Below are 71,611 nucleotides of genomic sequence, written 5' to 3'. Positions count from 1 at the left end.
TACCAACTTAAAATAAATATTAATAGTATTTTAACATATATAATATTTACATAGGAGAATTCAATTAAATAGGCTGAATTTAGGATCAACGTATCAAAATTAATAGGCCATAATACATCAGTTGTAACCAAATAGACATATAATTGAAGGAAAAAAGTTATAATTCACAAAAGTAAAATGATACCCATTGTTAAATGTAATAAACATTTTGCCTTAACTGAAATCTGCTTCTCCAATTGCAGATCATTATCTCCCCCTGTGCCCCAGAACCTCTCAAGAAGAGGATGATCTCTTTATCACACCCACATACCTTAGTAGAGAGAGGTGGTCAAGCCTTCCCTGCTTCTCCCCGTCATAGCCAGGTCACAATTCCTCCACTACATGCCAATTCCTCCATCCTTTGAGGATATATCTGACTATTTTACACCCTAACTGCCACATCACAGTCATCTATCAACCATCCTCCTGATCACCTCTCATCAAAGACAGGATCAGATATTTTCTTCAGCCAAATTCCTGCACTCAGCATGGCATGAGTACCTATGTGTGTGTCAATTAGAATGCTTGGCTTCAAGCAAAAAGAATGCCTCAGCTGTGACACAGCAGTCAAGAGCTACCACCGGCACTGTTCGCTGCAGAGCCGTGTCTGACCTGCTAGATACACTTTAGTAAAAAATCTGTATCCAACAATCTGTCCCCCAATACCTGTGGATATGATGCTGCAGAAAATCTGGTGACTCCATGACTGGCCTTAACACAGAAACCACAGAAACAGCAAAGGGGTGGCTTCTGTCTCACTTCTACCTTTCAAGCCCACCTCTGAAAATCACCCTGACGTCACATCCAGAATCCTAGCTGCAAGAGAACATGGGAAATGTGGGTTAGCTCTCCTGACTCTGCAGTACAGGAATCCCACTGAGCGCCTGCATACCAAATCCACCACCATTTCTTCACCACCCTGCTAAAATTCCATGGGTGGACTCATAAACACTCTGGTCAGTCTCCTAAATGTACTTTTCCCCTTGCCACTCAGTTGCACTTACTCGGTATATGATAAACCTTGGATCAATCTAACTGTCCTCCACCTCTGCTCAACACTCATGCTCCCCACAAAATCACTAACATCCCAGACAACACCATCATAAACTCACAATATCTAGCCTCAAACAATCTTTAACTGCACTCAGTAATCAGTCATGTGCATGACAGCTATTTAAATATAAATAATATAAATTTATAATAGCTAAAATATTTACTTTTATATAAATAATATAAATTTGTAATATCTAGCACTTGTGTTCTTGCTATGTGACATACAATTATAATCATTCTGAGTGCTTTAATTCACTTAATCCTCATAAATGCTCAGTGAAATAGGTATCACTATGCCAACTTTCATGATTAGAAAACTGAGACGTGGAAAGACTAAGCTATTTGTTCAAGTCCACATAGCTGGGAAGTATCAGAACCAGGATTCAAATACAAGTTGTTTGGCTCCAGTGTTCCTCTTCTTTCATCATTCTGCTGGCTGTCTCTTACATTCAAAAGCATCCACAAGCTGTGGACTAAATAATGTTCCCCCAAAATTCATATACTGAGCTCTAATTGCCAATGTGATGGTATGTGGAGATGGGGCCTTTGTGAGGATGTTAGGTTTAGAGGAGGTCCCTGAGGGTTGAGCCTTCACGGTGAGATTACTGCCATGAGACAGACACTCTCTCTTTCTCTCTCTCTCTCTCTCTCTCTCAATCTCTCTCTGCCATGTGAAGTCACCGTTTCTAAGCCAGGAAGTGATTGCAAATGAGGACATGATCTCTCACCAGAACCCAACAATGCTGGCACTCTGATCAGAGATTTCCAGGCTTCGGAACTGTGGGCAAATTAATTTCTGTTAGTTAAGCCACCGTCCAAATTATTTGGCTTATTTTGTCATGGCAGATGAGTAGACTAAGACACCATGCTACGTTATCACTCCTGTCAAATGACAGGGCCTCCTATTTCTCAGGGAAAAATAGACGGCAGAAAAGGATGCTTTCAACTTCCTACCACCAAACTCTTAACTGACCAGCACTATTTGTGTCTGTCCTATCTTCCTCTCCTGTCCCCATGGAAGACAGGGTTCAAGGAACTTCCAGGTTGGTGTACAGGTGATACTGGGGAGAGTGAAGCACTCAGAGAGAGCAAGGAAGCTCTGTGCCCTTTCCCCATACCTTGCCCTATGCATCTCTTCCATCTGCCTGTTCCTGAGTTATATCCTTCTATAATAAGTGGTAATCTAGTAAAGTGTTTCTGTGAGTTCTGTGAGCTGCTCTAGAAAATTCATCAAACTCAAGGAAGGGGTCATGGGAATCACTGATATACAGCCAGTCAGCAGTACAGGTAACAACCTGGGCTTGTGATGGCATCTGAAATGGAGCAGAGAGAGCCTGGTAGGACTGAACTCTTAAACAGTGGTATCTGATTCTGTCTCCTTGTGGATAGTGTCAGAATTGAATTGAACTGTAGAACACACAGCTAATGTCCAAGAATTGTTTGCTGTATGGAGAAACACTACATACCTTGAAGTCAGTACCAGAACCTGATTACATATCCATCACCATTTCTGGTAATTTTTGTGCTCTGAAGCTGACTTTCTCTGATATTAATTACCCATTCCAGCTTTCTTTGAATTAGTCATTGCATGGCATATGTGTTTCTCTCCTCTTACTCTTAACCTATGTATACCAGTAATGTTAAGGCCATGTCAGATGGAGAATGGTGGTTACTGAGTGAACAGGGCCCTATAGTCCTGTGTCCTGTTGCCTGCTTCCCTGGCTGAGGTGTCCCTTTGCCCATCCTCTGCCTCTTCCTGTTCCTCTCTACTAGGATTCTTGTTAAAAGCCCCACACAAATTGCACCACCCCCTTATCCATGCAGGCCCCCTGGTTTTCCTGACTGTTGATTTTTCTGAGATCCTCTTTCTCAAACCTCTTTTCTTCCTGGCTTCTCTCCATTCTCACTTACTGTCACACGGAGTATCACTTTTTTTTGCTATCACAGGGACCATGAGCCTAAGATGGTTCCCAGGGCCCCACCCACTCCTATCTCCATGCCCCAGTGGGGCTGCATTTAGTTTACAACAATGATAAAGGTTTCTTTTGGGTTAAAGTTCCAGAACTGGACCCAAGGGGGAAGAAAGATGTCAGGAAGGCACCAGGAGAAGAGAACTGGAAGATTCTTCTCACCACGTCAGCTCCTGCCGAGGTTGTAAGGACAAGAATAATGACAACGATTTATACTAGTGTCTCTTGTCAGAGCCCATTTCTCTTTCATGAATTAAAAAAACAAAATGCTATAAAAAATTAGTCAAGGGGACAAAGGTGAGAGGAGAGAAAGAATGTCAAATAGGGACAAGCATCCACCAACAGGCATGGTCCACATAGCAGGATAGTCACTGACAGTCCAGGCCAAGAGCAGGCGAGGGAGGCCTCAGGACGCTAGAGGCACAAACTCCCTGGAGAGACAGTTCTCAGTGTAAATACTCACTCTCTTTCCTGCTTCTAGGTAGAAAAGGTTGAACATGTTAAGTCCCACAAAACCTGCTCTGCTCCAGCCTCTCGTGCCCTCAGACACATTGTTTCATCCATTATTCCCTCCCGAGTCTTGTGTCAACTTCTCCCTCTCTGCTGAATCTGTTCTCTCATCCTAAAAAGATGACTGAACCTCTTCCACTAAAAAAGTCAAAAACTTACTAAATCTTATGACCTCCCTCCTGATCCACCTCTCTCTTGCTCATCACAGGCAACCTTCCTGGAAGAAAAGTCTACATTTTTCGTTCCACTTCTTCAGTTCTTTCCCACGTCTCTCCCTGGCTCTCACTGTGCTCACTGGTGTAAGGAGACAGGAAAGTCTCACTCACCGGAATTCCCCAGGGGGGTGCTGGTGAGGGCTGGAAGCTGACAAGGTCGCTCTCTCAGAGAACGAATTAGAGTGAGGGGCAGTGGATTCTACACCCCACAGGACACTACAGGGCAGAGAGTGGTCGTGTGTGAGGACCTCAGGCTGTAGAGGGAGGCCATGATGGAGGTGATGGCAAAGATGGGAAAGCCTGTGTGCTGCCAATGAGACTGATAACACCTCGCTGTGATAGACCAGAATCTACAGTAATGTCCACAAACAAACACGTTCTTGGCTCCACTGGGGGTTTTTTTGCGGAAACTAGGGTAGAAGAGAACCAAGAGAGCGGGTGTGAAGGCAGGCAAGATGCGGTTAATGTGGGAGGGAAAGGAAGCGGGGGGCACTATGAGCTGGTAAAGTGGTGTATTTCAGAAGGCACAGGGGGCCTTGTATTGTGTCAAACCCTATAAGTGGTCAAACCAAGTTCAATCAGCACTTTGAGGACAAGATTGGCAGATCCCATGGCCTGGCTCATCCAACATCCATTAAGTCCCTGCTCGAGGATCCTCCCTGTACTGCAGGGGGATGCAAAGCTAAGAACTACGTTTTCCGGATTCATTATGAGTAAGGTCCCAGCAATCATTTTTACACACACAAGACTTTTATTTGAGATTGAGTTACACTGGCTCCAGGCAGGACACAGGGCACCTGTTTTGCTGGCATGGAACGCTGGCAGAGAGAGAATGGGCACAGGCTAGCAGCTCCTGATCCTGCAGTTTCCTGTTCATGCAGACACAGTAGCTCTCTTAGCAGACAAATTCTGCAGTGTGGTTCTGGAAGTCATTTCTGGGATCTGACCTGAGTTTGTTTCTTCAGCCCTATTAAAACACTGTTGACTTGATACATACCCTTTACTGAACATTTTTTTATTGGAGTAGCTGAAGAGAATACTGAGTCTACAACTAAAAACTTGACACAAACAATACATAATATCAAAATAGCTGCATGATTCTGTGTGAGACACTTTTGAATTATCTCTATTTTGTGAGGCTGAGCAACCTAAGAAACACTATTCTGGAGGTGAGGGGCCTCCAATGTTGGGCAGTGGGGGCTCCTGTGCTCAGGTCACTGAAACAGGTCCCTGTGCCCATGGCAATGAGATGGGAGCTCTGCCCTGAGCTAAGTTCTAAAGGGTTACGGATGGGAGAAGTCTGACTGATGGATAAATGGGGACACTGCTTAATCTGTTCTTGCCGAATCTATGCAACAGGCATTCCCATGGTCTCAAGTCTATCAGGGGCATCCAGAGGTAAATCATCAACACTGCCCACTTGTCTAGCACATTCCAGTTTACAAGCACTTCCACCCGTGAGACACAGGCATCATTAGGATTACCTTCCCATTTCACAGATAAGGAAACTGAGGATCAAAGGAGTTTCCTGCATAAGCCCAAGGTCTAGGAGCCAGCAGGTGGCAGAGCCAGGCCTAGCACCAGGTGGTCAGCCTTTCAGACCCATGGTCTTTCCAGATCCAGGTCCCTCTCAAGGAAATGAATCTCCCACACTAAGATGGCTTCAGAGCTTGAGAAGCCACACGGAGGGGGAGGGAGGCCTGTCCCACAGCGGCCTCTCACCTCCCTCACACCACCCCCAGGGAGGGAAACCAAGGCCTGTGGCTGCATCTACAGCCTCTGAGAACGAAGGCGGCCCCTGGCCAACCACAGCCGCCTCCCCCTGCATTCAGTGCATCACAGATGGGCCTGCGCCTCCAGCCCAGCCCACGTCTGCAAAGCCTGCTGGCCTGAGGAGCTTCAGCTGGTCTCCAGCAGGGCCTGGAACCCTCAGGTCTGTGAGCTGGAGGCTGGTGAACCCTCCCACCTCCCTGGGGCAGGGAGCACTGTCCTCCTAGGGAGTGTCTCAGTCTGCCTTTTACAACTTCTTTTCATTAGTCTTAACCGTATCATCAGTCTCACCAACTATATTACCATTAAACCTGGAGAGGCCCCAGTGGTGGGGACTGTTCCCGTCCCCTGTCTGGGCCCAGCTCCTCTGAAGGGCTCCCGTCTAACCTCAGTTTGTCGGTGACATTCATGCCACCCAAATCAGTCAGCCCCTTTCTGCAGGACTTCCTTTATCACAAGGTTTCCCTCACGGGTCTCAGCTAGACGGGTTCCCAGCATCTCTCATCTATCCAGAAAGGGAGGACAGGCCGCAACACCCAGCACAACCTTCTGCCCACCCAGGGACTCAGGCCACACAACTCCTCCCCACAGGGCAGCGGGTGGGCTCTGCAGACCCCATGCACAGCTGCTGAGAGCATGCCCTCGGATCTTGGAGACTCCCTCCTGAGGAGGCACAGAGGAGAGGGAGAGCCCTGTCCCCCAAGCAGGACAGTGAACTGGGAAAAGACCTCCCATTTATAGGGGCCGATCCCCATCCCCTCTGGACCTAAGAAAGGACGCCCTGTCAGCCTCCAGACTGTGCACCTGCTCCTGCTCCCTGGAGTAGCACCCTTCCCTCCCATCTCCTGACACATGTCTGCTGACCCTTCCAGAAGCAGCTCAAATGGCCTCCCTGGGGGCCTGCCCTGTTCTGTCTCAGAAGCCATTAGGTGCTCTCTGTGCTGGGTTCTCACAGAAGTTTAGCAAGTCATCACTCATTTGTGATACCAACAGGCATCACTGGCTCTTGCCCTCCCTCTTATGATGCAGGAACCAGGTCCTGTGAACAGGTGAGGCGAGGAGGCCACTCGGGCTGGTGCAAGTGCAGGTCGGTCCTGAGAGTGGGTGTCTTGTTGTCTCACTCTAGTGCCAACCCTGCCTGTGAGGACCCTGGGGTGTCACATATGCTCTCGAACAAGACAAGCTGCTTTCAGGTAAACTACACATGGCAGCCATAACTGGTTTCCATTCAGCAGATATTTACTGAGCAGGCCTGTGTCTCAGCGCTGCCAGGGACTTCCCTTCCCGTCCTGGTCACCATCTGCTCCTTCACTGAGTCCCGAGGTGGCTTCACAGGCAGCATGACCTCACCGAGCACCTCCTCTTCTGACAGATTCTGAGCCCCCAAGGGCCCAGACCACACCACCACTCTGCGGGAAAACAAAGGTGAGCTCCTCTCTGCTAGTTGTCCCCACAGACCCTGAGCAGTCACATGTGTGCTGTCCTTCCCTAGCTAACACCACAGCCAACCCTGTCACCGGTGGGTGCCCCATCACCCTAGGACCCAGGCATGACTTCATCATGGGTTGGGCCCAAAGACATCTTCCAGCGTCAGCCATCTTGCTTTCCAGTGGAGACACAGCATACTCGTGTTTTACTACTCAAATCGAGTCATCTGCCCTCAACAACAAAAAAGAAGAGGGAGAAAAGAGAGGCAACTTAAGTTGGGCAGCAATTCTACTCCAGTCGTATTTACTCTTCAAAACCTGAGGAGTTGGAGGGAACTTGAGACGGAAGCTGTAAATCCATGGGTTAGCTTTGGGGTCCCTTGGTCCATCTCTCTGCTCCCACCGGCCTTCCCTGGTGGGCAGTGGTGTGCTGGTAACCGCCTAACAGCTGGCTCCTCAGGAGGAACAAGCCCTGGTCTCTAGCCTTCGAAAATTTCTGTGGTGTAAATACTCCCTCTAGGGTTCATTTCAAATTACCAACCTGATGACACAGAACATATGGTTGGGAAAAGATGCATGAAAGCAGCTCTCACAGCCAGTTCCAGCTGACTCCAGCACACCACTGTCTGTGGGGGAATCCGATGTTTCGATATGCAGGACACAGGTTTCATACAGCCTGGCCCCTCATACCAGCCCACTCTTTCATCAGGAAGAAAAGGCATGTCTTCCAGAGCAGGAGGAAACACTTGCTGAGGGTGGGAGGTCGGCCTGCAATCCCGCAGCATCCTAAGCAATTCGCAAGAGTAGTATTAACTGTGTTTGATTTCCACCTTAAAACCTAATTCTCCCCTTCAACAACCAGAGCTGAGACTTGGGGACTCCTCATGGACCCTCCTCCTTCACTAGACAGTCCTGGCCCAAACTCAAGTGGGGTCCCCCAGAACCCATCTACCTCCCCAGGAGACTGTGTATCCTGAGGGCACAGAATGACTTTTCCTTTGGGAGCCCAGCGTGCTTGGAGGTGGGACTTTGGAGACAAACAGACCTTGATTCCATTTCTGCCTCTACCACCAGGCTGTGTAATCGTGGGCAGATCCTCATTGGCCTCATCTGTAAACTGGGATAACACCTACTTTGCAGGGTTGTTGGGAGCACTAAATAAATGTAGTACCAAAAGCACCCGTCACAGGGCAGGGCCAACAGGCACGCCACCACTACTTCCCTCCTTCACGTCCCCAGGGGAGCGGGGCCTGAGCCACAGTCAGACAATGTCGCCACTTAGTGGCTGAGCTCAGAATCGCCCAAAGGCCTGTAGGTGTTCCTGGATTTGAGACAAACTGCTCAGAGAGGAGTTGGGATGGTGGATTTCTGGTGAGAATGAAGACCGTGTTTTCTGAGAGGCTGTCTGGTATTATGGAAAGTCATTGGGCACTGGTATCAGGTTCACGTCCCAGCTTTGCCACATAGTAGCTGTTTGACCTTGGGCTAGTTGTTCAATCTTTTCCAAACTCACTTTCCTCATCTGTGTAATGGACAAAATCATTTCTATGTCATCAGATAAACACTCAATAGGTGTCTCATGCCCTTCTCCCTGCTCTTGACCCCTCTTCCAGCCCCCTTTCCACATCTGACTGCCTCCTATACCTCCTTCGTGGTTCCCTCCAACCGCATTTTCTCAACCCTGCTTTCAGGGATGCTGCCTAGTTTGCCTCAGCACTCTGAACCTCTTGGGAGAGAATCTCAAAGGCCACAGCCATCCACAGTACTTCAGGTCCCAAAGCTCTAAATGTTTACAATATTCAGTAACATTCAGACTCTTGGTGATGCACTTAGGCTGACAGTTATGTCAAGGATGACATATGAAGTAGATGCCAAGTTATTCATTGCAGTAAAAGGCTCCACAGTCAACCAGTGACCCAAGACACCCCCTTCCCATTAACAAGTTCTCTCTGCAACCACAAGGGGACCTCCCTGGGCACAGTCCCTGCAATGGTCAGGGTGGGGTTATTTCTCCCACATTCGGGAACATTCTGAAACTTCCTGACTCAACTGAAACACCTCTGTCGTGGGCAGACTGCTCATGACCCCGATCCTGAGGACATGCACTGACCAGCATGCCTTCGGTGCTGACTAGCGCCCTTCAGGTTAGACCCTCCCAAGATGTGCCAGCGCCACAGTTGGCTGTCATGGAAATGTGGGGCTTTAGGACTAGACAGAATTACGTCTGAATCTCATCTTTTTTACTTATTACCTGAGTGGCCCTGGACAAGTTGCTGAACTATCCAAGCCTATGAGCTACCACAACAGTGGGGGACATGTTCCTACCTCAGGAGTCTCTGGGTTTAGTAAATGGGGCCCTGTCTGTGCCCAGTGTCATCACAAATGCTCAACTCATACTCCTATGTTATTGAGAATCCAGTGTATAGGAGACACTTCTTCCATTATGAATGTGTTGTCTTCACTACTAGACCGCAATTCCAGGGGCGCCCCCTCCTGGCAGTACATTTTCCTAATTTCCTTCAAAAAATAAAACTGTCCTTGGGGATAGGAACCACCTGAAAATATATACCCACTATTCCCTTCAGTCAGCTTATTTCTATATTTCAAGATATGAGCCACTGAAACTCTTTACAATGAAAGAAAAATGTAAATGTGTGTCATAACATACTTCCCAACACACACAGTGGATTCTCCGCTCACCAGAAAGAAATGCTATGAAACCTAAGCAAATGGAAACACGGAAGAAACTAGATATTCGTGGCCGTAGGGCAGGAATAAACGGGTCACAAAACAAGAAATGCAATTACTTCACACGTTCAGAAGGAAAAAACATGGGGAGACTGAATTAATGTTTGCCCCTAGATTTGCAGTCTCTGGGCCCAGTTTTCAGCAGATGCATGCTCCCCACTGGCCTCGCCATCTGAAACAGCAATCAGTATAAAACCAAACTAATAGTGCGGCAGAAATCCCTTTGTGGGCATTCGTTTAGAACGTGCAGCCCTATTCCTACCACCGTCATCATGTGGAACACCAACTCTATCAAGGAGAATGCTGTCTTCCCCCCTGGCTTTCAGAGCTCATGGGACCCGGCAAATGATGGTGGCATCTATTACTGCTTAAACTACCCCACGCAGGTGATGGAAGAACTTCTCCCTCCCAGAGCGGGCTCTCCTGGGGCTGAACCCATCCATCACTTAGATCTGGCTCTGATTCTTATCAAGTCCTGCAGCGAGAGCTGGCCTCTGCCCATTGCATTACTGTAACCATTCCACTGCTGTGTTCACCCTTTCTTTCCTCTGGGCCTTCAGCCTAGAGAATGTGTGGAGGAAGGGAGGCAAGTCACTGTCCCCATTCTCTGTAGGGTTCACAGATCTAGGGGGACCCATTTATCAGAATGTGAGCAATAGAGCAGCCCCCAGACCCCCACCTGGGGAAAATATCTACCACTAATTTCTCTGCCTGCCTCTCACTATATTTTAGTCCTTAAAATAATTTTGACACATTTCCTATACCTGTCCACACCAAAGGCCAAAATCTGCTTTTCTACCACATTTATTTGCAGGTGTCTGGACAGGCCTTGTGGGCCTCAGGAATGTCACGTGGTCCATGTGTTTTCCCCTGAGCAGGTGCTCTGGACATATTCCAGGCAGTTGACATTCATTGAGTGCTTACTATGTGCAAGGCACAGAGACTAACACTTGATATGAATGATCTCGTTAATCCTCCAACAGCTCTCTGGGCAGGTAGGATCATTACATCCACTTCACAAATGAGCAAGTGCCTCAGAGGAGTAGAATGACTTGTCCAAGATCCAAGGCTGACAAATTACAGTAAGGAGTGAAACCCAGGTCAGTCTGGCCCCAAAGCACTTGGTCTTGTCCTGTACTTCCAATACAATCGTATTTGTAAAAACAGCTTTGCTGAGATACACAATACATTTCACCCACTTCAAGGGTCCAAATCAATGGCTTTAGTGTATTCACAGAGATGCGCAGCCATCAAAAGAGTCAATGTTAGGACACTTTCTCCACCTCAGAAAGGAACTTCGTGTCCTTCAGCTGTCACTGCCTTCTCCCTTCTTCCCCACCCTCTTGCAGCCCTGAACATCTGCTAATCTATTCTGGACTTCCATATGAGTGGAATCGCGTACTATATGGTCTTTGGTGTCTGATTTCTTTCTCTTAGCATAATGTATCAAGGTTTATCCATGTTGTAGTGTGCATCAGTACGTCATTCCTTTCAATGAGTGAATAATATTCCATTGGATGCATGGACAACATTTTGGGTGCATTTTGTTTTGTTGGAGTAAAACTTAAACTTGTATTATCTGTAAGCCACTACCATTGGAGGTATTTCTGTTATATATAAGCAAACTGATTTTTTTTTTTTTTGGCGAGGAAGATTGGCCCTGAGCAGATATTATACACTTGAAAGTTAAGAGAGTAGATCAGAAATGTTATCATCATACGTGCAAAAAACTGGTAATTATGTGAGGAGATGGAGGCGTTACTATCCTCATTGTGGTAATCATTTTGCAGGGCATACATTTATCAAATCACCATGTTGTATATCTTAACATACATATGTTCAATGGTAGTAATGTCTCCATAAAGCTGGGGGAAAAGAACGTGTATGGTAGTTAGCTTTGTGAGGTGTGATAACAAGTGATTTTTATTCTTCTGGACAATTTTCTCTGTTTTCTAAATTTTATATAATCAACATGGATTGTTCTCAGGAAAAAAAAAATCCTTCTTTTTACGCATTTTTATGTCCCTTGGTTCATCAGGCAACAAGAATGTGAGCTGAGAGGATTCAAGAGGAGAGTGAGGATGGGAGGGGGACCGGAGGCGGGCAGAGGAGGAGCCAATGGTCTAACCTCGTCAAGAGGCAGTCATGGACTCCTTGTGCCGCAGCTGGTTCTCCTGCCAGAACCTCATGCTGCAAATCAGCATCCTTCTCGGTGAGCAGCAGAGCAGGTGGGGGGCTCCGGGCAGGCATGGAGGAGTCTGAGGAGTCAGGTGGGAGGGGGAGCTGAGGCTTGCACGGTATTAAAACTCTGACTCCTCCAGCTTCTTCGAGGGGTTGAGGGGGAGGGAAAGGGGGCTGGGGCTTTTCTGGGATGCCTGCAACTTCCTCAGGACAGGAAAACCTCCATCAAACCTCTACCTCAAAGGGCAGTTATTTGTCCTGCTCCATTGGGCTGCTGCCGCTGAGATCCTCCGACCAGCGTCTCATTTTCTACCTTCCTGTTTGGTGGGAGCAAATCCACAGTCTCAGGTCCTTGTCTCCATCCGCTCCCCAGCGCCCAGCCTGCTTCCTTCTTCTCCTCCCAGGCTGAGGAGGGCATGTGTGGTGAGTGAGGGGTCAGAACAGCTCCCACTGCCCATCATTAGGGACAGCTGAGCTGTGGCACCATCTGCAGAGGTGTGGATGTATGGGCCTCTGGTGTCGGGGGGAAGTGGGGTCTTCCCCTCTTACTCTGCTGGTGACCTTTCTGTGTGGTTACTGGTTGTTTCTGAGCTCTCCGTGGGGGTGGGGGTTATGCTGCAGGAGCTGCCTCGTGGGAACCAGGCTCTGGCTTGGTGACCTGGTCCCCTGCCCTTGTCCCCAGAACTTCCTTGTGGTGGAACGAGGGGCTGAATACAGCAATCAGACCCACTGGGTACAAATTCTGGTTCTGCCACATATTGGTCATAAAATTTTGGACACATTGTAAATACCCTGGCAGAGTGGCTTTATCTTTCTGGGCTTCAATTCCTCACCTGGAAAATGGATAGAATAGTGCCTCACTCAAGGTGTTCTTGGGAAAGTAAGTGAAATCGTGCACTTTCTGACTGGTGTCTGAACAGGGACACAGATTCCTCATGTATACAGCATCATACATTTCTTGCTGGTTAAAAACTTGCCGATGTACACTGTAAAAAAAGGTGATGTCTCCTTGTTTCACACTTGACAGTGTTATCGTGATCCAACAGTTAAAAACAGGAAAGTTTTCCCTCTGGGACGTGAGGTAGTTGTGGTAACACAGAGGTTGCACACGTCCCTACGCTCCCCACTGCCCTCCACCTCCTGCACTGTGGTGAACACTGCAGGAACCTTTGAAAAAGTCCATTCCCCCTTACCAATCAATAAGAGAAATATTACCACGATTGTTGATGATGAGCAGGGGATATGAGAGACGAAACAAGGAAAAAGTAGGTAAGATAAATAATCATGAAAGACAGTCATGGTCACAGGTAATCAAACAAATGCAGATGAAGAAAACTAGGTATTGTATTTTGCCTGTCACATCAGCACAGGTTTTTTTTTTAATGTGAATACTCCATTTGACAATGGGACACTACGACAGGCACTGTCACATGTTGTAGGCAGCTTTTTAAATGAGTAAAAGCTTCTTGGTAGTACATTTGCTGTGTCAGAAACATTTAAGCATTTATAATATTTACACCTGGGAGCCAGCCCGGTGGCATAGTGGCTCAGTTCGCACACTCCACTGCTGACCTGGTGGCCCAGTGGATCCTGGGTGCAGACCTACCACCACTCATCAAGCCACGCTGTGGTGGCATCCCACATAAATAGAGGAAGAATGGTACAGATGTTAGCTCTGGACCAATCTTCCTCACAAAAAATTAATTTAATTAATTAATTAATTAAATATTTCTACCTTTTCCTTGGTAACTCCACTTCTGGGACTTACCCCAAGGGAAAAACATTCATGCAGAAGAAACTTATGCACAAAGACATTCATTTTGGTCTATTTATAATAGTGAAAATATTGGAACCCAGTGAGAGGGTAAATGACAGATGGGCAAGTTACAACAGTGAGATGGTGACAATGGCAGCCCCACGTAAGCTGAGTTGGGCGGGTGACTGAGAAGATGGAAAGGATTTGATCAGAAGGAACAGGAATAAACACGTGCTGAGCATCTACCATAGACAAGATCTGCACCTGGAGTGTTCCATACACTCTCTCATTGCAGCCTCACAGCACCATGTGTTTCCTGTGGGGCTGGGAGGGATACTGAGGCAGGGAGGACAAGACAACGGAAGACCTGTTGCTCATGACCAGGCACTGTGACACATGGCAGGAATCTGGCTTTCTATGTAGCCCCAGTGAGTAGATGACACCACCCTCGTCTTAAGTTTGAGGAAAGCAAGGCTCAGAGAGGCCAATGAACTTGCCTGAGAGCTCAGCACTACTACATCTTAGCCCAGGTATCTAAGAGCTCCAGGACCACGTTCTGCCTCAGACTGCAGAGAGCTGGGGACTCGGGCTGTGCTGCCCTCCTCTCCTAACCCTCCCCACCCCCACTCCCACACCAAGACCTCCGAATTCTTAACGAAGCAGGTAGGGGAACCTATGCTATTTGACAGAAATTTCTCTTACAACTTCTGTTCCCGCCACCCCAGCCTCTAGGAAAATTATGCCTTTTATGTTTCTCAGTAGGGAAACAGCTGCTCCCTTAGTGCTTTCCCCCATCTGAATTCTCTTTCCTTTTTCTTCTCAACAAATGCTATCATTTCTGGATTAGGGTCATGGAGTCCGTGGGGTCAGTGAGCACTTTAAGGAGTCCTCTTGGGTCTTTCCTTTCTTGAGCTGTAGTTACGTCTATGCTGGCTCCTCTGGGAGAGCTTCCACTGCTCTGCCATTGTAGCATTTGTCACCACTCTCAGAGAGCTGCATACATGGCAGGGTGAGATGCACAGGAAGCTGCGTCTGCCCCCAGCTGCCCTCTCTTTGTGTGCTATTGGTTGCCACACAACCACTGAGGGCGGTAAGTCCCTCAGAGCAGAAAATTCAGCTGTTCCTGCCCCACCCAAGCTGGCATCAGCCTTACCAAATTCTAAGCAGATTGAGAGCAGCCCCTACCAGGCTGCATGGGGTCTCATAGGACAGGGGAGGGCAGGGAGGTGGGGGTGGGGGGGGCCCAGTGGCTCTAGCCACAATGTCCTTTCTATCCCTTAAACATTGAGAAAACAAAATCTCTTTCCTATAAACATAGCTTGGATTAAAGCAGATTCAGGCAGCACTGGGTTCATGAATAACTCATTTTTATTAAGAGTTGAAGTTGACTGAGCTAGTGAACTTTTGTCCTTTATTTAAAAGAAGAATTTTTAAAACCATTCAAAGGATATAGCATCATGTCATCATATTTAATTTTAGTTCCTTAAAATTTTGCAAGGGAAAAATTTTATGGAAGTATATTTACATGCATCCTCAAGGAGGGCACGGGATGTGTTGGTATTTGAGAGATGGATCGGCTGTCATCGCACTGCCCTTGCCCACTTTCTCAGTCGTTATTGGAATTGGTCCTTCCTGTATGTTTTATCTGTCCCAGCAGTGCACTAGGAAGAGAACTGGAAATCAGGAACCTGGATCTCATAAGGACTGTGGCACCAACTACTCTCTAGTGATTTCTCTCAGTGTTCTTGTAAATTGCAACTCCATCCCCCTGTTCATAGTAAAGAATCTTTTCTGTAGCCCGTGAGAAATCACTTAATAAATTTTGAAATATAAGAGGGAAAGAGAGAGAAAGACAGAGAGAGAAAACAGGAGTCAGGCAGTTGGAGACCACTCAGATACACAGATCTAGCTTTGCTGCTGTGTGAGCTCTGGCAGCACTCTTCATTAAATCGTTGGTCTTTGGAAATTCCCTCATTCCTGCCTTTTCCTAAACCCTGGACCCTTGCCTTCTATTTAGTGATTTAGGTCTATTGATGCAAATAATCCCTAATCAATCTTAAGTCAAAATTAGGGTGAGTTTATTATGAGCCACGTTTGAGGACTATAACTCAGGATCTACCTTCTCCAAGGAAGGAAGGGCACCAAAGAAGTGTACAGAGTGGATATATATCATCTTGGGACAAAGAGCATACATCACATATGACAGGAATAGCCCTTCTCCTACTGTCACGAGATGCTTAGCTGGCACAGCAGGTTGGTGGTCAGCAGGTCAGTGGTCACAAGGCGAACACAGCAGGACAAAAATGAATCCTTATTTTCCAGGAAAAGATGCTTATTTTTAAAGAAATGCTGATATGAGGGGAAATTACATACCTTTATTTGAGGGTATCGTGCCTGTCTTGGAACATAGTAAATGCTTAAAGCAGATGTACAATGCCTGCTCAACAGGACACATCAGGCCCTTTGGAAAAACAAGGTCAGGCTGAATTAGTTTTAAAGTAAATGGCTTCCTCATATACTATCGCTTTTCATTTATTCATCACTTTCCCCCTTTTATCTATAATCTTTCAATAGAAAGCATTTATGATCAAAATATGGTCCATCAGTGCCAAGGTGGTTGCTGCCTGCCCTGGGTTCATCACATCCCTCGGTGCTGGGCTTTGAACACATTTCTTTGCCCAGTTATCCACATTAGGGGGAAATAGTTGGACAAGCATAGCGGTATTTATTAACAGAGGAAGCATTTCTTGGTTGCATAATTTTTCAGTTAATTTAGATTGTCACACAAATATTGTGCATATACTTCACGTGACTCTTCATGTTCACGTTGTTTACGATTATAGAATGGGTACAAGAACAATGTTGATAATTCAATATCTGAAAAGATTAGTTTTAAAATGAGTTATTTGGCATAGTCTTTATCAAAAAAGGAAGTTTGTCCAGGCTTGTAAGATCGATTGACCATCGCAAGTCACTGAGCAATCATTACTCTAGGCAGCATGCCACTCTACAACACTGAGTAAAGAAAACAGTAACTAGTTTGAATATTATGACTACTACAAGAATTCCAAGGAGGAATACAAATAGGAATTGTAATCTGGGTCAAAAAAGGGAACCAATACCTGAAGGGGGCCAACCAAACAAATCAAGACTAGGTAGAATTACATCAGGCATTCACCTATTTTTTTTCCTGTGCTTTAGCAGAGATGACACATTGGAAGGTTTATCAGGTGTAAAAACACAGCATTCAGTGTAAATGATGGTAACGTATCACCTTGGGATGCAGTTAGGACATCTAAGGCCATTCTATTTTGAAGGACGGTTTTTCTCATTAAAGACATTGTAGTGTTTAGTAAGGCTATTTCTACTTGACTATCATTAAGGTCTTGTCGAGTTAATTTAGTCAGGCCTTCTATATGTGATACAACATCTTCTTTCCCCAAGGAAAGAATACATATAGCTACTAGGTGGCCATATCAGTGGGACACTGAATGACCCTATCTGGCCTTAAACAGAAGATTGGCAACAGATGTTAGCTCAGGGTGAATCCTTCCCTGTATCCAAGGGAAGCTCAGGGTGCAGTGTTTTAGCCATACAGATAGTAGCCAAGGCCAGAGGTTTGTTTCATATAACCACTGGGTTCCATTAGGAGCCACCCAATAAATGCCTGGCCTTCAAGACCAGTCTGTTCCAAATCAATCACTTTCTTTAAATATGATAGTATTCTGAAACCTGAAATAGAACAATCATGAAATAGGTGTATGGTTTAAGCATTACAGAGGTTTAAATGAGGAGATATAATGTTGGCAATACAGGTCTGCAGTCTTGGGAAAGCTGTCTACAACAGATGCCATCTTCTTCTCATCCTGGTTTGGAGATGTTTGCATTGGTCAGTTAAAGCTGGGAATCAGAAATAGGAACTGATACCCACTCAGGTAAAACAGACTTTTTTTTAACGAAAAGTATGAATCCATGAGTCTATGCCTTTTGATTCCTCAGCACATGAATTGATTACAAGTACCTGGTATAGTCCTTTCCAACAGGGTTGCCAAGAGTCTATTCTCTGGTGTCTTTTCCAATGAACAAAATCTCCAGGTTGAAGTCCATGGTCCTTAAGGCCTTAATCTCCCAGGAGCTCACTGGGAAAAGAATCAGCTACCAACCTCTCACTTCCATTAACTGTCTCAATGAGGCCTTGAGAGTAATGTAAGATATCTCCTTTAAGAAAACTTGGTTCATACTTTCCTTCATCTAATTGCATATGCTGTCCAGTTATTATCTCCAAAGGGGACAACCGAAGTTTACCAAAGGGTGTAGATCTAAGGTTAAGGAGCACTTAGACGAAGATCTTTTGGCCATGAGAGATTAAATGCTTCTGAAAGCTTTTCCAATTGAGTTTTGATTGTGCCATTACTTCTAGGGTTGTATTATTGGCCAAATGTCACCAATAGATTTAATTTCTTGCCCGGTGAAATGAGTTCCCTGGTCACTGTGGAACTCAGAAGGAGCTCCTCTAACAGGAATTATCCTTTCCAATAATAATTTACCTACAGCCATCACTCTTCTGCAAGAAAAGGCCTCAACCCAGTGTGAGAACATCCAGATCATTACAAGATATAGTTATCATTGAGATCAGGGAATTTGAACAAAGCCCAATTGCCATACCTCAAAGGGTCCCTGAGGAAGGGAAAGTGGCCTTGTGACCCATGAAATAGTTTCCCTGGATAATATTTTGGGCGTATAGCACAACGAGTATAGGCTTTATGAACCACTGTGGGGGAAAGTTTCCAAGAATTGTTTTCCCCATGGAATCATCTTTTCAGGTGCCCAGTGAGTTAATTGGTTGTATGCTGGAGCAGTGGCAATTGTGCTCCAGTAGGCACTATGGTTTCTGGCTGTTTTTTTATTGAACCCAAACCACATCTGTGCAGTGGTGTCAAAAATTCCCTGTTTTTATTGCCACATTTGCTTCTGTTCTTCTGTGGCAATTTGTTGAACCTGGGGAAGGAAATCTTTTACTGGCTTAGTACAGTGAATAGGAAGTAGTGGGCATTCTCAAGGCTGGACAGCATGTCCAGCTGGATAATGTCCTTGCTTATCATTTATTTAACACCTAGCTGTAAACCCAATTAGATAATCGAATGCTGCCATGGTCATTTTCCTCCTGTGGTGCTAGAAGCAATGTAGCGGGGTTAAGAGAGTAAATTGAATAATATTTACCTGCACAATGTGACCTAAGAAGGCTTATCAGCATTTACTTGACAATGCTTCCCATGCAACTTAGCATACTGAACAAGTCTAATTAGCTTAGTATCTTCCTTTTTAAAGGAAGAGAGAACACATTTCTTTGAGATGGCCCAGGGGCCCTCTGAAAATCAGCGGAGAAATTTTTAAGTCAAAAGAAAGACTTTATTAGGATATGATTTGGGGGGGCGCTTGTGCAAAATATCAAAAAGTTACAACACTTGGTCAAACAACATCAATTGTTTGCTGAACTGTGTTGCTGTGAAACAATGGTCGCTGTGAAACAATGCCTTAGTTATCCATTTAACCAAAGTAAGACGAACTCAAAAGTAAAGAAAACCTTTCATAATCTCTGAACCAAGAGCAGACTAAAATTTCAGCAAAAGTATCCTTTTAAGAAAGAGAAAACCGAATTCTAATTGTTGTACTAGCTTACTTTTGACATTAAACCTTACTCATTCAATTAAATTCATATTAATCTTGGCCAACTTGACAATGCACAAAATTCTTCCCTCAGAGTTCCTCATCCACAAATCCTCCATAACTTTCTTTTCACATTCAGAATTTATCCCATGCCTTCTTTCCTTCCTAGTACTTTAGGACAAATTTATCTTTCTTGACAAAACAAATGAAAATACTTCCATGCTTTATACCTCTTTACTGAAAACATACATCTTACTTTCCTGGAACACAAAGATGTTTCCCTTATTAAATTTTAGTAGCCTTAATCACATATATTAATTAGAATTTTTAACCCTCAAAGACCATAATTTTTAGTGAAAGCTAAGTAAGCAATTATAAAGTGTATTTTACATGAGCATTCTGTGGCTTGGAAAACTTACAAATACTTTTATGATTTCTAGAAACATGCTACTTCATAGCATAATTTTTAAATAAAATTAAAACATGTTTACTAATAGACCCAAGCATCTTTTGCTTTCTCTCTACTAAGACAAAATTACTTAAACTATATTTAATAATTAATGTCTAATATTTTATCTCATTTGGGAATGATCTAGATACTCAATAAATTTTATCATTTAACTCAATTAGGAAAGCACTAAGCTTTCAAGTTTCCAAAAAGTTTTGAAATTGTTTTAAGTACATACACCATAATAAAGTATTATTGTTAAAAAGTCCACCCAAGATTTTTATCTTTTTCACATCTATTTAGTTTACTTGTTTCCGTATTGAGAACTCTGAAAATGTGTTTATTTTAATCAAACCAGCAAACTTAAATTAGCTTTCATTTACCGAAGGTGATTTTACATCACGTTAGCTTGAAAGACATTTGTGTTAATTTCCATTACATTTATTAAAAAACACTTACATTAAGCCAATTAAATAGAGCTCTTTGGAGATTATACCATCCAGAGGTAAAACATCACACATACATAACACACATATGGATACACACACACAACAGCTCCACAGCTACTCTTTTAAGATTACTGCCATGAATCAGGTACAGTAATGTAAGGCTCACTAGTTATGAAAGAATAATTGAGTCCAAATTTAGTTTTAAGCTTTTTCCACTAATATTTGTGGAGAAGACACTCAAGATTCTAGATTTGGGGAGAAAGTGCTCTTATGGTCGTTTTTCTTGCCTTTTTTACTTTTCTTTCTTCACTCTTACGAATTGGTGATGGACTAGCTAACAGTTGCTGGAGAGATGATATGCCTTTTGACATAAGGGAAATGAGTAGAACCTGGACTGCCTCTAGAGCTGCATTCCTAGTCTTGCAAGGACTTGTTTTTTAAGGACAGTTGCTCTTAATTCCTCAGAAATTGGGTTGTAACCTAGATGACACTATAGGTGGACCTAGCTGTCCAACTACATCAGCCCTAATTTGCTTTCTTCCGTGTGGGTGTTTAGTTTGATTTTAACTTAGGGAAGAAGAGCTAGAAAGAATATTCCTATCACGCTTTGAATATCAGCTTCCAGTTTGGCTGAATTTCTGATCATAAGTTGCTAAATCTTTTCAAGTGTCTTGTCAGGTTTCAGCCAGGACAACCAGTAACTACCTGGTGGTATTGAACCATTCCAGTGATCTTTAACATAGCAGTTTCCCAGAAAGTGTCTCAGAGTCTCATTAACTCAGGGAGTAGCTACAGGGGTGTCTGTAAAGCCATGGCCTGATATATTTTCCTTTAGCTACCTTTTGTAACTTAATTTTTATTAGCTTTTTGCAACAAAACTTTCAATGAGGTTATTTTGGAGTTTAAAGTCTTTGCTTTTAAGTGTACTTCTTAAGTGATCTTGGATAATCAGAACATTCCTTCTGATGGCCACTGTAATTCCCCGGAGGCTGGCAGCTGTTTGGGGGGACCCTCAGCATCCAATGGAATGCAACCCGCATTTCTGTCCGACCATCTCTGACCAAAAAATGGAGTGAAACCGCATTTTTGTCTGACTGTATTTTGGGACCCCAACCAGACGATTATTAAGCCAAGCCCTCAGGATACAAAACAAATTTCGTAAGATTTTGCTCTTCTTCATAAATATTTACAGCTTCTGGAGGTTTAATCTTCAGCAATTGTGCTGGATGGTGGCAAGCTCGGCTGTTTAAAAATTTCTCTATTACCTGCCTCTTAAAAAGGAGCCCCACAGTAGCCACTGTAACTTTAAATTATCCCAGGATATCTTGCCAGCCATTTCCTGCAATCCCCATTTTGTTAAGCACTTGCAAGTTTCAGCATGAAGCCAGTTGCAGTTCCAAGAGGAGGCGGCCCATTCAGGAATTGGTTGGCTTTTAGAAACTCAATTTAACATTTTTCCTTTAGTTTAATTTTACTATAACTAAGGACAGTGTAGTGGGTCAGAAATGTGAGTGTAACTTCCTAAAGAAGGGTCATAAACACTCTCTACGTGACTCAAGATCTCCCACTATTGGCCTGCAGTGGGGGCTTTGATCACTGGAAGACCACTGGAGGAGGCTTTAATTACTTAATGTGAATGATAGTGGGTCATGCATCATGAGGATTGATCCTCTGACAATTCCGAGAGGTTCTGAGTCACCTGAAAATGCCTTTCAGCTGGAAGGAGCTGGTGTCCTGTTCTTTGGAACTGAACATGTTCAGACTCTCATTTCTCTATCAAGCAGTTTGTTCAGATTTTATAAACACAATTCTGTCCAACTTAAAGCCAAATTAAAAAGGTCAGTCTGCCCCATTCACTCCACATTACCCCCTAGCCTCGCCTGATCTAGGAAATTCCCATTAGGTTTCTCCTTCCTAGCAATAGCCCCTAGCTGCCTCTTACCTAGGGTGTGTACCAGTACCCCCTAAGACACCTAGTCTTAAGGCTTGTATAAACTCTGGACCATTGACTTAAAATCAGAAGGTCACAGTTCAGAAGATCTCACCAGGGTCACCTGAAGAATGCAGTGATCCAGGGGGCTCCGCGGGCCCCTATTGGTACTGAATGCCAGTTCAGTGGAGGTTCCAGGTGGTCTCCAGTGCATTTCTCTGAAATCCTGCTGTGACTACAAGAAGAAATGTCGATGCAAGAATCCATAATCAATCTATAAATCAAAATTGAGGTCAGTTTATTATGAGCCAGTTTTGAGGACTATAGCCAGGACTTCCTTCTCCAAGGAAGGAAGAACACCAAAGAAATGGAGTGTACAGAGTGGTTATGTACCATCTTGGAACAAAGAGCATACATCACATATGGCAGGAATATCTCTCTTCCTACAGTCACAAGATGCTTAGCAGGGACAACAAGTTGGTGGTCACCAGGTGAATGCAGCAGGTCAGAAATGAATCCTTAGTTCCCTGGAAGTGATGCTTATCCTTAAAGAAATGCCATATGGGGGGAAATTACATCCCTATCTTTAAGGGCATCATTCTTGCCTGTGGGACATTGTAAATGTTTAAAGCAGATGTACAATGAATGCTCAACAGGCCATGTCAAGCTCTTTTGGAAACAGAAGTTCAGGCCAAATTAGTTGTAAACCAAATGGCTTCCTCTTATACTCCAATACAGACTATTGCTTTTCACTTATTCATCAGGTCCTTGTTTAAAACACCAAACATTGCTTTGGGGAAACAAACCGTCTCCTACTTTGAAATGTTTTTTCTGAAACAGATGAAACCCCTGATTTATTGCCACGAGCACACAAGCATGATTGAGTGGCTCCAATCTTTCAAAAACCCTCCCACAAAAGCCTAAATGCACAAAAGAAGAAATGAGACAGCGGGAAAAAAGAACACATATACAAAGGAAGTTAAGGAAAAACCATTTTGCTTAACTCTATACAAATATATGGAAAACTGAGATGAAATGGATAATTTTCTAGGAAAATATAATTTATCAATAGTGACTCCAGAAGAGAAAGACAATCTAAACAGATAAATTACCTGCTATGGAAAAACACACTCCTCTGTTTCTCCTTTACTCTCACACGACTACCACGCTACTTCTGACGCTAGATGTGTGTGTTCCTCTCCCCTCACAGAGCAATTTTGTGATTTCTCAGACACAAGCTGGGTGTCCTACAATTTTACTCAGTTCTAACACTGTCTTCCTGCAGTTTGTGTCAGATCCCACAGGTTTAGGGCTCAGCCCCACAAGACTATCATCCCCCGACTTCAGATGCCAGTCACGAGTCCAGGTTGTTAGCGTCTGGCTTCTGACTGATGGGCTAAACATCAGAGGCTCCCATGACCTTCCAGTCAGGTTTGAGGAATTTGCTAGAGCAGCTCACAGAACAATGGGAAAACAGTTTACTTACTAGATTCTTGGTTTATTATAAAAAGGTATAACTCATGAAAAACCAGATGGAAGAGATGCACAGGGCAAGGTATGTGGAAGGGATGTGGAGCTGCCATGCCCTCTCCAGGTGGGCCACACTCCAGCACCTCCTTGTGCTCACCAACCCAGGAGCTCTCCTACCACCACCCTTTTTGGTTTTTATGGAGACTTCGTTACATAGGCATGATTGGTAGACGTTACCAGGGAATGGGGAGGAGGAAGGGAGAGTAACTATTTGGTGGATACGGGGTGTTCTTCTGGGGTGATATAAATGTTTTGAAACTGGAGAGAGGTGGCAGTGGCACAATATTGTGAATACATGAAATGCCACTAAAAAATATACACTTTATAGTGTTAATTGTATGTATGAGGATTTCACTTCAGTGAAAAAAAAAAGACACGCACCTAAGAGTAGCTGGTATAATTCTTACAATACCACAAAAAAGAACAAAAACTTAGCAAGCTTCCAAAGGAAAAATACTTTGAAAGGAAAAATAATCAAACTTCTTGTCTACAATAATGGAAGCTTGATGACAGTGAAAGGACATCTATGTGCTGCTTAAAGGAAAGGACAGAATTGACAAATCCTTGCAAATCAGCTAGATGTCACTTACTAGACAACTAGATGTCACCAGATGTCAGGGTAAAAGAAAATATTAGCACTGAGGTAAGGATTCAGAGAATATATCACCAAAGAGTCCATTTAAGGGAAATCCTCAAAAAGGTTCTCTATCAAGTATCAAATTCATCATAACAGAGATCTCCAGAGTGGGAAAAGATATGGTCAAAAATGATAGCAAAGAATCACACAACAATTTTAATTAAATACAATGGATGATGGTAATGTGACTGGGAATTTGTGATTTAAGTGAAAAGTAACGATTCCTGGAACAAAGAAGCCACATTTTTGGAGAAAATCTAATAATGTCTGGAAATAGAACACTTGACTGTTTCGGTAAAGCCTCTAGGTGGGACGGCTGCTGCAGGGAGAGGGGTGAGAATGTTACAAGACTGTGAGGTGGCAGAGAACACCGGGGCTACTGAGTGTTCCGCATTCTCATCCTACTTGGGGTGGTGAGCAGTGGGACATGGAGGGAGGAAGGGCATAATTCGAATATTTAATATAAGAGCAGAGAAATGTGTGTATTACGGGGGTAAACACCAGTGGAATGGAGAAGCACCAAAGAATTTTGGAAGTACTCAGGAGGAAAAGAAAAGAACAGAGGGCAGCCTGGCCTCACCTCTCAGCAGGGCTGTCACAGTGCCCTCCCCTCACTTCCTGGAACTCCTTCTTTGGCTTTTGCGACACTGTGTTCACTGGCTTTTCCCACTGGATGCTCCTTGTCCCTCTCTCTTAGTGGTGGTTGGTGCTACACCATCTTTGCTTCCCTAGCTATAATGCCCCCTAGATGATTTTAGCTAATCCCATGGCTTTAGTAGTGTGGCTGGGTTGAGGGCCACGTCTCCAGCCCTGACCTTCCCCTGAGCTTCAGACCCAGACTCTACAGCCTATTTAACATCTTGGAAGCCAAGATTAACATGTATAAAACCAAATTCTTGTTTTATGCCTCCCCTCACCCTAAACCTGTTCCTCCCTATGCTTTAATAATAATTACAGGTGGCCGGGCCCGTGACCTAGTGGTTAAGTTTGTTCACTCTGCTTTGGCAGCCAGGGTTCAGTTTCCATGCCTGGACCTACACCACTCATTGCCGGACATGCTGTGGTGGTGACTCTCATACAAAATAGAAGGCTGGCATAGATGTTAGCTCAGGGTGAATCTTCCTAAAGGAAAAAGAGGAAGATTGGCAATAGTTCTTATCTCAGAGCCAATCTTCCTCAGCAAAAAGAAAAGAAAGAGCGGAAGAAAGGGATAGAAAGGAAGAAGGAAAGACAAGAAGGAAAGGGAAGGAAGGAAGCAAGGAAAGAAGGAAGGAGGGAAGAAAGAGAAAGAAAGAAACAAACAAACAAAGAGAAAGAAAGAAAAATATTTACCATTCAATAAATGTCACACCTTCTACCCATTTACTTAAGCCGTAAACCAGGAAGTCATCCTTGATTCTTCTTTTCCTTCCCTCTGACATCCAGTCCATCAGCAGTCCATGTCAGCTCTACCTCCCAATCTTTCCTGAGTCTCTCCTCTTCTCCCCATCCTGTGCCACCATCCTTCTCTTACTTAACCTATTACAAGAACCCCCTCGCTGGAATCCCTTTTCCTACTCTTTCCCTCCTATCAACCATTCTCCAGACCGTATCTACTCTAAAGTGGTCATTAAGAATGTAAATCACATGATATCACTTTGCTAAGAACCATCTAGCAGCTTCCTGTTGCACTCAGACTGTGTCCAATCTCCCTACCGTCCCTGCGAAGCCTTCCCTGCTCCCAGTCTCCTGTCTTCAGATCTCTGCTTCGCTCCTTCCGCCCCAGCCATGGCGCTCCTTCTGTCCGACATGCGGGCCAAGATCATTTCTGCGCTGGAAACTTGGCACACACTCTTTCCTCTGCCTGGAATAATTCGTTCTGTCCTGTCATCATTCAGGACTCACCTTAACTGGCATCCAGTCATAGCGGACTTTCTTGATGAACGACCCACACCCCCAGATCGCCACCAAACCGCCACTATTCTGTCACATTATCCTAAGTGTCAGTCAGGGTTCTTGGTCACAAGCAAGAGAAAGCAGCTGACTAACCGAATATGTATATGTCAGAGCTTAGCAGGTGACCCACAGAGCTTTGAGGGGTCCAGATGGCCAGGCTTTGAGACCACTCATCCAGGAGCCACACCCTGAGTCACACCACCAGAGCTGGTCCAGCAGAAGCTGGTCTGTTAATCCTGGCCAAGACATCACAGCTCAAACCCCTATTCCACTGACTCTGGACACTTTCTCTGCCCCAGAACTGCTGCCACCATTGCCTCAGGCAATTGTATGTGGCTGCTGCCATGACTGCCATTGTCAACAGCACAGATCCTGTGGGCCTCCTCCCTTCATGTCACTAGCTTGTGTTTGAAAGTCTGTGGTAGGTGCATCTGATTGGAAGAGCCCAGGTCATGTGCTATCTCAGCTGCAAAGGAGGCTGGGAAAGTATCTGGCATTCATAGCGGGAGGTGGGCTCTGCCTCATAAGGCAGAAATTCCACAGATATGTGAAGGAAGTTCAGATGCCAGGCAACAGATATGAAATCTATGCCACATCCTTTTTATTTTCTTCACAGCACTTATAACTGTCTGAAGTTATTTGTTTTCCCTGCTTTTTCCAGCAGTGTCCCTCACTAGAATGGACGCTCCATGAGAGCAGGGACCTGGTCTGCTTGTCCACCACTGTGTCCCTAGCAACCTCACCTGTGCCAAGCTCATTAAGCATTTACTGAATGAAGGCTGGCTGAGGGCCCAGAGGGAGAAAAATTTGTATCAAATAAGTAGAATTTCAAGGAAGGGAGAACAATGACATGTCAAATGCCATAAGATGGTCCTGAAAGACTAGGACTGACCAGTGACAGTTGACTTTGCTAATTTTAGGGAGTTGTTAGTGACCCAATCAAGAGCAATTTCAGAGGAGTGATGGGCCAGCAGCCACAGTGCAGCGGGTTGAGGGGAAAATGGTGGCAACAGACAAAGCTGGAATGATTTTCTTCTGGTGTGTACAAACTAATGGGGAAACTGGATTATTGTTTAGCAGCGTTAATATTTTCAGTTTCTTGTTTCTACAATGAGACCAAAGACCATGTTAGGTGCAAGCTGCAGGAAAAGGAAAGAACGTGAGTGTGGGAGGGTGACAGACACGTGCTTGAATCCAAACTGCCATGTTCTAGGCAGGACCAAGGCCTGGGCAAGTTGTCTCAGCTTTGTTCCCCTGTCTGTAGAAAGAGAGAGTTCTCTTTGTATGAATATAAAGTTAATGAGATGTGAAAGCAGAGAGGAGATGCAGCATGGTGTTTGCCCTGCTTCTTCCTTTCCTCAGTCTCAGCTGTTCTCTCACCAGGTTCCCAGGCTGTCAAAGACCCCAGCTCGTCCTGCACGTTGCAAAGGACCCTGGGGGTGTTACCGAACATGAAGTCAGTTCGCTCACCCGTTGCACAGCAAGCCAATCTCTGACACCAGGAGTGGTGGAAGAAAGTAGGAATTTTATTTTTGCACAGCGCTGAGCAAGGAGAGAGGGCAGCTAACACTGAAATCCCAAACTCCCTGGAAAGCTAAAAGGAAGGGGTTTTATTTGGGGCTTTAGGAAGGGGAGGGGGAGCATATGGCCTTGCTGGTCGGAGCTTTCCCACCAGCCTGTCTTTGGCCTTGAGACACTTGGAGAGAGGAGGGAGCTCATGACCTTGCTGGTCAGCAGCTTTCCCACCAGCCCATATCTCTTTGCAGGAGGAGATACTCCAGGTGCTTGTCCTTGACGGTGTCTGTCTCCATGGAGGATAGTGGATTCTGGAGCCAGGAAGCCAAAGAGTAAGCAGGGAATGAGTGTTTTGATTTTAACCCCATATATGCTGGGTTTAATGTGGGGAAACTGATATCAGGGTCGATATCGGGGGGTCTGTGCAGCTGCAACTGAACTCCTCCTCGTCCCCTGACGTCCGAGAGATCGAGTGGATTCGGGATTCTGGTGATGAGAGAGATTTGATTCTGGTGTCCTGGAAACCTAATCCTGAATGGTATGGCCTTGAAGAAAAATACAAGCACATATTCAGCCTAACAGAGCTGGGTTTCTTGATCATCAGAAATCTCAGTATGGAAATGAGTGGACTGTACACAGCGAAAATCAGGTTCCGGTCAGGAAAATCCCAGGAGGAAGCCTTCAGACTCTGTTTATATGGTAAGGTTTGTAGGGACCACGCCACAAACAGGCGTTCTGACAACCATTTTATCTAAAAGTTAGCCTAGAACTGGGTAAAAAAAAAAGAAACCATTGTTTAGGAGTTTTTGCATTTCTTCTGATGCTCTAAAAATAAAACTAAATATTAAAGATTACATCCCAGGAAAAACTAGTTAAAATTTCTTAAAAAGTATAAAATGTACACGAAATGGGGGAGAGAGAAGGAGCCACTGAAAAGGATAAAAAACCTTTCCCCAATCATAAAAATACTGCAAAATTGATTATTAGATATATGCAATTATATCAAAAATGTCCTGAATTGATTGGTTGAAAACCTGATTTAAAAATTCTTAAATGACCCAAAACAGTTGGCAACACCAAAACAACAAAACAGAACACCAAAAAGATGAAATAAAAACACCAAGAAGGAGACTGATGTTAGGACGAGTCATTAGATAAATTGCTTTGAGACCAATTGACCTGAAGTCCAGCTGGAGAGATCTCAGGACAAAGCTCTGTCCTGCTCTGTCCAAGTTAAAGATGCAGAAGGAGACCCAGCCACTGTGCCCTGGAGCTCCCAGGCCAACGAGGAGCCCAACACCCTGCCCCAGGAAGCAGAGAATCTGGGCAGATGCACAGTGGAGAAAGCAGCAAAAAGAGAGGAGGGGGAGCAGAGCCTGGGGGCATCCAACCTGCCAGAGCTCTTGCCCATTGCTCCTCTCTGCCTCCACCCTCCGTCTCCTCTGCTTGGATGATCCCAGCAGCCTCCTAACGGGCCTCCCTGCCTCTCTTCTCTTCCTCCTTCCAGATCACCCTCCAACCAGCTGATATTTGGATCTTTTTAAAAATGCAGTACTCAGCCTGTTATTCCCCTGCTTAAAACCAAATAATACTTCTTGTCCCCACCCCCACAGGATAATGGCCCTCAGGAAAAGTCCAACCCCACACAGGATCTGGTCCTTGCCTGCCTCTCCAGCCTCATTTCCCAACACTTTCCCTCATGGGCCATGCTCCAAATGAGCTACCCTTCACTCACCCACCTGGCCCTTTCTCTTCTCCTGGACATATGCTGGTGGCTCTCCAGGGGACATCCATCTCCCACACTTCCCCTGCACAACTGGCAAATCCTCACCTCGTGGGAGCAGGGGAAGGGTGAGGGACTCCAACATGGGGGATGGGAACGCTTGTAAGAAGAGACTGGGGTGACTGGCTTGGCTGTCCAAACTGGGGTTTTCCATTGGTGAAGGGTGGAGAATACACCCGCTGCCCCCCTGGCCTCCAGCTCTTGATTCCTGATCTTGTCTCTGTCCTCCTTGGCTGATAAATTCCTTGCATAGCTTTCTCAGTGACATCATACCAGTACAGTCTCATCCTCTCTCTTTTGGCAGCAAGAAACGGAAACCTACTCAAATTAGGTCAATAAAGAGGGTTTTCATTGTAAACATACATAGATCTCTAGGAGGAAGATGAATACAGGAGCTCCTCTAGCCCTCATGCTCAGGGATGGGAAAGCTGACGGGCGCTCTCTTCTGTCTGTCAGGGACCATATGGTCCCTCATCTTTGCTCTCAGTGTCTCTCTTTCTCTTTCTCTCTCCTGTCAGCTTTATTCTCCTGGGCTTGTCCACACGGAAGGGAACATGGCCTTCTGCAGCTATGGGTCCCACTGGATCAGAGAGCAAAGGGACTTTCCTGGTGCAGTCCACATGGAAAATTCCAGGGAAGGACCCTTGTTGGCTGGGGTTGGGTCACAAGACCGCCCCTAGATGGCTTACTAGCCAGAGGAATAGGCAAGGCCTGGGACTTGTGCCCTCCCCTGTAATGAGGGTTAGGGTGCTGTGATTGAGATCATATCAAAAATACAAGGTTGGAGCAGAAGAGAAGTTGCCAAAAGAAGAAGTCCTACTAGCTGGTTTCCTTTGGCCTTGTTTTCCATTCCCTGACATCCCATCAATGCCCAAGTTCAGTCTTCAAACAACACTCGCTCTCTCCCCATCGCCTGTAGGACTAAGTACTCATCACAGCGTGAGAGGACCTCCACTGACTGATGCCATCATTCCAGCCTTGTTTCCAGCCAAACATATTGCTCCTCAAACACAGCCTCTCTCTCCCTCATGGCTTTCAGAACTGCCACAGCCTAAGAAAACGATTTTCTGATCTATATTAAATGAATACTTCCGTTGTGAAGTCCCAAAGTTCTTTCTCTTAGTTCTTTTGCAGATCGTGTTTCTGTCTGCCTTGCACTACAATTGTTTGCGTGTGGTCTACTCTCCACTTGAGAGCAGGGTCCATGCCCTGCTCCCCTTGGCATCTGCCCAGTGTTTTCTACAGCTCCCAGCAGGGATTCAGGAAGTACTGTATTCCTTTAACCAGATAGAGTTAAGCAATATGTAAAGGATACCTACAGAAACACACCTACTTTTTCTAGGATTTTTGATTGTTCAAGCCTGATTACTATTCCTTCACCTCTTCAAAAGAGCAGAATAAAGGTTCATGTAAACCAATTATTGAGTGAATACTCTAAATGCCTGAGAGCATGAGCTTTCTAAACACCCATCTGTGCTTCATAACACTTTATAATAGACAGTCCATTTGGTTTTGTATTTAAATTGTTATCTGTTCATTAAATCAGATCTTTGAAAAAGCTAATTAAAATATTGTTTTCCCCAGACACATGTTCAAACAGTCTTGAGGAGGGCCCACACATTTGTATTTTTAATAACTGCCCCAGATCAGGGGCTGGCAAACTGTATGCCATTGGTCAAATCCAGCCCAGTGACTGTTTTGTATATAAAGTTTCATTGGAACACAGCCACATCCATTCATTAACATCTTGTGTTTGGCTCCTTTTGTGTTATAACGTCAAAGTTGTGTAGTTGTGACAGAGCCCATATGGCTGGTGAAACCTAAAATATTTGCTATCTGACCCTTTAGAGAAAAGGTTGCCTCCCCTGCCTAGATGAATCTACTGACAGCTGATCCAGGTAACTTCAGAGGGTTAACATGAGGATTAAATGAGTCCATGTAAACCCTTGGAGCCGTGACTGGAAATATATACCTGCTCAATAAGTGCTTACTGTGGTTTTCTTTTCATCTGCTAATGAAGTAAATTACATTAATAAATTTCCTGATTACACTAACTTTGCATTCCTATAATAAACCCAACTTGATCATGATGTATTGTGTGACTGTATTTGCTAATATTTAATTTAGCAATTTTAAGTTCTCTGTTTATCACTGACATTAACCCATGGATTTGCAAGTGTGTTTTGTCTTGTTTTGGTGTTGGTATTCTCCTTGTCTGATATGAGCATTCAAGTTCAACTATCCTTTCAGAATGACCTGAGAAACGTTTTGCGTTTTTCTAAGCTCTGAAACAGTGTCTGTAACACAGGAATTCCATTTGCCTTGGGCATTGGGTAGCACTCAACCCTGAAACCATATGCGCTTCATGCCCTTTGTAAGGACAGATCGTTGTCCATCTTTCTACTTTCTTCTAAGGCTGTGGGTGTATTCAGGATTGCTGCTGTCTCTTAACAGAATTTTGATCATTTATGCTTTCCTGGAAAAGCATTACATTTACATTTTCAAATTAATTGGCATGTAGTTGTACATAGTTTTTCCTTATAATTTTTTTTAATATGTTATCTGTAATTATCCCCCAATGCTCATTCCTAGTGGTATTTATTATAGCTTTGATTTTTTAGTTAGATATCATTATTTTCTCTTTTTTGAACAATCAACTTTTAATTTTACTGATGAAATTTCTTTTTTTATTGTTATCTATGCATATAATTTAAGAATATGTTTGACTGCAATGAGCATAAAACTTGATTTTCAAGGGTTTAAGCAAATTCGTTTTTCTCATGTAACAAGAAGTCAAGAGATAGCATTTGCTGTTGTTGGGCCATTTGCTCGGCACTGTCATGGGGACCCAGGCTCGCTCTGTCTTCCTGCTCTGCCATCCTCGGCACATAGACTTTTGTCCTCGTGCTTGTTGCCTCGTGGTCCCAAGGTGGCTGTTGCTCCAGACGTCACTCCACAATAAAGGCAGCAAGGAGAGAAGGACAAGGGGAAGGTCCTTCTCGGTCTGGGGCTCTGTCTTTTCAGGAGTGAAGACCTTTCCTCCCCCAGCAGATCCCCCTACTTCCCTGGTCAGCACCAATGCAGCTGCAAGAAAGACCGAAACCGAGACTTTGGCTCTCTAGATTCCACAGCAGAGGAAGCAGGGACGGAGAGGGAAGTGGGGCTGCGTGTGGATGAGCCACCTCTCAGATTAGCCACGTGGCCGTTACTGGCTGCTTTTTCCTGTGTTGCATCCTTTTCTCTAGTCTACCCACCATAGTAAAATAATCCACTGGAGTAATAGTGGATTTGAAAATTTCTCCTTGAATTTCCAACAGTGTTTTGGCTTTGATTTTGTTTTGTTTTGCTTTATAGCATTCATGCATTTCCAAACCATGTTAACATATTAATCTAAAATATCTCTCTTTGGCCTGCTTAATTTTTTTTTTTAAAGATTTTATTTTTTCCTTTTTCTCCCCAAAGCCCCCCAGTACATAGTTGTATATTCTTCGTTGTGGGTCCTTCTAGTTGTGGCATGTGGGACGCTGCCTCAGTGTGGTTTGATGAGCAGTGCCATGTCCGCGCCCAGGATTGGAACCAACGAAACACTGGGCAGCCTGCAGCAGAGCGCGTGAACTTAACCACTCGGCCCCGGGGCCAGCACCCTGCTTAATGTTTTTTATCTTAAATTTTATTTGGTCTGTAATGACTCTTGCCACACCTGCAGTCATTTTCTTGACATTTTCTTCATCTACTGTTTCCCATCTCTTTCTTTTTAATCTTTCCGTGTCGTTAGGTAATGGACATAGCGTGCCACTGGCTTTACTTCGTCTGAGTCTTGGCTTTTAACAGGGGGATATAATGCATTCCAAGGTATTTCGTTTTTTTTACAGGTATGGACCTAAACTCCTGAAATCTTGTTTAATGTTTTTGGGGGGGGCTTGTTTTGTTTTCTTTCAAAGATTGGCACCTGAGCTAACATCTCTTGCCAATCTTTTTGTTTGTTGTTTCCTTCTTCTCCCCAAAGCCCCCCAGTACATAGCTGAATATTCTAGTTGTAGGTTCTGCTCGTCCTGCTAGGTGGGACGCTGCCTCAGCATGGCTTGATGACCGGTGCTAAGCCTGGGCCCAGGATATGAACCAGTAAAACCCTGGCTGCCAAAGCAGAGCCCACGAACTTAACCTCTCGGCGACAGGGCTGGCCCCTAATGTTTTTTATTTACCATTTTTTTCTTATTTTTTCTGGATTTTATTTGATTAGTAGAGTTTTCTTTGACCTAAACTTTTCTAGTAGTTTGGAAGTTATACCACCTTGGATTTTTATCCTACAGCTTACTGAAATTAAATTTTTACTTCACCATTTAAGGATAATCAGTATCCTTTTCTTTCTCTGAACAAAACTGGAACTTTAACATGTTTTTCCACTTTATTCACAACTCCTCCCATGTTGTAGTTATTATGTATAAGAATATATAAAATTATTATCATCTGTATGATTATCATGGGTACATATCATTGTGTAGTTATCATATACATCATGTCTATTTAATCATCTGGGCACGGGAGGGCCTCAGCCATCTGCCCCTGGGCTAGAGTCAGAACCCCTTGGGCCAGAGGGAGAGGGGTCCTTCCCCAGGGCTGCAGTTAGGAACCTCACACAGCTGCATCAGCTTAGTGAGAGCGGATGATGTACTTGGGGGGGGCCTCCAGTCCTGAGGGTCAGTTTCTCTTTTGTCCCCCTTGCCCCAGAGCCCAGCCCCCAGCCCCAGATTCAGATTCATTCATTGTGAGACATCAGCCTGGAATGTGGGACCCCAGGAGCCACAGAGAACCTGGCAGTGACCTGGCTGAGCAAGGGCCTCCCCAGGGAGTTGGAGCCAAGAGAAACACTGGGGCCAGCCCCTGACTCCAGGAATCTAAGCCTGAGCCTGCCCCTGGGCAAGTTGAATGGCCACCTCACCTGTGTGGTCTGCAACCCTGTGGATGAGAAGAATGCAGCTTACACCTGGAGAACATCTGTCCATCGGCAGGTGAGTGTGATCTGCTGGGAAGGGTGACAAAAATGGGCTAGCAGAGAATGGGGGAGGGATGAGACTGGGCGGGCTCAGGGAATGTGGTGGGACAGGGGAATAATTTAAGGCACCTGATGTGGTGCAACCAAAAGATCCCCTGCCTGGTGAATGGCCACACCCTCGTTATAGTCTAACTTGCAACTCCAGAAATTGGACCAACATGTGGAGACTGCTGCATCACCCAGGACATAAATCTGGGACTGGCATGTGGGCACCCCCTTTCCCAGCCTTGAGGAGCCCGGAAGGCTGAATTAGTCATCAGAATCCAAGCAGGGGAGGAGGAGGACTTGAGGATTAAGGACTGAGGATTCCTTAGACCTGGAAAGCTCATGTCGCCCAGACTCAGGCCCTCCCTGGATGGGCTGGAAAAGCTTAGCACATTCAGGCTGGCAGATGGCCATTTTTTGCTGCATGACAGATGTGCCGTTTCTGAGATGATTAGCACCTCTGAGTAAGTAAACCAAAGTTCAACCACCCACTGAGCAGTGAGAGCACCTGTGGTCACTACAGCCAGTTACACACTTCCCCCATCAGCCTAAGGTGTCACCCTGCTAGATAAAGCGACGGTCCAGGGTATGTTAGGGGGTGGAAGCCCTTACAAAGGAGCCTTGGGACCTGGTTTCATAAAATACGAAACCTCCTACTTTCCCGAGGACTACACAGCAGGAACAACAGATGGAAAAAAGGAGGATGAGTCCAGCGGCCCCCTCCCACCCACGTCCCCCTAGGCTCTGCTTGCTCACGTGGGGCTCCCGACTGAACAGTCTCCTCCATGTCGTTTCCTCACTCGCTCAGCCACCCAGCATTCAACCCTCGCACTAAGACTGAGGGCCTACCATGTGCTGGGGGGGCGTCAGTGAGCCGAAAGCTGTGCCCCGCCCTCAAGGAGCTCACAGTGCGGTGGGCCGTCACCACATACCAGCTGTGTGACCCTGGACAAGTCGCTTGATTTTTGGAGCCTTTTTGTAAGATGTGCAATAATTGTATCTACTTCATAGGGCTGTGGTGCAAACTCAAAGGGGAACCTATGGAAAGTTATCAACACAGTGTGTGGCATAGATTGTGTCAATAATTGTTATAAAATACTTCAAAGAAGAGGAGGAGTAAATTTCTAAATATAAAGCCACACAGTAAGTGCTGAAGTCACAGCAAATACAGAGGATATGGTTCAAGCACAAAAAAGAAAGAAAGAAACTGAGTAACTGCTGCAGGAGTTGGGAAAGGCATCACAGAGAAAGGAACACCTGTCTTGGGCCTTGAAGGATGAGTAGGAGTTTTCTTGTGGCAGAATGAGAAAGGTACCCCAAACAGAGAGCACAACGTGTCCTGAGGTCTGGTGACCCCAGATTCTTCCATTCTCTCTCCCTCTTGGGATGTACTTCTCTTCTAGATTCTGAGAGGTGAAAAGAGATCCAGGTTGAGGGGATGAGCAATAGCACATCCAGCTAGCAGGAGCCTCCAAGTTTCCAGTGCAGAGAAGAGACAGAAAGCCTAGCAGAAGAAACATTAAAGTGACAGTGGGAAGTTGCAGGGAGACTAGAAAGGAGGAAACCTGTCAGGGCTGCATCAAGGATGTCCACTTGGGATACAGGTCCTGAGCCAGGGTGGTCCTACCTCCTCCCCCTGCTTGCACCAGGTCTGACTGAGGCAGACCTGACACCAGCCTTTGACCCCAGGTTCTCTTCAGAGCAAATGGCTTTGGAGAGGCATCCGTCCCACGGTTCTGACGGTGGGCCTGGGCGCTGGAGTGTGGATCTGGATGAGGAAGAATATGGAGACTGGGAGAGGTAGGTGCTGGAGAGACACTGAGAGGAGCAGTGGGATGGGGGGCCTGGAGGACACCCCAGGGAGCGGGGCAGGACTGGGCAGGACAATGGGCAGACAGAGGCTCATGGACCTCTCCTGTGAATCATCCCTGGAAGGCTGGGGTAGAGCCTGCTGGGGGTGGGAGCAGAGAACATGCCCAGGAAGGAAGGTGATGTGTGGCAGGGACAGGGCAGGGGTCTGGGACCTGAGCTTACAGCCTGGGGAGCAATAGCTGCCCTCACCCAAGGGCTGATGAGGGGTCACCTCAATTCCACGCAGCCTCACTGAGTCTCTGCTGTGTGCAGGTGGGTCTGCTCTCCTGCCCGAGGGGCCCGGCTCAGCAGCTGCTCCCCAGGCCCTTCCCACAGAAGAATCTGCTGACCTGCACACTGGTGGGGCTGACAGCCACGACTCCCCCTACATGAAGATCAGACTCCTGGGACACCCTGAGGTAGGTCTGAAGGAATCAAATCAGGTTGACCAACATCTACTCAGAGGTCATGAATCCCGGGAAGTCCAGGGTACTCTGCTCCTTGTCGGGCTCTGGGTTCACTCCTTGCTTTGGATGATATGGTTGCTGTGCCCGGGCACTCACAGGATGCTGGGAGCTGAGGTGAAATGAGAGGAAACCACCAATGAGGAGGACACCTCAACCGAGTGTCCACAATCTCATCAGATGTCGCTGCCACCCAGGGAGGAGGGGTGGCAGAGCAGGAGAGGCAAGAATGTAAATGGACAGGTGTCTGGTAGACCCTGCCATCTACATAGGACCCAAAGGAAGCAAAAGTAGGGGAGACCAGCAGGGCCTGGAGGTGGGGCAGACCCAAGTATCTGAGGAACATTAGGAAATCTCCTCCTCCCCGCAGTCTGTCTCCCTCCTACCTGCCTGAGATCCTGCCATTAATGCCACCTCTTTGGGTAAAGGCATTGTTGTCACCACTGATGAGATGTCCCAGGGAAAGCATCTCATGTGGCCACTGGCCCTTAGATGGAAATTGGTGCCATGGTCACCGATGGAATGATTACAACAAGGGGGAAGACCTGGAGACAGGACAACTGTAGGAGGAGAGGAAACTTAAGGGACTTCCCTAGAAGCAGTGGTTCTCAAACTGAGCTCACATCGGAACCCTATGGAGAACATGGTAAAATAAAGTTTGCTGGGCTGACTCCAGAGTTTCTGATTCAGCAGGTCTAGGGAGACCCGAGAATTTGCTCAATTCTAACACATTTCCAGAGGATGCTGACACTCCTGGTCCCACTCTTTGAGAACTACTGGGCTAAAGAGAGATCAGGGGAAAAGCAAGTAGAGCCACTATCTGGACATCCAGGACTAGCCAGTGGCCGGGGCCTCTCTTCTCCCCTCCTTTCACTTTTCTAAAGAGGGAGCACTCTGGATCATTGTGCCACAGAACATCAGGATCTTAGAAATCCCTTGGTCTGGTCCCAGCAGTTTAGAGTTGGGAAAGTGGAGCCCAGAAGGAACACTGGGGCTTGGGCAGAGAACCACGTAAGCACAGGGCAGAACAGGGGTGTCCTCACTACAAGTCCAGTGCTCTGTGCACTGTGCCCAACTGCCTTAGTGCCTGCCACCTTGCGACTTCCCATCTCAGCCCCTCTGAGTTATGTCCCCATCTGACCTGGGCCTCAGGGATCTCAGGAAATAACTCCTTGGGCCCAAACCCCAATTCCCCCTACCAGAGGAGCACAGGAGGGGAGCAATGTGTGACTTTGGGACACAGAAACAAAGCAGGCCACATCTGACCCAGACACACAGCCCTGCCCTAAAGCCCCTGCCACCAGAGTCCCTGCCCTTGGGGCACTCCCAGTCTGATGGAGAAAACGAATTCCCTGCCAGGACACAGGGAGAGAACAGAGAAGAGAGATGGGAGTGGCATGAAGCAGCAGAGTCCAGAGAAATGGATGTGAAACCCACCTCTGATACTGACTTCTTGATTGACCTTAGAAAAGTTACTTTACTCCCTGGGCCTCAGTTTCTTCTTCTATAAAGTGAGGATTATAGTAATAACACCTTACATTTATCTGATGCTTTGCAGTTTTTCAAAGCACTTTTGCAATGAGGGCAGTCAAGGTGATTGACAAATTTGTCCAAGAAATATTTACGGAGTGTCTACTGTGTTCCCAGAATTGTTCTGATCTGGGCTGCACGATTCAACAGAACAACAAAAATCCCTGGCCTCATAGAATATACGTTCTAGGTTGGGGGAGGGGAGAATGACAAATAAAATAAGCAAAACATGAAGGGTCAGATGACGATAAGTGCTAAGGAGAAAATAAAGCAGAGAAGAGGGAGGGAGGTATTGGGTGCGATTTTAACAAGCCTGTCAGGGAACCTCACCAAGAGATGAAGGAGTGAGCGAAGTGGGGGTCTTGGAGGGTGTGGGCGGGGCGGGGAGAGGGCTAGCATCCTGGGTCTAGGACAGAGCAAGTGGAAAGATTCTGCAGTGTTCAATGGAGAGTTCCGCACCCAAGCCGTATTCTGGGGAGTTGTCAGGATGGAGAGCCAGAACTACGTGGTTGAGGACAAGAGGCACATGAAGAGATGTAGCTTGAATAACCCTGTTCCTAATTCTTAGAAACTGACCAAGACCACTCCTAAACTCTTCTTGAATTGTAGAAAGACATGGAGAAGGGCAGCTGCCATTCATACAGCCCTGACGTTCTCCAGTAGTCCACACTATCTACGAGAAGATCCAGAAAAGCCCAGAACCCCAGGATGACACCGAGACCGTGAAGACACTGGGGCAGTGAGGGGCCTTCGCAAGATCTCCCCCAACCCACCCTTCATCCCAGGATCCTAAGATCTCCCTCCTTCAGGTGGACCTGGGACTTGACCCCAAGTCTTTCTGACCCATCCCACTGAGACAGCAGAGCAGCAGGAGCTGCTCCCCTGGATTCCCCACCAAAGCTTTCTCCCTTCACAGACTGTGGTCAGTGATGGTACTACTCGAATATCCAAGTGTGAGAGGTAAGCCTTTCAGCAGTCAGCCAGATTTCTGACCTGTGACCATCTTAACCCCATTAGGGAACACCCATGGTTAGGCAGGACCTGCATACGGATGGTCAGGGGATAGAGATGCTTTCCTGGAATAGGGAGAGTCCTGGTGCCTCTGAGAATGATGAGTCTTGGGTGGAGGAACTTCAGGATGTCATAGCCCAGCCCAGTACCCAAGAATAGAGAAAGGGATGGCCTTTGACTATGGAAAAGCCAGAGGCTGGCAGATACAAGATTCCGGGTCAGTTGTGCCTGGGAGGGGTGGAAAGGGAGGGAAACGCTTTTTGAGCTCCAATACCTACCAGGCTTAATCTAAGCACAGTAAATGAACTATCTCAGGATTTTGCAAATTCAAGTAATTCACAGACCCTTTTATTTTTATTACATGATAGCATGCAGTATAAAACTCAAAAGGCAGGTCTTGTTGACATGATAATGTTTCAGCATCTTATTGCTATTGTAAATGGGGTCTTGTTCCCATTAGATCTTCCAACTAGTTGATTAAAATAATGCACACATAACATATATAAATTTTCATGTTACTAACTTTCTTTTCTGTTTGTAACAGTTTTTCATTTGATCCCTTTGAATATCTGCGTAAATAACCATATTATCAACAAATAATTATAATTTTTGCTTCCTTCTTTCCAATTTTTATGCCACATTCCTTTCTCTTGTCTAATTGCATTGGCTAATACCTCCAAAGCCATGCTAAATAATACTGATAAAGATGTCCTTGTGTTGTTCCTAACTTTAATATAAATGCTTCTAGTGTTTCTCCATTAAGCATGATGTTTTTATTAGGTTAAGGCATATCTGTTTTATCATGTTAGGAAAGCATGTATTTATTCCTATTTTATCAAGACTTATACTGAGAATAAAATGTTAAATTTTATCATTTCTCATTTCACCTGTGCAAATTTCATATGCTTTTTCTTTATCATCTATTAATAAAACATTAACAGATTTCCTAATATTGAGCTATTTTTGCAGTACTGGAATAAATCCCAGTTGATGTATTATTCTTTTAATATGATACTCTTTGATAATATTTTATTTTGGAGCTTTGTATCATTATTCATAAATGAAATTCTCCTATATGGTTTTTATGCTTTACTTTGTCAGTTTGGTATTTGTGTTAGACTTATTAAAGACAACTTTTATCTTCACTTCTTGTAATAATGTAATAAAAATTTGCTTTGTAGTCCAAAACAGGTTCCATTTAAAGAAAAGAATTCTAATTACCCAGTGTTGATTTAAATTATTTTTATTAAAAATTTACTTAAAGATGTATAAACATCAAACTACATGTACATGACTTGTGCTTATAGCATTTATACTATAAACCAAATAAATGTGGATAAAGTAAATAAAAACAAAGCAGTCAAACAGTAAAGCAATGGTCATTGAAACTAATATTCAAACGTACAACTTTAATGTGATGGGTGTTTTTGTTTTGCTGAAATTAAATCATTAATGTTGGGATTATAGGAAAAAACTGTAGGTTCACATTAGGTTCAGTAATTAATTTATTTTTTTAACTTTACCACAAAGACTGCCACTTCATATACATTTATTGGACAACACTTGATTAAAGTCTTTGTTTACCAGTTCAAGACAGTCAACTTCATTCTTAACCAAAACTCTGCCAGGTGACAATTGAGAGAACTATAAATTGTAGGATTCACCTGAAAAAAATTAGCATTACAGCATTATGGAAATCTTCACTGAATACATACCTATCTACTTACTACTGAAACCCTAGACCGAAAAATTCTTCTTTGGATATTTGCTACCATAGCGGGTATTTACTACATTACTGTGAATGAACTTTGGAAAGCTGTTACTACAAAAACAGAATCCCACACCTCTACGTGCAGGGCAGATACGCCCCTGACCTCTACAGAGCAGGAACTTTGGAGCTTGACATGCCTGTTTGAGAAGAGCTGTGGGCCAATTAGAGGCCAATTCAGTGAATGATCAAGCCATCAAAGATATCAAATCTATCCATTTACCAGAAACGTCTTTCTTTTAACTGTGTATAAAGCTTAAAGCAATTCGTACTGGACAGTCTGGTTTAACAGCTTTTGAAGATTTCTGTCTTTTTTGTAGACAGGATTCCATTGTTTCCTCCTAAAAGCACCTAAGACAATGTTTGACTTTTCTCTACTCAGCTCCCTGCGAGGAGAAAAAAGGAGAAGTCAGTTCACAGGACAGCCTGAATTAGTGATTCCTGAAAGGGGGAGGTCGGGGGGCAGAGAGGTGAGGAGACTGACAGGCAGAGCGAGGAGGAGACTGAGGGTCAGGGAGGCAATCTGAAGGCAGAACCCTGGAGTCTTTGCTCCCCAGGGTTCTCATAGGCCCTGTTGATCCATTCGATTCACATTGTTATAAACTTTATCACTAATTGATAGAAGTACAGATTTTATCAATTTAGCATATTCAGCACGTTGATCATTCAGTGATTTGCTTGTATGGGAAACGGATTCTTCTGTAAACTGTTTTTCAGCAAACCAGTTTTAGATGAATTGACCTTTGGGCAGGTTGATGTGAGCCTTACTGCTTAATGGCTAAGAAATTTGGCTTCGGGGCCAGCTGCCTGCGTTAAGCCCTCACGCCGCTTACTGGCTGTCTACTCTTGAGCAGGGTCGCAACCTCTCAGAGCCTCAGTCTCCCCATCTGTAAAAGTGGAGTAAGCAAGGGCTGGCCAAGCAGCATAGTGGTTAAGTTTGCACACTCTGCTTCGGGGGCCCAGGGTTCACAGGTTTGGATCCCAGGCACAGACATACACACAGACATCCAGCCATGCTGTGGCAGCATCCCACATACAAAATGGAGGAAGACTGGCACAGATGTTAGCTCAGCAGCAATCTTCCTCAACAAAAACAGGAAGATTGGCAACAGGTGCTAGCTCAGAGCCAACCATTCTCACCAAAAAAAACAAAGTGGAATAATCAAGGGCCTCCCTCCTAGAGTTGTTGGAAGAGTCAACGAGTTAACACACTCACAGCCTCAGAGCAGCACTCGCGTCACCAGTGCTCAGTGCATGTTATTACTGTCATTCTGCCCTCCCTGCCTGAGGGCCAGTCCTTCCACTTGTCTCCTCTACGTGAACCACGCACTGGACAGTCCCCGTCAGGACCACCCTCTGTGTCGTCATCTGGTCCTCCTGTGAAGATGCTTTAACACGAAGCAAGCAGAGCCCTGAAAATGCCTGTAATAAGGTGGTCACTGCAGGATCCAGAACATGCACGTGTTAATGTTCAGATTATCATCGAAATGAAAGCATGAAATATACACATTCTAACGGAGCTCTTGCAGGTCCATGAGGCTACCGTGCACACCAGTTTGGGAAACACCATTCTAGGAGCAACGGACCCAGACAGGAAAGACAGCAGACAAAAGAGCAAGAGCGGCGGGGTTGGGGAAGCCCAGGAGCCACAAGGATGTCACACCACATGGCTGGCCCAGGCTGACGGGAGGAGGGGAAAAGGAATGGAATCCCACAGAGCATTCCTCGAGGAACAGGAATACTCCACTCAGCAGAGACAGTCTCCATGTGGTTTTCACAGAACTGGAGCAGATGGAGCAGACGTGGTTCTCAAACTCTTGTTCCCCAAAGTTCCTGCTCTCTTCCTACGCTGCCCAGGCCACTGTGACCAAACAAAGAATACAGCCATTATATCTAGTTCTCTGACTCCTGTACTGAGTTCAGTGTCCTGACAGAAAGCAAAGCCAAAAGGAATCCAAACACGTGTCTACTGAGGCAAAGAGCAAAATAAATAGGAAGACCTCAATCAAAGATGAAAAAGCAGAAAAGGAAAAACTAAGACCTACACAAAAAATTCATCCTCCAAAATAAAGGAAAGGAAGAACAGTTTTCAAAAGACTGATGAAACCAGAGATGAAAGATGAACTAAGATATAAGAATATGATTGGGGGAGGGGCAAAGACAATAATCAAAGGGAAAAGTAATTCTTTTGCAGATTTAAAAATGCAGAGACTAAAATCAGCACTACAGGGAACCATATCACTGATGTGGAGGACAGGATAAGAAAATAATGTAAAAAATAAGAGGGAAGCAATTAGAGCAAAGAAGAGCAATATGGACTGACAATGGAGATCAAACATGTGGATAACTAGTGTCCTCCAAGAAGAGACAGAAGGAATGGAGAGGAAAAACTACCATGACCAACACCATCCATTTCCTCCCTCAAGCCACCCCTCTTCTCACCAACAGAACCCTGCTTGGTTCAGCTGTCAAGAGAGAGAGCGGGTATCAAGGATGGGGCGGGGGGATTCCCCTGACCTCACGGTGGGTGTGTGACCTGGTTCTGGCCCAGGATATGTAAGAAAAGTTTACTGGGGGCTCCTGAGAATGACTTCCACCCCGACAAGAGGAAGGAGGCTGAGGAGAAGCTCCCACCCCACACTGCCCCTGGCTCCTGCCTCTGAATGTGGCTGTGTGAGAATGTGATGCTCGAAACTGTTGGAGCCGTCTCAGAGCAGAGGGGAGGTCAGGAGGTGGCAGAGTCTGACCCAGGGCCCTGGCACCCCTGAGCACTGATCCAAACCCAGCCACAGCTTATCTCTGAGCCTGGAAATCACCAGGGGAGCAGCACGAGTGACGTTACAGATGCGGGAAGGAGCAGCGTGTGGACAGGTGAAAGGGAATACTTTTGCAGTTTGCTGGTTGGTTTGCATCTGCTAAGTTACAGAGCACAGAGAAGGAGGGGCTGGAGAATAAGTTGGACACGGTCATGGAAATTAGGTTTGCACTTCTTGTTCAAGATGTTCTTGAACAAGGTAGATGCATGTGTTTCCTCCCCTTCCAGAGAACATTAAAACCATACTAAATCTATTTTGATTAAGTGTATAAATCACAGCATCAAAGAGAGACAGGAATAACTAGTCGGCAGACCAGAGACGCCTGGAGTTTCAGAGCGAGAAGGAAGAGGGCAGCCTAGCAGGGCAGAGCCAGACCCCAGACCAATGACGTCAGCATCTCTGGGCTAGTGCCCTGGAACAGTATTTCTTTAATGGCCCTGGTGATCCTAATGTGCAGCCAAGTTTGAGAACCACTGACCTGGGATACACACAAGGGGCACAACAGGGGATGGAGATGTACGCCCAGAGGAACCCACAGGGGCTCTGAACTCACAGGCCCAGGTAGGATGGAGGGTGGGGTGAGAATGCGGCTGAAACAGGGAGAATACTGGGAGGTCTGTGCATTGAATAGTCAACCTCCAACCCTCTGTCCACCTCCAGGCGTGGGCCGTCATGGAGCCAGGCATTTCATTCTCACACATCAACAAAGGAGACCTCTTCTAAAACCAAAACCAAAGCCAAGAAACTCTGAATACACTGTCTGGAGAGAACTCGGGCAGCTTGTGTGGGCACGGGAGCCTCAGGAAAGCCTCCCTCATTCCCACAGTTAGGGGTTCCCCAGCGTAAAAGCCAGCTCCCTACCCTCACCCTAAATTGGAGCCTGATGCACACAGAGCTGCTTGGCTCATTTATAAATGTAAGAGGAAAACCAAGGACACCAGGACCAGCCCCCTGCACCTGAGCCCCTGCTGGGAGGCTGTCCCTGAGCCAGCCCAACATCTGCATCACCTGTGTGGTCGGCAACCATGTGGACCAGAACACTGCCACCAACGGCACCGGGGAAGTCTATTGATCAAGAAAGTGCCCAGCAGGGTGAGTGTGCCCAGCTCCTGAGACACTCCTTTCCCAGGAGATTGGGGGTGGGGTATGTTGGTGCTCACCACCCCCAGGAAATGTGATGTCCAACATCTCCAGCCCTTGGGACAATACCAGATGAGATGAATCAGAGACAGTAAAGGCTGGCATGTGACCCAGGAAACTATGGGGGATGGGTGGAATCGGGGCTTTTAGGAAGAGCAAAGAACAGCTATGCCAGGCACTGATGTTTCTCTCCGCTCTGCCCTAAATCCATCTTGAAGGGCCCTTGAGTGGACAAAGAATCATCTCTGTAATTGTGACCTCAAGACAGAAACTTGAAGATAAAGAAAGGCAGCTTTGACTCAATATTAGAGGAGAGTTCTGTACTCAGAGTCATCTAAACATGTAACAGATGCTTTGGGACACAATGCGGTCCCTGTCACTGGTGGAATGTAACCACAGGCAAAGTCACCTGGTGGGTTGTTATAAAGTGGAGGAAGGAACAGGACTCCACAGTGAGTTCGCTTCCAACATGGACATTCTTAGATTCTAGGAAATTCTCTGCAGCAAAAGCACATAGGGTTATTGCAAACCCCAGTTTCCCAGACCGCCAGGTGGAGTGGAGGGCCTGCACTGAGCCAGCCCACCACAGGGAGTGTGGACAGTCCCAGGACCCATCACCCGGAAGCCGCTCACTCTGCTCCGTTTCTGACCCGACGGGGACCAGAGCTCTGTTCCCCCCATTACTGTGGATGGTGCTGGCAAAAGGCCTCTCTCCTTGGGCTCCTTGGGAAGCCAGGAGTTCAGCTCACAAGAAGGGTTTCCAGCAGAAGGGAAGAGAGAGGTGGCCGAGCAGCGAGACAACTGCACTGGGGCCTTCTGTCTTTTCTTGTGCTTTGTCAAGTTTTCTAAATCATAAATGAATGCTTTCTATATTCTGCCAAGTTTTAAAACATATTTGTTGGCATGAAAATGCGTTATTTTTTAAGGTTTGAAGGAATCTACCTGTAATAGCATGCGGCTCTTATGCCCTTAAGGAGAAAATACTTATATAAGTTTTACAATATTTTCTGTGTTGATTTTTTGAGCTTTATACACACATGTAGATCAATTTTAGCAATTCATATCATTCTGGAAATTATCTATTTCATTAAGATTTTTAAATTGAATAGATGTTTATTACGTATTACACTCTATTAGTTTTTCTAGTTGTTATGGTGGTTCTGATGTTGTAAATATGAGAGGATCTCATTGAACGTCTAAGTGATAAATTAGGTGAAGATTCTGGCCCTGAGAGCTGTGGAATCCCATTGCTCTGTTCACAGCTTTTCTTTCTGGGTCTGTTTGCTAAAGCAGTTTGGTGGTTCAGCTGGTGGTGTGTGGTGTGTTGAGGCGGTGTCCTCTCCCTCCACTCCCTCCACTACAGCTGGGAAATGAGAGGAACACGTGTGGGTATTTCTTTGTTTTTTTGGTTTTGGGAGATTAGATAAAACATCACACCCCTGGATCACAGGAAAGGTACAGACATTCTAGATCAGAGACCCAGGCAAGACTTAATCTCACAAATGAACGTGACTGAAGAAAAATTTGTCAATCCGGGGAGGGTTATATAAGAAATGGAGCATAAAGAGAGGTGAGCGACAGAGACAAGTGCAGTTCTGTCACGCGGGCAGGAGATTCCCATGCTCCAGGCAGGTACGTCCCACCATGGAGATGAAGAGCTCAGACTAGAAAGCCATTGGCATCCACACCAGCAGCGTCTACTCACCTGTCCTGACTCAGGGCTCCCCGAGCAGCCCAGTGACACCTTTGTTTCCCACGTGGCGTGTCTTTGGGAGAGGACATACTGCTCGGGCTAACAAGACCACCCAGCCCAGTTAGCAAGTGTGCCTCTTAATACAAATTGATAAGTCAGCATTCTGGTTGTGCCTATCAGTGTCTTTTGACATTTGTTAGCAAGATTTTGCATCTCCAAGGCAAATCACACAGGGCAATGGATGAAGTGGAGCTTCTAGGCTCATGCTCAGGGTCCCTGTGTCAGACTTTGGACATTGGTGAGCACACCAAAGTAATTCCAACCTGTGCGGTCTCGTGATTCACTCATTCTTTCACTCAACCAACATTTCCTGCACTGCCTGCTGAGCACACACCGAGAACCATCTTGGAAGACAAACTCTCAGTCTCCATGCCGTGTACATTCCCATTTGAATGGAATGGCCTTCACGTAGGCCAAAGGTTTCAGTTCTCAACCCAGATCATACATCAGAATCAACTATTGGGTTTTGTAAAATACAGATGATCCCTAGTGTGGGGATAGTGTCCAAGTGTCTGTTCTTAGAATCTCTCCAGTTGACCTGATGAACAGCCAGGGTTGTCAGCTGGGTCAGGGGGAGTGCCCATTTGAATCAATTAGACCAAAAGTTTCACTTTGCCTGTACTGTCTAGACAGATCCAGAGATATCTGGGGTTATTTCAATAAGATTCTGAAGGCATCAATTCCACACAAAAGAAAGTGAAAATAAGCATAAATACTTTAACGACTTCCTAAGATGATAAGCTTCCTGTTGGCACATATGTGGCATTATCTGCCTGAAACACAGCTCTGCTCATGTCACTGCCCTGCTCAAAAATTGTAATAGATAATCTTTTTCTGATAAGTGCTATAGAGAATCTGATGATACAGAAAAAGAGACGGGTTCCGGAACATAACCACTGTTAACTTCTTGACATATCAGTTTTAGACTTCCTTTATGCCGACATAAACATACGTTTGTATATATTTATAATACAGGATAATACTATACACACTGTCCCATAACTCTTTTAATATTCCAGGGGCAATTTCCAATCTAAAAATGTAAAGATGCAATTTATCCTTCTTATTACGTCTATAGTACTCCATCATGCAGACAGACTACACCTTATTTAACCAGTGTACAGCTGTCAAGAGTGGGGGCTTTAGAATCCAACTCCAAAATTTAACCCCAGCTCTGCCACTTCCTAATTATGTGACCTGGAGCAAGTTCATTAACGTATCAGTGTTGCAGTTTCCTGGGAATAATAATGGTATTTGCATAATAGGATTTGCAGTTTACACTTTGAGGCCTCCATTCCCATTGTCTTTAAACTACAGCCCAGATTAAATGCCCCCTGAGTCACAGCCTTTTGAAGAACAATGAGGAAAAACAGAGCTTGGAGGAGGGAGGATGGCACCTGGAGGAGTTTGCAGCTTTAAATAGGGAGGTCAGGGGAGAAGATAACCTTTGTACAAAGACCTGAAGGAGGTCAGGAAGTGAGACAGGCAGACAGCTGGGGGAAGAGAATTCTAGGCAGAGCGAAGGCCCTGAGGCAGGAGCATGCATGGAGCATTGAAAGAAGGACAAAAAGCCCAGTGTCCTAGAGTGAATTGAGGGAGGAGGGGAGCAAGAGAGATCAGGTCAGATGGTACAGGACCTTGCAGACAAAGGGGATTCATGGGGGCGTTCTGAGCTAAAGAGTAATGTGACACAACTTAGGTTTTGAAAACATCACTCTGGGTGACTTTTTTTTTTTTTTTGAGGAAGATGGGCCCTGAGCTAACATCTGTACCCATTTTCCTCCATCTTCATAATGGGACGCCTGCCACAGCATTGGCTTGATCCTGTGCTTAGGTCCGCACCCGGGATCCGGACAGGCGCACCCAAGGCTGCCAAAGCAGAGCATGCAAACTTAACTGCTACACCACCAGGCAGGCCTCTAGATGACATTTGAAAAATATACATTAATGGGTTAAGACAAAACTAAGGACACTGAGTCTACTGTAATAATCCAGGTGAGAATTGATGGTCCTTGGAACAGGGGGGTGGTGAGAGGTATTGTGTTGTATATATGAAAATAAATATTTGAATATATATATTGAACTGTTGACAAAAATAATCCATATCCAATCTATAAATGAAAATTTGGGTGAGTTTATTCTGAGCTTAAATCTGAAGATTATAACCCGGGAGAGTCTTTCCACAAAGGAACAGAGCACTCCAAAGAGGTCGGGGGGTATACAGGGTCGTCATATACCCTCAAAGAGGATGTTTCACATATGATTGGAATGTCCCTTTTACAATAGTCGCGAGACTACCCTGTCTGCACAGCGATTGATGGAAATAGCAGGTAGGTCTTCTGTCTCGGTGAACACAGCAGGGTGGCAGTCTGCTGTCTCCAGCTGGGTGGTCACAGGTGAGCTGGGAGGTGAGTGCAGCAATCAGTTCCTAGCCTAAGGAAAAATGCTAATGTCGGGGGGAAGTTGCATCTTTATCTCAAGGGCCTTTGTTCTGGCCATAGGAAAAGTCTAAGCAGATATGCAATGCGTGCTCAATAGCCAGTCAGGCCCTTTGGAGGAAAAAAAGAAGTCAGGCCGAATTAGGTTTATACCAAATGGCTTCCTCACATACTCCAATATATCCTATTGCTTGCCATTTTTATTTGTCAGAATGAAAAGATACCAGTATTTGCTGATAGACTGTGGGATATGAGAAAAAGAATGAAGTCAAACATGACACCAAGGTTTTGTGGCCAGAGCAAATGGTCGGACTGAGGTGGCATTTTGGGGATGGGAAACTGTATGGGCAGCACGTTTGGGGAGTTTCGAGTTAGAGGAGCCAAGCTGGAGACGCCACTTGTACACGCGAGTGGAGATGGCCAGTAAACAGTCGGAAATTTATGATGTGGTGTCCAGGGGAGGGATCACATCTGTGAGTCCCTTTTGCCACATAAGGTCATAAAGTCACAGGTTCTGGGGGTTAGTGCATGGCCATAACATCCCATCAGCTGCGTGTGGCTGTGAAGGTGAAAGCTACGTCACCGGTATTTCAAACACCAGCAGGGTCACCCATGGTGGACAAGTTTCAGTGGGTTTTCCAGACTAAGAGACAAGAAAGAAGGACCTGCACACACACTCCCAAAATAAATGACCATGAAAACCCTCTGAATAGCGCAGAGCATTGCCTGACACAGCATCACGAGATGAGAGGATGGTGCAGAAAAGACCAGGCAGAGATCCGCTGTGCCGTGCACCAGGTCTATAGGAGTTGGAATTGGCTCAGTGCACTAATAACAAAGGACAAAACCTCATTCATTACAGGCTTTGAAAGCCCTGTTCCCTTCCCTTCCTTTTCTTCTTTTTTTTTAATTCCTTGCTATAGGTGGGATTGAAAGGGCCAGTGGGCGGTCACTGCTCCTGGGCTGATGGGCATTGACACCCAGCCATAACCAGTCACCTGGGATGCCAGTGAGGAGATGTCATCTTTTTCTCTCTCGGCTTTCTGCTCAGCCTGAGGGAAAAGAGGTCAGAAACAGTCTTTTTATGGATCCCCCTACTCCTCCCTTATCCACGCACCATCCAGCAGGCTCCTAGCATTGCTTCATAATGCTCAAGCCTGTAGCTCAGAACTTTGCTCTGAGGTCAGGGATGAAGCAGCTGAGCTGAGGTGACTGGGAGGCTAACCAAGAGACCCAGGAATCTAGGCCAGCAGACCAGGTACCAGAGGTCATAGTCCAGTGAGTCCACCTCTGACCAAAGAGCTGAGATCCAAGGCAGGAGGCATAGGTTTTGAGGAGGTGAGCAACCCCATGGAGGAGAGAAGCTCCCACACGCCACAGTGCAGGCTGCATCAGGTCCTCAGGCAATGTGGGGTTGGAGGTTGGGTGGGGAATCCTCACCTCAGATCTCTGGGCCAGGGAGACTCATGAGAGGTCATCAGCGGGGTCATGGGAGGTCATCATGTCCATCCTTGCTTCCACATGGACCCAGCACCAGAAAGACCTACAGCCACCTCTGTGCTCTTGGTCTCAGCCTACTGAGCCCCTGTGGGAGGAAGGGTGGCCCAGACCCTTCACAGAGACAGGTACTTGTCTTCTTGGTCCTGGCCTCCTACAGCCCTGACACCCTCCTGGGCAAACCCCAGGTTAGTCCAGCAGAGAAGACTCATGACTAATCCAGGACAGACTGTGCCCATGGCCTTAGTTATGTCCAAAGCATTTGAAAAAGTCAGATGTTGGAGAGACCATTTCCAAACCTTTGGAACCAGGCAGGATCCAAGGAACATGTGACTTGGACGGAGGCTTGAGGCAGGATGGTGGTATTTCAACAGGCAGGGATGAGAGCAAGAAACAGGGAGAGGGAACTGTCATTCTAGACACAGGGATGTCAGTGAGCAAAGAGGGGCTGACCTAGGGGCTGAGGCCAGCATGGTTGTGGGGGGCTGAGGGTCAGCAGAAGAGTCTGGAGACGGCTGGTTCAGACCTTCCCACAAGCTTCACTGCTCAGACCTCAAAGCAGCCCCACCAAGGAGGGTGGGAGGACACTGCTCATCCATTCTAACCACCAAGTGCCCCTATCCAAGGTAGGAGAGGAGATGAAGCTGTTTTCCTAAGGGGGCAACTCCCAACTTTGGGCCTCTGGAGTCATTTTCTGAGAAGCACAAGAATTGAAAGGGCCTGAAACAGTACAAAAACCTCTTCTCACTTCACAGGAAAGTGGTTTTGGGACCCATGGGCTGACGTTGAGGCCGAGGACCAGGTTAGCACAGGTGGCCAAGAGCAAGGGCTCTGGCCAGAATATAATGTACACTAGACACTCTCCCCAACACACACACACACTGCCCAACACATCCAAGGGAGCCCTCCACAAGCTGCAAAGGAAGCATCGGGCCAGTCCCTTTGTGGGCTCCCAACCCCCCATGCTGCCTCCATTGACCCCCAACCCAGCCAGCACCAAGGCCCTCACTCCCTCCTTGGTAGCATGGTCAACACCTCCACAGAGTCTCCACACTTGGGCTCGTGTTCTCAGAAAGACACACAGCAGAGGTTGTGGGGATTAACAAGCACCATCAGGAGGGTCTCCTTTGGGAAGCTTCAGGAGGAGAAGGGTCAGGAACTGAGTCAATGACAGGGAATGAGCACTTGTCCTGCAGGAGTGAGGGTCCTGAGTGGGAGGGCAGCTTGGGAAGGTGGCAGAGGAAGTGGCATGGCCACATGTCATGTGCCCAGGGAGTTGAGTGGCAAAGGGCAGAGTAACTCAGACCAAAGTCCAATGGAGCTGGACCAGAGCTGGAAGAGGCAGATGTCTGCAGGGATCAAACTCAGCGTGGAGGTGTCCTAGGAATGCTGATTCTCCTGCTTTCTCCAATTAAATTATCTTCATGGCCTGGTCTGGCTTCTGGACCTCACTGCAGACAGTAGTGAGAGGTTATTTTCTTCTAGATGTCATTCATCTAGACCCTAGAAATGCAAGACAGAAGGTTCCTAGAACAGCTGCGGGATAGAAAGGCCCCAGAGGGACCTACATAGAACCAATGCTGCTGACATGAACTGCATGTGAACTCCCTCAGAGTGCCCAGCACTACACTGGCCCCAGTTGTAAATTTTCTTAGAAAATACCAGTGACTATCTGGAAAGAGTTAAAGACACAGCAGGGCCAGAAATGCCAAGACCCAGGCACAGGGGGACCTGGGAGAGCCCAGTTGGGCACTGCTCCAAGCTCTCATCTTCTCCCTGCCCCCTCGAGACTCCTGCTGGCTTAGCCCTGCACAGTGGATGTCACCATCATGGTTCCTGTGTTCCTCCTGCAATTCTGCACCTGAGTCATACATGGAGTGGAGCTTGAATCTGGGCCTTGGAAACCTGTACCCTCGCCCACTGCTATGAACTCCAAGGCCACGCTACAGATCATCCCCTCCACAGGGACGTTCCCTGAGCAGTAAAATGCAGGAGACAGGGAGCCGAGGGCCCCGTGGGGGAGGGGAGGTACTGAGCCAGAAAAGAGAAGTGCAACCTGCCTCTTGCAGTCTCTGGCATCTTCTCCCCAGTGTCTTCCAAAGGCACAGGCCAACCCCAAGGATCAACAGCACGGCCACGATGGTCCCTAGGATGGTTCGCATGGGGCCAACGGTGGCTTGTCCATGTGAATCTGTTTCCCTCACACAAAGAGAGTGAAGAAGGTTAAGGCAAGAGGGAACTTGAGATACCCATTGCCAAGGAGAGATAGAGAGAGCAGATGGAGAAGTCTGAGGGTCCTGGTTCAGAAGCTGAAGAGGCAGGAGCATGGAGATTCATTCATTCAACCAGTGCCCGAGCTCCTGCTTGCTGCCAGGGATGTTGAGATGGACAAGACTGGGTCCACGCCCTTGGAGCTCATCACCCAGCAGGGAAGACTGAGAGAATAACGAAGTCTGCCAGCCAGAGGGATCGCAGTGCAATAGAGGTTTACACCTTGCACATAGGTCTTCAGGGAAGGGCCTCCCAGAGGAGGTGATGGGTAACCTGAGTCTTGAGGGAGGAATAGGAGTTTACCAGATACTCAGGGTGGGCAGGACATTCCAGGAGGGAGGAGCACCATATTGAGGACATGGCAGTGTCAAAGAGCCAGCCCCTGGGAAGTTGCCAGCACCCCACTGGGGCAGGCAACAGAGGGACAGGGCAGGAAGGAGCCAGGCAGAAAGATCAGAGGAAAGCAGGAGTCTGCTCTCAGAGGGTCTAGTGGGTCACACTGAGTGTTGAACTTTATTTAAGGGTCCAGTATGGGGGTGCGGGGAGGGTCACAGGAGGTTTTTTGTGATGCTGACACATCAGATCCCTCCACCAGCTGATGCAGGGTAGGGTAGAGTGACGAGGCTGCACTCAGGGGTACCAGGTCACCCGTTCATTCAATGGAACACAGTGAACAAACTGTGCCAGAAGCTGTGCTTGGCACAGGGATTCAGAGGAGAAGAAGACAGGGTCCCTGCTCTCAAGGTGCTCCAGGCTCTGGAGGAGACAGGTACATAAACAGAGCATTGCCACTCAGTGAGGGGCCGGGGACCCTCCTTAAAGGTGATCCCTGAGGGCAGGATGGCTACAGCCCCTGCAGGGCCCTGTGCAAAATGAGAATGAGGAACCCTGTGTTCAGAGATTGTCAGAAATTTCAAGATGGTCACCACAGAGCTTTAAACCCAGCACGGGGCCCTGTGTGACAACAGGGGACACATGCTACTGAAGTCTGCCATGCCTGAGGGAAATCCTTCAGTAGGAATAAGGCAAGAAATGAAGGAAACGGTGGGAGGAAAGATGGGGGATGAAACAGCATCTCCAGAGGCTGACAAGCATCAATAGGAGAAGGCGTTTGGGACTCCAACGAAGCAGGTCGGTGTGAAGCAGGTCGGTGTGAAGTGTCAGTGACCAAAACATGGGCACAGGAGTGTCTGAGCCCTGAATCCTACAGGGAGTCCCTGGAGATCAAACACTTCAGGCGACACAGACAAATGACACAATCTAGGTTCTTTCCCGAAGACCACTCTGCATTCCCTGTGGAGGACGGGTGGGGTGGGAGAGGTGCTGGACAGCTGCTGCCCACCAACAGGGGCAAGAGGTGAGAGGCATTGACATGACAGTCATTTAAGAACAGAAACAAGTTGGATGTGCCCCCCAGACTCCTGTAGGGGGTGACCAGGTGGGGATGGTGCTGATAAACATGGTGGGGAGAAAAGCCCAGAATCCTCAGACCCCAGTGCTCCCTGAGCTCCGACAGTGCCCTCCCCACCACCACTGGCAGGTTGTACTTACCATGGGCACAGACTTCCCCAAGGGCTGAGGTGACAGTTTTCTGGTCCTCGGAGTTGCTGACCACACAGGTGAGGCTGGCATTGGGCTGGCGCAGAGGTAGGTTCACAGCCAGGGTCCAGGAATTGGGGGCTGGTCCCGGTGTCCCTTTCTGCTCCAGCTCCCTGGGGAGGCCTTTGCTTTCCCAGGTCACATTCAGGTCCTCTGTGACCCCAGCAGCCCTGCACTCTAAGATGATGCTGCACAAGCGTGGTGTGATGGACAGTGACTGGACCAGGATCTGGGGAAGGGGCACAGGTTCTGGAGTAGGAGGGACGAGAGAATGGAGCCTCACATGAGTGGAGAACATTACAACTGCCACATTCTCACCCATTATCTCATTAAAGCTTTGTCTTCCTTCCTCTAGGAAGGGGAGACATTTTACAGATGAAATAGAATTTATCCAAAGCTAAATATGTAGTAAGAGACAAGAAGGAAGGGAGCCACTAGTTAAGCCTTATGTGACTGCATTAGACCGAGCAAGTCTTAAAGTCTCCCACAAGAAAATAAAGCCAGCACTCCACCTACCCAAGGCCCTTTATGTTTACAAAATGGGTCTTTCCTAGAAGGAGAAGTCGGGATTGAAGGACTTGTCCTGGTCCAAGGCCCTTGCCTGCTTCTCCTGCTGAGATGATGCCTGGACTACACAGCCCACAGTGAACAAGGATATCTGGCCAGCTCTGGGAGTCCAGAGAAAGGCCCCATGCGCCCCAAAGTGCAGACATTTGTGAGAGATGCAGTGGTAGCCACTAGGAATGACAACCCCACGTGTGGTTAGAATGTGGCACTGAACTTGTGGTACACAGAGGAACAGAAGTGACAGGTTTACAAGCCAGTCATAGAAATCCCATGGGAACCTAAAGCTGTCAAAGCCACTCTCTGTAGGAGGGTATTTCTCTATGCAGAGGAGCTGTAGGGTAAGAAAGAGGTGCTAAATGAGGTCTTCAGAAGTGGGGCAGGCTAGACTTGCTCCTACGTCTATGGAGGCTCTTAGGGCTGGATTTTGTGAGTGACACTGGCCTTGGGCTGGTCCTGAGGAAGAGCAGAGGGAATAGGGAGGATGAACTACACGTGATTTCTGAATTATGGCAGGCAGAACAGTGCCCCCCGCCCAAAGATGTCCACATCCTATTCCTCAGGACCTGTGAACGTGTTAGGTTAATGGCAAAGGGGAAGTAAGGTAATGGATAGAATTAAGGTTGCTGATCAGCTGACCCTAATATAGTGAGATTATTCTGGATTATATGGATGGGATCTGTGTAATCACAAGGGTACTTAAGAGTGGAAGAAGGAAGGAGAGTTCAGAGGAGGCAATGTGAGGAGGACTCGTCCCACCATTGCTGCCTTGAAGACAGACAAAGGTGATCAAGACCTAAGAATGCAGGCAGCCACCAGGAGGTGGAAAAGGCAAGAAAGTATTTCTCCCCTGGCTCCTCCAGAAAGGAACATGCCCTGCCAACACCCTGACTTGAGCCCAGTGAGACCCGTGTCTGACTTCTGACCTACATACAGCACAGCAAGATAATAAACTTGTGTTGATTTAAGCCACCAAGTCCCCCCTTATTGCTAGTTTCATTTTCTGCAGTTCATTTACCCACAGTCAACCAGTCTGAAAGTATTAAATGGAAAATTCCAGAAATAAACAACTCGTGTGAAATTGCATGCTGTTCTGAGTAGCATGTCAAATCTCGCATCATCTCACTCCCTCCCACCTGGGACGTGAATCATCCCTTTGTCCGGTGTATCCCTTTGCCCAGTGTAGCTGTATGGGCTACCCGCCCGTTAGTCACTTAGTAGACGTCTCAGCTATCAGATGACTGTGGCGTTATTCCAGTGCTTGTGCTCAAGTAACCCGTATTTTACTTAGTAAGGACCCCAAAGCACAGAGCAGCAATGCTGGCAATTCAGATAGACCAAAGAGCAGTCATGAAGTGCTTCCTTTAAGTGAAAAGGTGAAAGTTCTTGACTTAATGAAGAAAGGAAAAAAATAGAATGCGAAGTTGGTAAGATCTACAGTAACTTTTATTATAGTACGCTGTTTTAATTGTACTTTTTTTATTTTTGCTTTTTACCCTCAAATCCCCCCGGTACGTAGTTGTATATTTTAGTTGTGGGTCCTTCTAGTTGTGGAATGTGGGACGCCACCTCAGCATGGCCTGATGAGTGGTGCCATGTCCACAACCAGGATCTGAAGCTGTGAAACCCCAGGCTGCCAAAGTGGAGCATGCAAACTTAACCCCCCGGCCACGGGGCTGGCCCTAATTGTTCTCTTTTATCATTACTTATTGTACATCTCTTACTGTGCCTAATTTATAAATTAAACTATCATAGGTATGTATGAATAGGGAAAACATAGTATATATAGGGTTCAGTACTACCAACGGTTTCAAGCATCCACTGGGGTCTGGAACGTATCCCCCACGGATAGGGAGAAGTACTGTAATGTGTTCTAGCAGCAATAGAAAACTAACACATAAATAAGTCAACTTAATCCTCTAAAGAACAATAAGTGTTATGGAAAAATTCCATTTCCCCCAAACTTCCATTTTCCTCTCCCAAAACACTGAAGTGACTTTATCCCTGGTGTGAATCTCAGCTCTGCTCCCCATTTGTGCTGAACCCACTTATCCTAATTTCAAAGGAGAAAATAGAGCATGAAGGCTGGCATTGGGAAGGAGTGCTGCAAAATGGGGCCCGTGTGACACTCTTAGCTACAAAAGAAGGTCATAGCCATGGGATTGAGGTGAGGGGGTGTCACGTACCATAGACAGTGAGGTAGAAAATCTGGTTAGATTCCATTCCCCCAGTTAAGCTGGCTCGAGCCCGGTACTGCCCACTGTCACCACGCGTCAAGTTCTCAATCCTCAGTGACGTCATGTTGGGCACATGGACCCTCTGCTTGTACTTGTCCTCAAGGCAGACCCAGGTTGGAGTCCCTTCTGACCCATTATGGACTCGCAGGATGACTCTGTATTTTAAGTCAGGGCCAAAGCCCCATGAGATCTCCTCCAGCTTGGTTCCTGGTTCCTTGATCACATGAAACAACACAGACCCTCCTTGGATCTCCTTTAAAGGAACGTGGACTCCAGATTCCTGAACTCCAGCACCATGTGCTCCAGAACTCTTGACCTCACTGCTGCAGACACCTAGGGCATTGGAAACAGGAATGTGAGTGTTTTTTCATCAAGAATAACAGAGAGAACCACAGAACCCATCTTTTTAATGAAATCCATCCAGTACATTACCTTGATTCTTGGAAGGCAGCCTAGTACAATGAACTTGAAACAATTCTTGAATCAAGTCCTTGTTCCAGTGGGGTATAACCTTGAATAAGTTACTTAAACTCACTAACCTGCAGTCAGGTTCCCTACCTGCCTCAAAAAGATAGTGTGAATTAAATGAGCTCAGGGATCAAAAGTACCAGCACATTTTCTGACACATACTAAGACCATATCTGTAGGAGGCAGCTTCCAAGGTGGGCCCAAAGACCCCTCCCTCCTCATGCTTACACCCTTGGATCCACCTCCCCTGGAGTGTGGTCCGACCTGGTGACTTGCTTCTAAGGAACAGGATACAGCAAAGGTGATGGGATGTCACCTAGCGATGTGAGGTTATACACGACTGTGACCCATCTTGCTCGCACTCTCTCTCTCCCTCAGTCTGATGGAGCCAGCTGCATGTTGTCATCTGCCCTGTGGAGAGGCCCACACAGCGAGGAACTGAGGGCAGCCTCCAGCCAACAGCCAGGGAGGAAACTGAGGCCCTCAGTCCAACAGCCATAGGAACTGCATCCTATCAGCAATCACATGAATGAGCTCAGAAGCAGATTCTTCCCAGCTGAGCCTTGAGCTGACTGCAGCCCACACCAAGGCCTTGATTTCAGTCTCAGAGACCCTGAGCCATAGGACCAGCTAAAGGACCCCTGGATCCTGACCCACAGAAACTGCGAGACTGTACATGGTATTATTTTAAGGCACAAGTTTTCGAGTAACAGGTTACACAGCAATGGATAACGAATACAATAACAAGGTTGCCCTCCCTTCCCCTTCCTTCCAGGCAGTGTAGTAGTCAGGATGGGCTGGGCTGGGCTGTGGTAACAAATAATTACAATACCTCAGGGTCTTAGAAAAGGAGAGTTTATATCCTACACCATATGTCCCGTGAGAGAGGGAGGGAGGGGGCCTGTCACACGTGGTGGAGGCTCCACCACCTTGTAGCTGCACCACATGAAATCCCCAGTGTCCTCAGAGTCTCTCAGTCCCACCTCAGAGGATGTTTTATTGAAACGTGCTGAGGGGTCAGACTGGGTGATCCAGTACAACAGGTGGTCTAAAGCTTGGACTTCAGAGCCAGCGAGACTAAAGTTGACGCCATCTCCTGGCTGTGTGGGATGTGAGCTGTTATTGAACCTCTCAGCCTTCACTTTCTCATCTGTGAAATGGAAATGATGACAGTGCTCACCTCACAGAATTATTGTGGCAATATAAGAAGATAAAAGCTCTCAGCACAGTGTTCAATAATTCATCCATAAATGTGTTCCAGCTCATTATGATGATGATGATTCTTGACCAAGCCTACCTGGGATCAGAACCAGACATTCCCAGGTCCCAGGGTGGTACCCTTTCCTCTTCCCTATCTGCCCATCTAAGGGGTCTCGCCCTGGATACAGGGCTGGGCTCAGACACCCGTGGGTGCAATCCCATAGGTGGCTGTAGGGAGTCGAAGTCCAGCCAGGGCCTTCTTGTTTACCAAAGGCCTCAGACTGAAAGGAAATTTATCTCTGTGTCCACAGCAGCTGGATTCCATGGCCACTGTCAAATCCCATCTTAGCAGATACCTGAGGACATCTGTGCTACAGGGGAAGGTGGTAAAAATGGAGGAAGGACAGGCTACATGTTATCCCAAGCTTGGATTGAAAAAATTACTATTATCAACTCTATTTGGTGTGGGCATTTTCCCCTTTCTTTAGTGAGTTGCTTTGTAATTGTAAAGGCATTATGTGTTCATAGAAAACTATTATGTGGATTATGGAGTTGATTCAAGTAAAAATCAAAGAATGCCTCGGCACAGAGGTAAGTACTGTTATTGATGTGTATCCTTCCAGGTTTTCTCTATGTAACCACAATTGCCATAAACCCTGTAAACACAGGGCACCTGTTTGTACATTCATTCCAGCATCCTGATGGCCTGTGTGGGCGTGGCCTCGGACTCTTCCTTTGAACAGGCTGTGACAGCCTCCTGGTTCCCTCATTAACTAAAGAGTGAAATTAAAGTATTCTTTAACACCTTGGTCAATCATGGCATTCAGAGTTAATCTCATGTTGAAATATGTAATTTTGGGTACAGCAATGGACACTGACCATAAGTGCTCTATCTAACCTGGGGCTCAAAGAAACAGCCCCGTTCCAATGGGGAAATGTACAGGCAGCCGAACTGAGAGACATTTCAGTCTCCAGTGTGGCACTTTCCTAAGGGATTTTCACAGCTAATTCTGACCAAACGGTGTTTGCCTTTTCCACCACCACCACCACCCCCCCCCCCCCCGCCACCCCCAGCATTGGTAAGAAGGGGTCAGCACCAAGGGAACAGAGAGAAAGAAGCTGATATTTTCTGCTCAACAGACAGAAACTGAGAAGGTGTGGCCGAGGTTCTCAGCTGCTTCTGAGCAGTACAGCTGCAGCGAGCTTTCCCCAGTGGGATTTGCAGACTGAGTTCCACACACTGGGGGAAGGAGATGATGTCTTTCTAGGTGGTCTGGAGACCCCTCTCAGGAGCAGTTGACAGAAAAAAAAGAGGGCAAGGTTGGATCTCAAAGACAAGGCTTGAGGAGGAGGATTCCCTCTCTTCTTGGAGGGCTGAGGAAGTGACCACAGGGACTGCCAGGGGTCTTCTCTTTGAAGGTGCCCTAAATAGACTCACCAGCTGGCAGTCCCTGTCAGGCCACAGGAATAGGACAGGATGGGAATGAGAGACAGAGCAGAGGCCTTGAAGCAGCCACAGGAGAGTCCTGTCTGGGTGGAGTCACCAAATCGCAGAATGTCACAGCTGGGAGGAGCCTTAGAGGGGATCTGCCCAGGCCCTCCTTTCACAGAGGATGAGGCTCCCTGGTGAGTGACCTTGCCCTGGGTCACGCAGGGCAGAGCCAGACCTGGAGCCTGAGTCTCCTCTCTTCCCACCCAGGGCTTCTCCCCTGCAGGAGCTGCCCACAAGCTCCCCCACCCTTTCCCTGCCCTCCCCAGGGCTCCTCCCTCCCAGCACTCTGTCTGATCCCAGGATCTGAGCAGGTCCCAGAGTCTCACCCTCCAACTTCCCTCTCCAGGGAAAGGGAAGCAAGACTTAGAGGGGTAGCAGAGCAGGGGCTTCTGGCTAGGGGAGGGTTAAACTGCAGCCCAGCCTGACTCCCCACTTTCTAGAGAGGAGGGACCCAGGAAGAGAGGAGGCTCAGCCCTCAGCCTGCAGGGAGGATTGGCCCCTGAAGCTGCGTGGGGAGCACCAGCTGTGAGGAAGATGGACGAAGACTTAGAAAGAGAAGGAAGGCAGCAAGAGCTCTCTGGGCCACAAAGGATCTAATCCTGAAGAAGAAAATCAAGCCAGAGGAGGGCATGGTGGTAAACAAGGTACAGATAAAATTCACTTGAATAATATAAAGTTTAACACTCAAAAATCACCATAAAGTGTTGTCCATTTTTCTGACCATTCCTCCTTTTTCCTTCCTCCCTGTCTCTCCATCTCTCTCTCTCTTCCCTCTATAATCTTGCAACCCCAGAGCCTATGGAGAAAGCTCTATATAATTTAACGTACTTCTCCATTTAAATAAAATTGACTAAGTGGAGAAATCCTACATTTTACTGTTGACACAACATTACCTGGTTAAAGGGGTCTAATGCAAAGCTCATCACGAATTCAAGACATACTGTGTACAGACGCTCTCTAATCCACTAAATTTCATATAATTCCCTGCAACTTCATATAGTGGCTGGGATGTTAGAACAAAAAAATACAATGAAACCTTTCACAGCTTTCACCTGAATTCATAATTCGCTAGTTATTATTATTTTCATTAGTTCTTTATTTAATTTCATTATATGTAAACATAAAATCTCCGATAAAGTAATAGATGAGATACTCAGGCTTCCTTAGACCAGCCTTTCTTTCAGTTCTCTTTCTGTTTAACCCTCCCCCGTCTCTACTTCCCCCTCCTTTCTCTCCTCCCCAAGTTCACCCTCTCTGGAAACCCACCTTAGCAGTCTGCTGTTTCCTTCCACATTTTCTCCATTTATAAACATGTGGGTACACAGACACCCTTAAATTTTGAAGGCTCCTGTTCATTTATAAAATTAGATTCCATTGTGTTCATCCTCCTGCATCTTGCTCGTGGAAATCCATGCCTCTGAACTCATGGAAATTGGAAATCCCACCCGGACAACTGGTACATTTGGTTTTTATCCTCCATGCTATCCCATGGTACAATAGTCCTCAGTTTGTACAATGATTCCCGAACTGCTGGTGCTTCCTGTGTTCCCAGGGTTTGTCTCTAAAGAACTGCTTTCAGTCTGGGGTCTCCAGGACCTGGGCAGCATGTGGCAGTGGAGGGAGATGCAACCCACAGGCAGGAAAAAGGCATCCTCCTAGAGGGTTCACTTTACCCGAAGATAAACGCTTCTTAACTTTTGAACATGAAAACTAACAATGTAGTGGAACGCAAAATTCACAAGTAATTTTAAGTTAAATGTGAGACTCCCAGGGACTCTCTCCTTGGTGCTTGGAGCTAAGACCCAAACCCAGACAGGGAGTGCTCATTCACTCTCCTTTTTCAGAGGAGAAACCCAAGAAGCTGGAGTTGATTCCTCCAGCTCAGGCACGGAGCTGCCAGGTCAGCCCCCTCTCCACACGACAGCTTCAGAGGCTGGCAGGTCCCCTCTGAGTTCCAGGTCTGGGGTGCCGCGTTCCCACCTGCTGTGTCCCCAGGAGCCGCTTCTTTGTCTCCGTCCCACTCCCCAGGCAGCTCCAGACTCTCCCAGCTTCCCTGTCATTGCAGCAGAAGTGGCCTCACCTCCCTGTTAATGGTCCCCTTGATGCAGCCAAGGCCGCCCTAGCTCAGGGTTCCCAGACTCCCCACAACCAAAATGCCATCAGTTCTTTCTGTTCACCCCTAGACTTGAAACCAAATGCAGTGCGTTTGCTAAATTAAAGACTTGTTTTGTCTTTTTGTCCACCAAAGACAGCAGACGGGGAGGGAGACCCTGCCCCCCCCCGCTCCACCCCGCTGCCCTCCCTTCCCGGAGCCCGGGCCACTCACTGAGGAGGAGGCTGCTGAAGCCCAGGAGCCAGGAGGCCCAGCAGAGGGGGGGGTCTTCTGAGCAGGGCCCCATCGCAGGCTCCCTGCCAGCCTGTCCCGCTGCAGAGGAAGCATCTAGGAGGCAGAGACAAAAGCAGAGGAAAAGCTTCACTCAGACAAGCCCTTTACGCTCTTCCCCACCCCAAGGGCGGAGCTTAATATTAGTTCTGGGATCGCAGCCCAATAGTTAGAGTGACTCATTCAGATCTTTCCTGTCATCCCTGGTATCTACAGTGAGACGTCAATCATAATTGCAGAACCAGTTATAAACAGCCTCACACTATGATCCTCCTGGCCCAGTGTTGCAGAGACCCCTCCCTGCAGTGATCTCACACTTTTCAGCCCTACACCCACTCAAAACCCTCACCTGCTTCTCCGGTCAACAGCCTGCCCCAGGCAGCCCTGCCCACCAGTGCCAGTGTGGTCAGCTCAGAGGTCACTCCGTTACAGCCAGGCTGGGCTAAGCCTCTCCTGTCCTCTGTCCCCATACCATTGAATGAGTCAAATTTTCACTCAGATTCTCCGCAAATTTCAACTGTCAGTCACCTAAGTAAGAAGCTCTGAGCAAAAAAGCAAAGCTCTTTGTGGGAAACGTTAAATCCCCACACCCCCAATGCACATGTTGCCGTTTGCCTATTGCTTGAGCCTACATGGCTTTCTCAGCGGCCACTAGTGCTAGTGATGCTCCCCACACAGGGCGTAGACTAACCTCTACAGAAACTGACAGGCTCTTAGCTGCATCCCAACCAGGCTCTTCCTCTAAGCCTCTGCCAGCCCTGCTCCTGCCATCACAGAGCGGCAGGGACAGAGACCTGCACACTCCTCCTGGACGCAGCCTCCGCTGTCTCAGACTCACCGCCCCTACTGAGGGTCAGGCCCTGGACTCTTCCCCCAGACTGGAGACTCTGCAACATTGAGAACTGTTGACTCCCATAACCCAGGGGAGCAGCCCCATCTTCCTAACTTGCGGGCAGTGCCTCCTTCTCCTCCCCACCGAGGCTTCCCCCTCAGCTGCCCAGGTAGCACGCCCCAAGGCTGGAGCTGCAGCACTGGCCCCATGACCACGCACTCAAGGTGGTCAGGGTGATGCGGGATCGGTGAGCCGAGGAGTCGAAAGAAAGATTTCTTAGACTCTCAAGATCTGGCAGTAGTGCTCTTTTATTTAGAGAATAGTGTGGAATAGCATGGGGACAGGACCCATGGGCAGTCAGAGCTTCTGCTGCTGCCCCGAGTTGAGGGTTAGGGCTAAATTTAAGGCATGGGCATGTGAGTTATCTCTTTACAAGACAAAGAATATGTAAAAAGCTAAAATGGTAGATAGGAATCAAACCGGATTGAGTAAATGGCAGAAGTCACCGCTTGGATTTTATCCTTGGCTAAAGACAAAGGAGGATTTGTCGGGGGGAGGGTCAGTTACATGAGGTTGCCAGACAGTAAACAACTTAAGTTCTTGCCTTCCCCATTAAGAGTTTCCAGAGATAAGGCCATCCCCCCTTCCTCCTGGCTCAGAGAGGGAGGCATCTTCACAGATAGAGGTTTCCCTTAGAAATGTAAATGTTTCCCAACAAAGGAGCAAACCAATTCCAGAGAGGGAGGCATGGAGATTTCCTTCACAAATGCAATTGTCTCTGATCAAAGGGCAAACAAATTCCACTCCTTGGAGCCTGCTTCTTATCTGTAGTTTTAAAAGTAACCAGCCTAAAAATCCTCATCATAAACTGTTTTAAAATTAAGCAGCCTAAAAATCCTCATCAAGGGCACTGCATACTAAACCCATTTTATGGATGTGAAACCTTAGTCCTAAGGGGTTGTGCAACCTGTGAAAGGTCACACAGCAAACCAAGGTTCAGGGTGTGGACTCTTAACAACAAACTCTGGAAAAAAGTCCCCAATATCACAGTTGCTGTCCAGTCCTACTATGTGGCCTCAAGCAGGTCACCTGACTCCAGGTTGTGTGTCCCCTAAACTGCTCTGCAGCATCCCAGACAAGAGAATATGCAACACTGGCTAGATTCCCCCACCCCCACTTAGTTATGAGGACATTACTTCAAAGACAATCCATGAGTCCTGTGGTCAGAAGTTTCTTGCATGGAGAGAAAATCCGGGCAGCTCCTCCACTGGTCACTCTCAGGGTGATGGGGAGCAAGTCTCTTAGGTCCCCCTCCCCTAAGTCCCTACACCTCTTGTGACAGCACTCTTCGTGTGAGAACTGTTGGGTTATAAAAACCAATTGTTTAAGGGGCATGGGGAGGAGGAGCCTAGAGACAGGGAACCAGCAATGCAGGTGCAGGCCAGGGACACTGCAGAGAGCCACCACATTAGACTTTTTCATGCTGGCAAAATACTAGGGATTTTTTTAAAAAATCCAGATATCTAACCTCATTTCCACATCCAAGCCATCCTGTGCCAAGACATAACACACAAACAAGCACACACGCCAGCCACAGAGCCTTTGGTAAGAGTGTACTACACACAACTACCTGATGCCAGGAACGTTTTGGGAATTAAAGGAGGGAACACCTCGATCTACAGCGGCATGACGTGTGTGTCAGGAAGGGCCAGCTAGGAGAAAAATGTAGAGTTCAGTGAGCTGAGCACACAGGAAGAACGAGAGACCTGAGAGGTGACCAGGAGAATGAGTTTATTCTCTGATTCATAGGAATCAGAAGTTCCTACAAATTCACAGGAATTGTAGGGAATTCTCCAGACCTCCAAGTGAGTCTGTGGACGTCATGTCTATTTTATTTGAATTCCAAAGGGCAAGACACCCAGTTGAGAGAGGGTCATGTGAAGAATGCATTTATTGAATATCTACTCTATGCCAGAGGCTTTCCATGTGTTCTTTCAACTAATCCACAAAATATGTTTAATTAAATCCTCAAAACACCATATTATCTAAGCATTACACGCACTATGAAGGAGCATCCTGAAAGTCCAAAGAGATTAAATAACTTGTCCAAGGTCATATTTTAAATAAATGGCAGTGTGCTCACAAGCTGACAACATCATCCCAGCCGTGGACGTGCCCTAGAGGAAAAGGAGAGTGTAGATTCTGAGAAATTCAAGTCACCACTGTGAAAGACCCTGGCAGGAGAGAGATTGGCCACTTTATGATGTGAGGGGAACCTGTATCCCCAGGAGGAGGGCTAGGTGTTTAGGTAAAGGAGAGTTTGGAGGACAGGGTCTGAATTATGCTCTTTTCCCTGACCACCTTGCCTGGGTGAAAGAGAAGAGCCACCTGCCCAGCCATGAGAGATTGGCAGTGGAGCAGCAGGGCAGCCCCAGAGCTGAACTGGAGACGGGGATAGAGCAGCAGGAGCACACAGGTCATCACTATCCTTTTCTTCTTCTTTCCTGCTTCTCTATAATCCAACTATTTGCTGATAAGAAAAGTTTTAATTAACATTTTTATTTAAAATATATAGAACTAAAACTTTAGAAAGTAATAACACAATAATGTTTGGTTTCAAGGGGTCATTCAGGGAGAAGTATGTAAACACTGAACAACTTTAGCCATAATTAGAAAACAATAATTTACAATGTATGTTAAAATGTGAAGAGTAGAAAAATTCCACGTAAGGACCTTCAAAACTTCTCTCCTTCACAAAGACAGTGAGAAAACTGGCCTACTTTTTAGAGAACTTTTTCAGAACAGTAGGAATTAGCTAATGGCTTGTAGTATGGCTTAAGCTCAATAAGAATGGGGAGATGGTGGTGTTTTAACTTTCCTTAGTCACTTCTCTGTTCTCCAGCGGCACTTTATGCTTGAAAAATAAATGCCTGTATTCTTGGTGAACACCAGCAGCTTTGCAGCCTCCAGAGAAAGCCCTTTCAGAGCCCCATTCCCAGTAAATTGTTATGATTTGACAGGTCTGGGAGTATCCCTGAAGACGCCACTTCCTACAGAGTCTGTATTTGACTTAACTTGGAGCTCTCCCACTGTGAATAGCCCTTTACCCAGTAGAATTTTTTTTTAATCCTAAATGTAAGGGGGTTTTTTATTGTTGTTTGTGTGTGTGTGTGTGTGTGTGTGTGTGTGTGTGTGAGGAAGATTGGCCCTGAGCCAACATCTGTTGCCGTCTTCCTGGTTTTATTCTTCTCCCCAAAGCCCCAGTACACAGTTGTATATCCAAGTTGAAAGTCCTTCAAGTTCTTCTATGTGGGATTCTGCCACAACATAGCTTGATGAGCGATGCTAGGTCTGCACTCAGGATCCGAACCAGTGAACCCTGGGCCACCAAAGCAGAGCACACAAACTTAACCACTCAGTCACAGGGCCAGCCCCTACCCAGCAGAATTTGACAAAAGCAATTACAGGCAATTGTTTAACTTTAGGGCTGCCTGAGATAGTGGATAGCAGTTGATGAAAATAGATTAATTAAAACTTTATAAGAGAAACCTGGGGTATGAAATAGCCACAGAAGCATTGAAAAGCTTTGACACAGTCCTGGAATTTAGAAGTCTAAGCACATGCATATGGCTGTGGGCACATCTAAAAAGGCCTGAGAAGGCCTTCAACTTTATCTATACTTAACACTGGGGCTCTTTGCAAGCAGGAATTGAAGTGTAAAGGTACAGTTGTCAAATGCCTGGCTGAGTATGGAAGATGAGACCAACATGCACACAGAGACTTTCCCTCAGCAAACACTGGGAGATTTATTGGGCCCAGGCATTTAAGGAAATCCCTGAACAATATTAGCTGACTATTAGGCTAAATGAGCAGAAATATTAGTAGCCACACACAACAAAGAATGCAAATGAGCAGAATTAATTCAGAAATGCAGCTAAAAAACAACAAAAATTACAACAATTAGCAACAACAAGCAGCCCTGGAAAGGGAAAAAGTCTGATTTTCAGAGTTGCCACATTATGCTGTTTTAAATGACCAGCTTTCAACCAAAAAATAAGATATGCAAAGAAACAAGAACATATGATACATTCACAAGGGGAAAAAAACAGTATCCCTAGAAAGGCACAATCATTCGACTTACTTGACAAAGACTTTAAATCAGTTGTTTTAAATACATTCAAAGAACTAAAGGAAATCATGTATGAAGAACCAAAGTATAAGACCAATGTATCAAATAGGGAATATCAATAAAGAAATTGTAAGAAAGGACCATATAGAAATTCTGGAGTTGAAGAATATGACAACTGAACTGAAAAATTCATCGGAAGAGCTCAATAGCAGATATGAGCTGACAGAAAAATAATCAGTGAACTTTAAGACCTAAATTTAGATTATCCACTCTGAGGAATAGAAAGAAAAAAATAAAGAACAATGAAAAGACACTCAGAGATGTATTGGACATCATCAAGCATAACATCAAATACCTAATGGATTTCTAGAAATAGAGGAGAAGAAGAAAGGAACAGAAAAAATGAAGAAATGTTAGCAGTAATCTTCCCAAATTTTCTTTTTTAAAAACCCTCTAAACTGCAGTCAAGAAACTCAATGAACTCAGAGAGATCCACATCTAGGCATATCGGAAGCAGATTATCAAAAGATAAAGACAGGTCTGGTTCAAGATAGATGTAGGAGGATCCTGAATTCACATCCTCCCATGAACACACCCAATCTACATCTACATATGAAACAATTTCCTCTGAAAAAAATAAAAAACTAGCTTAATGGCTCCTACATGTTGAGGGAAGGAGAAAAAATCCATATAGAAGTGGGTAGGAGAGGCAGAGTCACAATCTCACATAAACCCCACCCTTGGCATGGCAACCCATGATCAGGAGGGAACCCACAACCCCTAACTTCTCCCTGAGGAGTGAAGGGTTTGAACCCCACAGCTGGCACCCTAACTTTTAAGACTTTCACCTCACAAACAAGCCCTAAAATATCTACATTTTGAACCAACAGGGCTTGCATCCAAGGCCATAGTGAAGTGAGAAACAGTTCTTAAAGGGCTTGTGTGTGAGGACACACATCTCACCAGAGCCCAGCACAGAGACAGCCAAGTGCTCAGACTTTCTATGAAAGAGGCTTATTTGCTTATCTTAAAGCCTTGGCCTGAGGAGCATGTATCTAATTTAACACACATCTAGAGGCTTCTGAAACACTCTTCAAAGACAGAGGCCAGCAGGCGCCATCTTTGTGCTCTCCCTCAGCTGCACTCAAGGTTGCCAGTATTCCCCAGAAAGAAGCTTGTACACTCATCCAGCACCCCAATTTTTGCAGCTGCCATGCAGGGGACATCTCTAGATCATCTGGTTCTGCTGGCCAGTGAGACTCACTCTTGTGGGTCCCACAGGACCATGACAAATGTAGAAAGAGCTCTTAACAAGCTACCACCATCAGGGCACAGTGAGAAGCTATAGACTGAGGCCTGCAGTCTTTCTGTGAAAGAATCCTATTAGCTTATCTTTATAGCTGCAGCCTGAGGGGCAGGCTTCTAATTAGACACACGTTTAAGCTCCAACTGTAATCTTCTCCAGACAGCTTAGAGGGCAGGTGTTATCTTTGCAGTCCCCTCTACCATGCTCCAGAGCTCTGGTATCTCCCAGAGAGGAGCTTATATGTGTGTCTGTTCCCAATTTTTACATCTGGTACCTGTTTTTGTAGCTGCTGCCCCGGGTATACTCCTTGATCACCAGGCTCTGGTAGCAAGTAGGGATTGCATTCATGGTTCTCACTGGACTGTAACAATGGGGAGACAGTTCTTGGCCTTCTACCAACCCCAGGGCACGGCACAGAGATAGTGGACTGAAAGACACCACAGTCTTTCTGTGAAAGACATCTATTTTTTATTCTTGGAACTTCAGCCAGAGGGGCAGGCTTCAGGTTTGGCACACATCTGGAGAGCTACTAAGGTCCTCTCCAGGGATGGAGGCTTGGTGGCATCATCTTTGCCTTCTCCCTCTGCCTCACTCTGGGTCTCTGGTATCTCCTGGGGGTAGCTTATGCACTTGTCTGGCACCCTGATTTTTACAGCTGCCACCCAGGGGATGCCTCTTGATCACCTGGCTCTGGTGGCTAGTGGGCCTTACACTTATGGGTCCTGCAGGACTGCTAAAAATGGAAAAACGGTTCTTAAACCAGTATCCACCCCAGGGCACAGCACAGAGACAGCAGATTGAAATGCAAGCCAGTATTTCTGTGAAAGAGGTCTATTAGCTGATCTTCATAGCTGTGACCTGAGGGGCACTCTTCTAATTAAACACACATCTAGGGGTGGACTACAAACCTCTCCAGAGACCAGGGAGGCTGGTGGGTGCCATATTTATTCTCTCCCTCTGCCCCACCCCAGGTTGTCAGTGTCTCCAAGATAGGAGCTTGTGTACACATCTGGGACTCTGGCTTTTATGTCTGATGACCAGAGGATACACTCATAGCCTGGCTCTGGTGGTCAATGGGGCTTGTGTTCAAAGGTTTAATGAGACAGTAGCAAAGAAAGAGTTGTTAACTGGCCATCACTCCAGGGCTCAGCACAGAGGGAGCAGACAGAAATGCCCAACTCTCAGTCTTTTCCTGAAAAAGGCATATTTGCATACATTAAAAGTGGTTGCCTGGGCCCTGCCCATGGCCTAGTGGTTAAGTTCAGAGTGCGCCGCACCAAGGGCCCAGGTTCAGTTTCTGGGCACAGACCTACACCACTCATCGGTGGCCATGCTGTGGCAGTGACCCACATACAAAATAGAGGAAGATTGGCACAGATGTTAGCTCAGGGAAAATCTTCCTCAAGGAAAAAGAGGAAGATTGGCAACAGATGTTTGCTTATGGTGAATCTTCCTCGGCAAAATAAAAAAAGTGGTTGCCTGAGAGTTGAGCTTCCAATCAGCCTAAATCTAGGTGCTGACCCAGATCCTCCCCTCTGGGACACTGATTGGACTTGGCACAAACTCTACTACTGGGAGCACCAAAAATAGAGTAGGTTACTTGGTTGATCACAAAGGTTTGAGAGACAATCAAGAGCTAGAGCAGAGTTGAATGACAAAGTTCATCTCATCGTGATTTGGGTTTGACACCAAAAGCAAAGGCAACAAAAGCAACAATAAACAAGTGGGACTACATCAAACTAAAAAGTTTCTGCACAACATAGGAAACCATCAACAAAATGAAAAGGCAACCTATGGAATGGGAGAAAATTTTGCAAATCATATATCTGATAAGGGGTTAATATGCAAAATATATAAAGAACTCGTACAACTCAATAGCAAAAAAAACACATACAATTTGATTAAAAAATGGTCAGTGGAACTAAATAGACATTTTTCCAAAGAAGATATGCAAATGGACAACAGGTACATGAAAAGGCACTCAGTATCACTAATTATTAGGGAAATGCAAATCAAAACCACAGTGAGCTATCATCTCACATCTGTTAAAATGGGTATTATCAAAAAGACAAGAAATAATAAGTGTTGACAAGGATGTGGAGGAAAATAGTCTGGAGGTTCCTCAAAACTTAAGAATAAAACTACCATATGATCAAGCAATTCCACTTTTGGGTATTTATCCATGGGAAAAGAAAATACTAATTCAAAGAGATATATGAACTTCCACGTTCATTGCAGCATTATTTACAATAACCAAGACA

The 71,611-nt window shown here is 46.2% G+C and overlaps 1 protein-coding gene and 2 long non-coding RNA genes across 7 annotated transcripts; 1 reads left to right on the top strand and 2 right to left on the bottom strand.

The window, feature by feature from the left end:
* Positions 1–11,852: 11,852 nt before the first annotated feature.
* LOC106825759 (uncharacterized) lies at positions 11,853–43,173 on the top strand. The gene is made up of 6 exons (XR_011498121.1): positions 11,853–11,944; positions 28,032–28,479; positions 34,292–34,572; positions 36,291–36,401; positions 36,726–36,871; positions 39,056–43,173. It is a non-coding gene; the product is annotated as an uncharacterized lncRNA (long non-coding RNA).
* Positions 28,188–36,279, bottom strand: LOC139041984 (uncharacterized). The gene is made up of 3 exons (XR_011498122.1): positions 34,503–36,279; positions 29,520–32,647; positions 28,188–28,325 (listed from the first exon to the last, which is right to left on the bottom strand). It is a non-coding gene; the product is annotated as an uncharacterized lncRNA (long non-coding RNA).
* On the bottom strand, positions 36,887–63,300 carry LOC106825754 (SLAM family member 8-like). 5 transcript variants are annotated; one of them, XM_070497331.1, is made up of 5 exons: positions 63,027–63,194; positions 57,490–57,873; positions 54,692–54,988; positions 52,926–53,060; positions 43,362–52,316 (listed from the first exon to the last, which is right to left on the bottom strand). In XM_070497331.1, exons 1-5 carry the CDS (start codon positions 63,097–63,099, stop codon positions 52,234–52,236), a joined length of 972 nt encoding a protein of 323 aa, XP_070353432.1. In that variant the 5' UTR covers positions 63,100–63,194; the 3' UTR covers positions 43,362–52,233. The 5 variants fall into 5 exon arrangements, with proteins under 5 accessions (XP_070353433.1, XP_070353432.1, XP_014688213.2 ...); XM_014832727.3 differs by having other exon boundaries at positions 43,366–52,372; positions 63,027–63,193; XM_014832726.3 differs by having other exon boundaries at positions 43,373–52,372; positions 52,930–53,060; positions 63,027–63,300.
* Positions 63,301–71,611: the final 8,311 nt, after the last annotated feature.

The sequence above is a fragment of the Equus asinus genome, chromosome 25, assembly GCF_041296235.1.
Source record: "Equus asinus isolate D_3611 breed Donkey chromosome 25, EquAss-T2T_v2, whole genome shotgun sequence".
Taxonomy (NCBI): domain Eukaryota; kingdom Metazoa; phylum Chordata; class Mammalia; order Perissodactyla; family Equidae; genus Equus; species Equus asinus.
Note: the sequence above shows the minus strand (reverse complement) of the source record. Positions and strands in the feature narration are given on the sequence as shown.

Excerpts from the sequence above, each read along its gene's own strand:
- LOC106825754 (XM_070497331.1), bottom strand. The coding sequence starts at position 63,099 with ATGGGGCCCTGCTCAGAAGACCCCCCCCTCTGCTGGGCCTCCTGGCTC. Across the intron at positions 57,874-63,026 it reads CTTCAGCAGCCTCCTCCTCA|GTGTCTGCAGCAGTGAGGTC; the intron begins GTGAGTGGCCCG and ends CCAATGCCCTAG. Across the intron at positions 53,061-54,691 it reads TGGGGAAGTCTGTGCCCATG|ATTCACATGGACAAGCCACC; the intron begins GTAAGTACAACC and ends TGAGGGAAACAG.